The 56,605-nt window shown below is 38.6% G+C and overlaps 2 protein-coding genes across 2 annotated transcripts; both read left to right on the top strand.

Annotated features, from left to right (window-relative positions):
- The first annotated feature begins 1,186 nt into the window (after positions 1–1,186).
- Positions 1,187–16,617, top strand: slc6a16a (solute carrier family 6 member 16a). Its single transcript, XM_023286462.3, has 12 exons — positions 1,187–1,413; positions 7,126–7,348; positions 7,552–7,709; positions 8,450–8,576; positions 8,650–8,825; positions 9,736–9,846; positions 9,956–10,197; positions 10,366–10,549; positions 12,399–12,600; positions 12,774–12,933; positions 13,043–13,205; positions 15,604–16,617. Exons 1-12 carry the CDS (start codon positions 1,411–1,413, stop codon positions 15,958–15,960), a joined length of 2,106 nt encoding a protein of 701 aa, XP_023142230.2. The 5' UTR covers positions 1,187–1,410; the 3' UTR covers positions 15,961–16,617.
- A 1,973-nt stretch (positions 16,618–18,590) lies between these two features.
- slc17a7a (solute carrier family 17 member 7a) lies at positions 18,591–47,125 on the top strand. Its single transcript, XM_023286474.3, has 13 exons — positions 18,591–18,742; positions 29,579–29,831; positions 30,834–30,952; positions 31,112–31,226; positions 31,309–31,396; positions 31,695–31,781; positions 33,188–33,330; positions 33,472–33,621; positions 39,225–39,357; positions 41,146–41,256; positions 44,162–44,289; positions 44,401–44,470; positions 44,561–47,125. The coding sequence occupies exons 1-13, from the start codon at positions 18,681–18,683 to the stop codon at positions 44,842–44,844; spliced, it is 1,743 nt and encodes a 580-aa protein (XP_023142242.1). The 5' UTR covers positions 18,591–18,680; the 3' UTR covers positions 44,845–47,125.
- Positions 47,126–56,605: the final 9,480 nt, after the last annotated feature.

The raw sequence follows: 56,605 nt of genomic DNA, 5'->3' as shown, positions 1-56,605 counted from the left end.
AGTGCCTTTTTGGTCAAATGAGTCAAGTAGTTTGCCAAACAACATTTATTCCTGCTGATATAATGCACACATCAATGAGCAGGTCTCATCTCAGCCTATGGGCCAAGAGCTTTTCAGTTAATCTTCACAATTAGTTTTGGATTTACTGTACCGCTGTGAGCAGTGGAAGGTACAAGGCTGTTCCAAAGACAGACACAGCAGGAAACAGGGGACACCAGCATTTCTGACTTTTGGTCTTTGATAGAAATAGTACAAAATGCAAATATTATTCTACATTACAAGGAATATATTTGAATCATAAATTCATGTACTAGTAAGTGTGAGTTGGTGAAAGTAGTTCTCATTTTGGCACATTTTCTCCACTAGAGGGAGGACAGTTTTCCTCCTACTCTGCCTACCCGTGGCTGACAGTGAATTTACTGCAGGCTGACTTTGACTCAGCTGTGCGGTTGTGTCACACAACATGTATTTAGCGTCAGGAGTCATTTCTGTGTCAATATGCTAGTAGCTTTTTAGATCAGAGCACATTTCTGGGCACCAAACTGATGGTTAGAACTGACAGCAAAAATAAGCACTGCAGCAAAAAGTGTATTTTTCTGTGTATTTAATATGGGTTGCCTCCATGCAGACACAATCACAGTTTGTTACCTTTAACAGTGGTCATACCATGTTAAAACTCTTTTTTCAGGCTCTTCCCTCTGTTTTTTAGAGTAACTCTTTGGAGATTGTGGTATTGAGCAGACTAATTGTGCCATGTGGAATTTTACGCACGCGTAAGTGGAATATAGGGCATGGTGATGGCTTAAGAGCATCGTCTTTACTCCACTATTTAATATAATATATAAGTGACACCTTGGCGATATTTCCACCTGAGCTGAGGTCTTTTTCACGTCTCTTGCAGAATCCAGCAACAATCTGAGTGCTAATTAAGGCGCAGCGTGCGCAATTTCGTTCTGCTTTCCCTCACTGCGTAAATTTTCTGCAAACCATATTTAAATCAAATGCAGCAGAGAACACCGCAGTGCCATTCCAGCTACTACAAGCACTCTGCAGATTGTGCACAGTGATCAAGCAGACTGTACCCTGCTGTTGTCCAGCCCCGCTGCCCGTTTTGGGGACGAGCCGTTCAGCCCCTTCAGTCTCCCCATTGGCTCCGCGGCTGTAACCTCACCCATTTCTTGTTGGATTTACGACGACAGATTTGTTCCAACTCACAAAACGCCAGCAACAAGTGGTCAAAACTAACTGATCGAGATTTTTTGTCCCTTCAGTAAACTACATCTGTTTCCCCGATTATTGCCTAAAACCAAAAAAGGAACGGTTTAAAAGTAGCCTTGTCAGAAACCGAGCAGAGAAACCAACACCGGGACAGCTGGAAACTCTACTCGTGTGTGGGACCGTGCTGTCAGCATGGTATGTCCACAACATCGTTGTTTGGCTTTTATTAACGTGTCTTGAATGTCTCAATTGTACTTTTTGCTCTTCTTTCCTCTTTTTCTTGGGAGAAAAATGCTTACATAATTTATCCATAACTAACCCTTTGTCAGCTGCTCAACCAGTCATGAGGCTGTAAGGCTGCCTCATATTAGTTAATCTCCCCTATGCATCTGATTTTCCGTGCATTATGTGCACCATACTGCTTAAAAAATGGGGCAGTTTCCACAGTCAAAATGTACAGTCAAGTGGGGCAAAACTATACACTGTGCTTCAGCATAAACCAAATTGCAGCCATATATGTCATTTGATTACATTTTTTAACTCTGACATTTGTTTCTACAAGCAGTTCGGTCTTAAGTTGGAGTACTGGAGACAAATGTTAACACTTGGTGAAGGTGAGAATGTAAACACCCTCAAGTTAAGGAGAAGACAGCAGATACATAAAATACAGAGAAGTTTCAGCCCAATGTTACCTGAACAAGTCAGATCTTTATTTTAAACTGTGCTGTACATGCTGTATGTAGAGGTCTGTCTCCAGGGTACACCACTGGCAGCAGTGAAGGGGGAAACATTGGCTCATGATTGACAGTTATGTAATCCTAGAGAGAGAGAGAGTTAGGGCTAGTGTCCTATCTGTTGGTGTATACCTGTGCAGGTTGTTGGTGTTTTGCCTTTCATTAAATGATTAAATGTATGCTTATTGTTCCCAGAGAAAGTGACTAAATAAGTTTGTTGTGTTGTATTAGTGCTGCTGGATTATGTAATGAAATACTGTAGCTCCCATTCTGCAGCTTCTGGGAGTCACAGCAATGATATTTGATAGCAGAATAACTTGTTCCTGCTTCTTTATGTCCCTTTTCTGTAATCTACAAATGTTTTGTTCTGTACTTTGTCATTGCACACATGCTGATACACCCTCACTGGTGTGATGCTTTGCAAAAGACAGACACGAAGACAACAACAAATCTTGTCAGCTGCCCGTTTTAACTCCTGGCTGTTAGGTTTTGGCTCACAGGCCAGTTTTGTTACTTGATCGTAGTCCTGTTGCGGTTAGCTTAAGAGAACGTCAGATTTGTTTGGCCAGTAGCCGATAACCTGACGAGTGTGTAATTTACTGGAGACAGAATGTTACCAGGTTCAGAGCAGCCAGAGAGACTTATACAGGGAAAAAAGAGAGACTCTCACTCCTTTTCAAACATGACGTTGACATGCAAAATTGCATATATGAAAGGGGCTTTATCCTGCCTGTTTGTGGAGGGTTGGGATGCCTGCAAGCCGGGACACACATGCTGGCTTATATAATGCACCGAGACATTCAACAGCATATTGGGTAAATAAATAACATACTTTAGAATGAATTGTGTACATTTTATGAAAATGACAGATCCAGTGTTGAGGCATAAGACTGAAGAACAAGACAAACATGACGTATCCCATTGACTCAAAGTTAAACATTCTCTGTAATCTGTATATGTGTTTGTATATATGTATGTGCACTGTATGCATTCTGCAATGTACTAAACCCTTGTATTTACACAGCACATACAAGGATTTAATGTGGCATGATTACAGGGATGTGGAATAAGTTTAGTTTAACTAATACAGTGCAGTAAAGATAGGCTTTTTAAATACATTTTTATTGTGCTTTAACCATATTTTGACATAATCTCTGCCAATTTTCTGAAGACATTTCAGCTTCTAGTTCAAGCTTGCTCCAGTTTACTGTGGTTGGGCAGGTTGCACTACCGTCACATGCTTTAGTGCATTTAATATTACCCCTCACTAAAGGCAGAAGTGCGGTTGCCTGTTTTGCAACTGCACCCAGAGATAGACCCCGACTGACCAATCGTTTCAAATTTACAACCACTCTGTGTGTGCGCTTTGTGCTGGGGGATGGGGCCTGTGTGCCAAGAAGATAATTTAAGGTTGGTCAAGTATAGGAAAAGAGAAGGAAAGCGAAAAATACAGTAGCTCTTCTGTAAAAGTCAGTAACAAGGTGCAGAACTGAACAGAGGAGGATGCACTTAAATATTTAAGAGCTGAACTATGTGTTGTCCTTTACGTACATGTCAGTGGTTTTATACAAGACATCTTGAAGGGTGTTATATTTTTCCTAGAAAAGTCTCAGATTACTGTGCTTAATTACATAACTGGAACCTGGAGATAACCAGACTGAAACTGAAATTATACCTTTAAATGTCCCTTCTATACTTCTATTTGTTTTACCTCGTTGACATATCTATAGGATATTTTTATGTACACTAAGACACATAATGAGTCAAATAAACAGTATATGGTTGAGTATTTCCATCTTGAAACTGCTGCATATTGATGACAAACTCCGGATTCACACTTCTGGGGTTTTGTACGAAAGAAATCTAAGAAACCAAACCTCCTTCTTCTTCTCGTTTTCCAGTTCTGACTGAATTACTCCAATATTAATACTTAGTATTGTGTATCACAGAGTAGTTTTACAGTGTTTAAGCAGAGTCAGAGTCGAGCTGGTGTGTTCAAGCTGCAGCAAGTGGATGGAGATGTTGTTTTATGGCTCTTATCCAGGTTGTTTTCTCCTGACTAGATCTATGCTTGTGTTGTATCTACTCTCAGATGTGCGTCACTTTGGATAAAAGCGTTTGCTAAATGAAACTGTAGAATTGTAGAAGACAGCAGGGGATTCACAGATTTGCACATTCTGAAGAAAGTAATGTTGAAAAGTTACATTTTAGCCATTTTAACGCTTTTAAAGGGATGATTTTCATGGATAAAACATATATATATGTATTTTTGATGCATAGAGATTAATTTTGAGACAGTCAACAAACAATGTGGCTTATTTGCTTCATAAATAACATGCATAATTACTCGATGCCAATAATTCTTCAGAGTAACTGATATAATAAATCATTTATTCAATTCAGACAACATTGGATGGGCTATGTAATGCCACCACTACAGCAAAAATCAGTTTCATCCATTATAAGCAGTAAATTGAGCTCACTGGAATGTGAGAAAGAAACTGAAGGCACTTCATATTTTTTGAACTGAAATCCATATAGTTTGTTAAATCAAACACTAGGCTCTCTAAAGGTTAATGAAGCTGCTGACTCTCTAGCTTTTGTCTCCTGTGCAGAGATGTTGAAATACGTCCTGCTTGCCTTTCTCCTTCCATGTTGCCAACTGTACCCACCACATGGTCTGCCATGCTCCTCGGCACCACCCACACTAGGAACCAATGTAAACCCAACACCTCCCAGTGGATTCTCCCTCCCACTCCCTCCCACCACACATCACTAAACTGCTACTGCTCATCCCACTTCACCTCCTCTCTATTTGTGTATGCATATTTTTGTCGCAGTCTCGCACTCCTCCACGTATGTGTGTATGCATATTTCTGAATCACCTGCCTCATCTGGCCATGTGTCTTGAACAACTAGTACTTTTTCTGGGTCACACAGCTCTTGTAATTTTCCACTCTGACCAGCTGATACCAGGAAGGGCACATACAAATTATCCTGCTAGGTCATGTCCTGGAGCCAGTTTGGCTCCTGTTAAGCCTTTTTGGATCTGAGCTGAGTTAGGTTGTGAGTGGTCAACGTACAAGTCATCCCACTGGTGGTCCGGTGTGTTGTTGCATGCAGATCTTTTATTTCTCTGCCAAAGAGGCAGAGTTATGTGACAACCGCCATTGCTTTGTCTGTTTGTCTGTCTGTCTGTCTGTTCGCAACATTACTCAAACGTTGCTTTCTACTTTGGTAAGAAATTATTGTTGTCTTCACATTGACATTTTGCAAGCTTACTGAGTGGCCTTCACTGCAGTTTTATCATTTTAGAAATGTTGCTTCAACAAATTACCTGCCGCAGATGCTTTTCATCCAGCACAGATGTATAAAAGCATAACTAAACATTTATGTGTACATTGGTATATCCCAAAACATTAGTTTTTGAATATTATACCAGACTATTTTTACTCCGCCAAGGAACGCACCACAGTTATGTGATGATCAGTGTATGTTTTTCCGTCTGTTTGTCTGTCCACCTGTTTGTCTGTTAGCAACATTACTCAAAAACTAACCAACTGATTTGGATGAAATTTTCAGGGAAGGTCAGAAATGACACAAGGACCAAGTGATTAGATTTTGGCAGTGATGCGGCTTATAGTCTGGATCCACGGATTTGTTAAAGATTTCTGTATCATTGCGAGATAGTGGCACGGCGTCACTGTAACTATGACAACAAGTGAACACTACGTCAGCTGCCTGCTGACGATCACATGATCATGATCCTACTACAAATCCACCATCGTGGACTTAGTGGGACTTATCCATTGGAATGATACAAGGAACAATTGATTAAATTGTGTGGGTGTTTCTGAGTCCCATCAATTCCCGCCGCCCGCTACATATTTAGGTCACATGATTCGGTATCTGTACATAACGCACACATGCATAACACACGCCTGTGCTCAGCGCAAGATCACTTTGTTTGTGGGTACATCTATATTAAATGGCCACATTCTATAATGCCGTGATTTGTGTCATGGAATTTTTTCAAGATTTCAGCCGTCAGAAATGATACAATGACTGAGCAGCCTTGGAGCGCTTTTCTTGTTTTCACGTAATCTGGATCATATCTCATAACAAACCAAAGTAGAAAATGCATAGAAATGATGCACCTGTGGTTAATGTTGGTATCAACGACTGTTAAAGGGATGCATGTCTGATTAACAATCAGAGTTAGTGTTTAGCAGCATCCGTAGGAATTTTTGTGTTTGCATTAGCAGTATATCAGTAACAGCTCTGACAATAGTAGGAGAGTGAACAGCAAACAATGAGATAAAAGTTCAAGTTACCGTGGATTAACTAGTGTTTTGTTTAAAACGATAAACTCATGCACGTGAAGGCAGGATGGCGGACTCTGCTGCTAACAATGAAAACTACAGATAGGTGACAAATTAAAGCAAAGCCCTGAATGCTTGACCTCTACAGTGAGAGGCTACAGTGGCTCTGTTATGCTTTGTTGGCATGGTTTGGTTCAGTAAGAAACAGGAAAACAGTAAGATATGAGATCTGCGGACATAAAGGAGGTAGGAGTTAATAAGTTAAACATCATCCTACTAGTTTTGTTTGTTTGTTTTTCATTTTGTATTTTTATTTTCTCTTTTTTGCCTTTATGATAGTCTGGCATGTCTGAAATCAGAATCAGAAAGACTTTATATCCCAGAGGGGAATTTGCGTATGTCATAGTTGCTCTCATTCAGGTCTTACAAATTTAAGCAGTAGAAAAGATATAAGATGAACATACATTTCTTTTTAAATGCCCTAAAAATATAAACATAAGTAGAACAGTATAAGCATAAAATGTAAAAGTGTGCATTGTAGAAATAAGATAAAAATACACAGTGTAATAAATTGTAATTGTGTTATAATTTTGGTATTGCACAGAGAAATTATAGAAATAACATGAGATAAATTATTTTTTAAAATAATCCAATCTAATCAAATCTAATTTAATCTTATGTAACACACATGATTTCTATATGCAGGTATATTTCCATTATTTTGCCTTCACACATATCTGCTTTCCATCTGCAAAAAAGCAGCCTAGCAAAATGTATTTCACTTCATCTGGACTTTATTATGTTATTCTTTGATTTCCAATTATCATTCTGCTTTTCTGTTTATGACAAAGACGGAGAAGTCCTCACTGGATTGCCCTGAGGACAGATCCTGGCTGGGGGAGGGTCAGTCTGAAGCTCAGCTGACAAGCGTCTCTGGTCCTGATGGAGCTGAGACAAATGACGACCGACCGGCCTGGGACTCTAAGATCCAGTACGTGTTGGCCCAGGTGGGGTTCAGTGTGGGATTAGGCAATGTGTGGAGGTTTCCATATCTTTGCCATCAAAATGGAGGAGGTGAGTGTCTCTGTAGAAAGAACTTAAACCCAATGGTTTAGCTGTCTTTACTCCAACTTGAGTTTTGACACCAGAAAGCATGACAAACGTGCAAAATGCAAAATTGGAGTGAAAACCAGTAAAAACACAGGAAAAAAACTGAAGGAATGTATAAAGTAACATCGGCTTCACTTTTCTAAAAATCCGTCCTTCCCTCCTTCCAGGGGCCTTCATGCTGCTATATGTTTTTCTTTTACTGATTGTGGGAGTCCCACTGTTTTTTATGGAGCTGGCTGCAGGCCAAAGCATCCGACAGGGCAGCATCGGCGTGTGGAAGCACATCTCCCCAAAGCTGGCGGGGATAGGCTACTCCAGCTGCATGGTGAACCGTATTTTATTTGCATTTTTTAAAGATCTTTTCTATCAAACTTCACCTAGGATAATTTATTGACTCAGTGATGACGAAGCGACAAAATCCATTCTCCATCTTGCTTTCTGCAACGCATTTTAGCTATGAAAGGATGATATTTATAGTCATGTGAGCTTACAGTGTCTCTACTAGGCTGCTGTGCTGTGGTAGCTGGCTGGTTTCTTTAGGGTTAAACTGCAGGTCGGTATTTTAATAAAAACCCATTAGACTGAATGTCCTCTACTTATCTTATTAAAAAGCTGCAGCATGTACTGCCTCTTTTATCAAATTGCTGTAAACAACTCTCTGGTATTACTACCAGTTGCCCTGTGTGTAAACTTAAGGAGGTGATGATATCAGGCCATGAGAGAGGCAGTGTGCTGTATATTTCAGTCCGGGCGATGTGTTGCGTAACAGTTTTCTCTACAGACTAGACAAGGCCAACACTGAGTGGGCAGGAACTTTCTGTGCACATAGACTTCTACTATTGGCTTCTCAGGCTTCATGCTTATTGTCATCAATCATCATTGCCACATTTCTTCACTCAAGAATAATTAATCATCACTTATAGGACATGTATGCATGAAAACACAACATTACATTAAAGCTGAATCTGATCTTAGGTTATTCGAGGTTTAGTGCTTGTCCCTTGACAGATCTTAAGAAATAAGAAAGGACTCACTCTATGCTCATAGACCCTTTCTGTTCACTAGGTCTGCTTTTACGTTGCTCTTTACTACAATGTCATCATTGCATGGAGCCTCTTCTACATGGGGAATTCTTTTCAGTATCCTCTGCCATGGCAGCAGTGTCCAATTGATGTGACCACCAATGACACAGGTACTCACCTATCTGAGAATAAAATGAGATGTCACATCCGGGGTCTTCAGTGTTGTCTGTCCTCCGTCAACAGTGAAGGAATGTGCAAGTAGCTCCCCAACGTCGTTCTTCTGGTTTCGGAAAGCTCTCAACATCACAAACTCCATCGAAGAATCTGGAGAGTTTAATGCTATCATGACGGGATGTTTATTGGCCGCTTGGTCCATCGTCTCATTGGCTATGATCAAAGGCATCAAGTCTTCTGCAAAGGTGAGCAAACATGTTAATCTACATTTTGGTAACATTTCAGGAACCCGCTCTCATCTGTCCATTTAAAATAAGCCTCAAAGACTGGAAACAAGTAGAAATAACAAACATGTCTCTGAGCAAAGCCAACAAAATCTGTCTGTAAATACTTCTGAAGCTCAGCCAAGAAATAACAAATATTTTCATTTTTACACTGTGCTTTTTGCACAAACTAAACAAACAAGATATTACATGAGATAAAAAGCTAAGATAAAACTTTATTAGTCCCTAAGGAAAATCTTGTGCCAGATATTGCTCAGAAAAACAAAATGATGTCACATAAGAAATGCAGTGCCTAAAAACTAGAAAAAATAATAAGATAGAAGTATAATACAATATTGAAATAAAATAAATGAGGTAAAATGAGGCTGGAATAGAAGAGTTAAAACTAATGCTGGCAATTGTACTGAGGTTGTAAGTAATAGCACACATGATAATGAAATATTATGCCTGAAAAAGTGAAAATAAAGTGTTCTCTATCACACTGACATTATTGTAAAAGTGAAATATTGTGTGTTTAGTCAAATTGTTGCGAATGAAAATGAAAAATTACACCTGAGAAATAAAAATATGAAACATTGTACAGGAAATGAAAGGCTACACATGATTTGGAAACTGATATCGCACAAACTATTGAGAAGTAATATTGCAAATGATATTGATGTTATTGTTTAGATCTAAGGGATATAATGTGATAATTACTGAGCTTTTTTAGCAGTCTGTATGCTAAGTTAACTAGCTGTTCACTATGTTATATTTGATCCACACAAATGATAGTTGATCAGTTTAACTCTATACCAAGAAAGCAAATTTTCCTCAAAATGCCAAAGATTCTGAAGCAGCAATCACTCTCTATTTCTTTCTCCAATCTTAGGTGATGTACTTTTCCTCAGTTTTTCCCTATGTGGTGCTTTTTATTTTCCTCATCAGAGGGTTGATGTTGGACGGAGCCATAGAAGGAATCACCTACATGTTTTATCCAAAAGTAAGCACAGGTTTCATTAGATCATTGTCATGTGGCCCTTTTTACCAGTTAAAGTTTAAACCGTGAATATTTTCAGAGTTTGAGGCTTTATTTCGTGGGTGTTTTTCAGCTGGAGATTTGGGGGAATGTGCAGGTGTGGCGGCAGGCAGCCACTCAGGTGTTTTTCGCCCTCGGTTTGGGCTACGGCTCCATTATCGCATATTCCTCCTACAATCCAGTCCACAACAACTGCCACAGGGACGCACTGATGGTCTCTGGGATCAACTTCATGACATCTGTGTTGGCCTCGCTGGTGGTTTTCATTGTGCTGGGTTTCCGTGCTAAGAACATCGCACTCCGCTGTGTGGCTAAGTACGGATGCATGTTTCCGTTTTTGCAGAGATATCCAGTTTGCAGAGGATTGTTTGGCATTGTCAGTACTAAAGGTGGAATGCTTGGATTGCAATTGAACATAACATTGGAGAGAATATAATATTTTCCTTGATTTTTTCCTTTTTTTTTTTTGTTAACCTCTTCCAGGAATCTCGGTCTGTTAAATCTCATGGCGTCCTCCAATGACTCCAGCCAGCACTGGTGGCCCTGGTTCAACATGACGGATCCAGACTCTGTGTCTATTCCTGAATACAGAGAGTGGTACAGTCACTACAGCTCCATGGTGGGTCCTAAAATCACTGACTGCAACCTGGAGGAGGAGATGAATAAGGTATCCTTGAGATTTAAAAAGCATGTTGTACTGAAAGAGCTAAAACTGGGAAAAATAGCATCAGGCGGTAGTAGAATTACAAGACCTCCTCTGGTGGAAATCAAGTTGGTTTTTTTTTTTTAGCTTGTTATTGCGTACATATGGTGTTTTTTTATATGCTGGAAGAGTTATCACAAGCAAAATAAGCAGTCATCATCATGGTATACTGATGACAGCCAAAAAAACAGAGATTTAAACTTCTCTGGTTTCATGTGTAACAATTCAAGTCCTGTCGGTTTGCAACACGGGACTTTCTGCATCATTGCTCTTCAAAATGAGTTTCTAGTTCTACAACTTGGCCTTGTGTAGCATAGAGTAGTTTTATCATGTATAAGCAGAGTCTTACGTGAGATGGTTGGACATAGTGAGGTGGAGACTTCATATATCTGCAGATTCTAGAGGTAGTAATGATACATAGTTCCATTTAAGGCATTTTAAGGCAGGTGAAAGGATCATTTTCACGCAACTTTAATATAGTGAAATGAGTTTTTAAGGGTTTAATCAACGACTGTAGAGGGACTTTCAAGGAAAAAATTTAAAGCATTTATTGTATTGTTTTTGTTAGATGGTGAAAGCATGATCTGACAGATACACTACAGTTCAAAAGTTTAGGGTCACCCAGACAATTTCATTTTTTCCATGAAAACACGCACTTTTATTCATATGCTGACATAATTGTACAAGGGTTTTCTAATCATCAGTTAGTCTTTCTACACAATGTAGCATTAGAACACAGGAGTGATGGTTGCTGGAAATGGGCCTCCTGACCCCTATGTAGATATTTCATTAAAATCAGCCGTTCCAGCTAGAATAGTCATCTAGCACATTAACAATGGCTAGACTGTATTTCTGATCAATTTCAATCAGTCTTCATTGAAAAAAAAAAACAGTTTTTCTTTCAAAAATTAGGACATTTCTAAGTGACCCCAAACTTTTGAATAGTAGTGTAACTGAAAAAAAGATCATAATGGCTTTGTTAAAATGTCTGCATGCAATGAGTCAGTCACAACAACAATAAGATCTCCATAGAGCAGATGAGGAAACACAGACACCAATCAAATCTAATTTACTATAGATCCTGTATTAAGCTGTATTAAAGTACGAGAAATCATTCAGGGTACACATGAGAGCATATTCCCCTCCAGGATAGTTCTAGCAATAAATCTAGGGCTGAATTTCTTTCCTCGTAAACCCCTGCTGACACCAAATCAGGCCTCTATCGTAGCACTAAGATGCAGATTTGTGTGATGAAAGTCTAAATTACAAGAAGATATTTTATCCGTCTGGTACCGTGAAAAGTTTGGATACAAATACCTTTTATGAGAGAGAGCAAGAACTGCAAGTTTGTTACCATGTAGAAAACACTGGGTTAATTTATTTTTTTAAATTAGGGACCAAAGGTGAACATTTCAATAACAATAGTATGTAGGCAAAGTGCTGATGTTCCCAGGACCCCTGAGGAATCTGGGAGGTACAGTAAAATATCCAGCAGGCCAGAGGATGAAAACATGTTAGACACTGTATCTAGAAGAAATGGAAACAAGCTGTGTTAGAGGAAAGAAAGAAAGAAGAAACTAAAGAAACAGAGGAAGGGGTACAAAAAGTCATGTTATCGCACAGTGTTTATTTTATTTTTTAAAAAATGCAATAATCTTAAAGATGGAGGCTCAGGGGGAGGACATTTTTGGATTGATAGGCGCCTTTAATGTGGTGCAAAAACTGCTAGAAATCACTATTTACACACATTGGTTGCCCATTTAAGTGCGTTTTAAGAGATATTTGTTGAGATATCATTTCTGTGTGCATGCAGGGTGTTGAAGGGACGGGCTTGGCATTCATAGCATTTACTGAGGTAATGGCGCTCTTCCCAGCCAGCCCCTTCTGGTCCACACTCTTCTTCCTGATGCTGCTCAACCTGGGCCTCAGCACTATGTTCGGGACCATGCAGGGAATCCTCACACCTCTCATGGACAATTTTAGCCTCTTGGGACGCCACAGGACCCTCCTCACCGGCAAGTCACACACTTGTTCAAATGTTGTCATTTATAGTTTATGAGCGCCTTTTAATTAGACGATTTCTAGAGGTGAAATGTAAAACTTAGACGTCTAAGTTAGTTGTTCTAGGCTTTGCAGAATTCAGGCCATAATCATTGTCTTTTGTTCTTCATTTTTACCTGTTGTTCAGTGTCCAGCTGTGCTTTGGGTTTCATAATTGGATTATTGTTCACCCAACGCTCTGGCAACTATTTTGTGACCATGTTTGATGACTACTCTGCGACCCTACCATTAGTCATTGTGGTCATTTTTGAAACTGTCAGTGTGGCGTGGGTTTACGGAACAGATCGGTAAGGAACAGCTTTTCATCATCAAGTGATTTAGTCCTTTTTTATCATCTTGTCCTGAAAACAAACAAACAAAAAATGCATCTCTTACAAACATTTTCCATCTCTGCAGCTTCCTGGATGATATTGAAGTCATGCTCAAATGGCGCCCTCCAGTGGTTTACAAGTATCTGTGGAAATATGTCTGTTTACTGGCCATGGTTGGACTCCTGGTTGCCAGTTTTCTGCGGATGGTTTTCAAAAGGCCCACGTACACCGCCTGGAATCAAAGCACAGTACGATGTTAGATTTTAACTTTTTATCAGCCCCAAAAAAGTCAATATAGCCTGTTACAATTTAAATACAGAGCCCAGACTGTAAGTATTTGCAGTTGAAACAAAACTACATTAAAAGACTCTAAAATTTGAGTATCAATATAGAAAGAACTGTGTAAGACAGAGACATGAGGTCAAACTGAATAGTTAGATTTAATATCCTTTGCAGTTGTTGCTTGCTTCAGAGTCTCTCTGTCTTCAGAAAGCGGCTCAGATGACTGAGATTATGAGATTGACTCGGCCAGTCGAGGATATTTCACCTCTTCACCCTGAAAAGCTCTTTAGTATTTTTGGCTACATGTTCAGGATGCTGAATAACGAAACATCATCCAAAAATAGTAAAGTTTGGATGCATTTGACTGAGGCTGAGCACACAGAATGCTCCTGTATTCCTCAGATTTAATCCTGTCGCTTCTGTCAGCAATGAATCATCAATTATGTTGATATCTGCAACAGATTTTTACTTTTTTAGCCTCAGTGTCATCTTCTTGGTCACCTCTTTATTCCTCATATTGACTCCTGAGTTACGTGTGATCTGTTTTGGGCATAAAATGATGTAGAAAAAACACACTGCTGCCCACAAAATCAAGTGTCCGATTATTTTTACCTTTGTAATTAGGGCACCGAGTGTTAAAAGGTCTATATCTCACACAGTTTTTTCGGTGTTGATACTCAAATTAAAGCTGAGACTTAACACTATAATGTAGAATCACTTATTATATATAAATTGAATGCAGTAAGTCTTTATTGTCATTGTTAAACAGCAACAAAAGGGAGTTTAGCAGCTCTTTGGGTTAGCAGCATACAACAAAAGGGAACAAAGTCATTACAGAAAAGATTTCACTGTATATAATAAAAGAGTAGATTAATTCATACTCCTGAAGCACAGACCATCATGAACCGAAATGCTATGATGCCTTTCTGTGTGTCCACTCTCGCAACCGTACATTCTGTAATCAATGAATATTTAGAAATTAATTTCTGCCTGTAAATATGTTACGGCATCATCAGTTGGTTTAGAAAATCTAGTTTTACTTATGATATGACATTAAAGCTGCTACAAAACTCATAAAGTAATCATAATTATAAAAGTAAAAGGTAATCTCAGTTTTGGAATTTTTCATGGTACTTATAGAGTCATTAGAAACTAATTTGCACTGTGTGGAGAGACTTGAGCAGCACTGTTCCTGCCCATGGCTTTCTTTATGTAATATCCAGAAGTGCAACTTCAGTTACAATTTTTATTGTTCCTAACACACAAAAGAAGCGATCTTTAAAAGGACATGGCATCCCATTGTTTTCGTAGACACACTTTGACCTACCAGTTCTACTATCCATCCATCCATTAACTATACACCGCTTAATCCTCATTAGGGTCACGAGGGGCTGGAATCTATCCCAGCTGACTAAGGTTGAAGGCAGGGGACACCCTGGACAGATCACCAGTCTATCACAGGGCTACATATACAGACAAACAATGACACTCGCACACAGGCTATTTAGAGTTACCAATTAACTTCAGCATGTTTTTGGACTAGGGCTCATTTTCACATCAGCTTATCTGCAGCTTGAAACATCAGCAGGTCTTGGCTGTTAGGAAAGATTTCTATAGACAGAAACTTTCCTCTTGAATGAACTGAATTAACTAATGCCACAATACTGAAGTGGGCTGCACAGTGGTGTAGTGGTTAGCACTTTTGCCTTGCAGCTAGAAGATCCCTGGTTCGTGCCCCCGCCTTCCCGGGATCTTTTTGCATGGAGTTTGCATGTTCTCCCTGTGCATGCGTGGGTTTTCTCGGAGTAACCCAGCTTCCTCCCACACTCCAAAAACACACTCTAAATTGTCCACAGGAAGGTCTCTATGTGTAGCCCTGTGATAGACTGGTGACTTGTCCAGGATGTCCCTTGCCTTCACCTTAAGTCAGCTGGGATAGACTCCACATCCCCACGACCCTAATTAGGCCTAAGTGGTGTGTAGATAATGGATGGATGGATGGATGGATGGATGGATGGATGGATGGATGGATGGATGGATGGATGTTTTTGGGCTGTGGGAGGAAGCCGGAGAACCTGGAGAGAAAACCCACGCATGCACAGGAAGAACATGCAAACTCCATGCAGAAAGATCCCGAGAAGGTGGGGATGCGAACTGGGGATCTTCTAGCTGCAAGGCGAAAGTGATAACCACCAAGCCACTCTGCAGCCCCCATTTCTACTAGATGTTTATATTTATTTTTGCAAATTTCTTGCTTTATTTTTTTAAATGTTGTCTGATTGTGTGGATGCACTGACACAATTGCTGCCTAATTTTGTTGTACAGTGTACAATGCCAATAAAGGAGTTCTCTTTGTTTCTTCAGGCCTCTGAGATGACCCTAGAGTACCCCGGCTGGGCCCTGGCGATGATCGTCATGCTCATACTCTTGGCCAGCCTGCCTGTTCCTATTGGCTATATCCATTCCATGTTGAAGAACCGCCAGGTCCGTCACTCTCCGTCCCTCGAGGCCGGCGTTGGCCAGGAGTTGCACCGTGAGCTGTACACCAAGTGCAGCTCCACGGACCAACTGGACTCCAACTCTCACCGAGCCCCAACTGAGGAGGACGGGGTTCATCCCAGACCGGCCTTCCTGCTGATGGCTGGCGAACACTACCGGCTCCTGCCCCAGCAGGAGGAGGAGGAGGAGGAGGAGGAGGAGGAGCAGGATACAGGGCTGTGAGTGAGCTGTTTGTGAAAAGACAAAATTCTGAACCTCTGAGCATGCAAGAAGGACATCACAGCATTATTGTTTGGGTTGTTTTCTATCTTTATACTCTGTAAACTGTTAACAAACCAAAGTTATTTGAACTATTTATATTATTGATGGTGCCTTATCAGTCAAAAACAACTCCCCTACCTTCATTTTCTGAACCACCGATGCTGTCCAGAGGATTAAAAACTCTCTCAAAGACACGAAAAAGGCAAAAAGGCTGCTGAATTTGGTGTAAGTGATAATTGGTGGAAGGTTTTAGAGCCGTATACTGACCAGTGAACGTAAGTTTGTGCAGCCTGACTTCATGCAGGAGTCATAACTGAATTGTGGATTGCAGCAACTGACAAAATCCACTTTATTTTTAGCTACATGACAAGTATGGATATGCATGCAAACATTCTACCTGGAGAAACTGTGATGTGTTTGTACACCTGTCTGTGTGTGTATGAGTGAGAGTGTGTTACTGTCAGTGAAATGAGAAATGTTCATGTTATTTTTTATTTGTGTAAATTTACCTCATAAGACCACAGCAATGTTTTTACATGTGTTCACACAAAGTGCTCAGTGTAGCAGTGCTGTACTGTACTAGATTGAAACTTAAATAAACCTCTAGATGGCAGCAAACTGACTCACTTTTTTGATTCACACACTCAATCCTGAAGCTGCTGACACCTTTAAAAACTTCATATTCAACGTTGTGGTGATTTTTAATGTTTGCTTTGGTTAAAAAATGGTTAAATAAATACCGTTTTAGGGGTTTTCTTCATAAACGATGTTATAATTTCAAGGTTTTTGTGAATTTGCTAAAGAGCTTACAACAGATAAGGATAAGATAGTTTAAATAAATATTTTAAGGAGAACAGAGTAGCAGCTTACTAATTCATGACTCTATACTCTCAAGCTGATACTTAAGCTACACCTTAGGCACTGAAATACATGACTAAATATTTAAGTCGATTCAATACTTTCACTATATCTAAAGAACTTTGCTGCAAGGTTGAATTTTGAGAAAGTAAAATACATAAAATAAAAGTAACACTTTTTACTGGAGCTGAGTCTTTCAGACACCAGCTAAAAGGGAAGTTCTATAATCTTTAGAAGCCAATAGTATGGAAAATCAGCATATTAGTAATTTTAACGCTTTGATATTTTTGCAAAGCAAGGCTAGTCAATTTTGTAATCATGCATTTTGGTGGGATAATAAGATATTTTTGCTGTCAGAACATGTGTAGTGATATTAGGTGCAGCACATCTACAATAATATATAATTTCTGTGATTATATTTGCATATGTTTGTTGTAAGTAAGATCTTGGCTGGTGTTATACAGATTTATTGTGTGATTTGTATTGTATTGTAAAAAAAAAAGAAAAGAAAAATAATAATAAATAAATAAATAAATAATATTATAAATCCTGTAAAGGAAATGGTGAATAACACTAATAATGATAAATTATAAATCATTCCACTGTTTCTAATAAAAACTGGATTAATGTAGTGCTGTAAATACTACTACTACTAATAATAATAATTATTATTATTATTATTATTATTACTATTATTAACATTATTATGACAAATATCTGCTTCCAATACAGTTTTAAAAAGTGTGTTTTTACAGTCCAGTGTTGTAAAAGAAAAATCTATCTAATTATTATATATATATATATATATATATATATATATATATATATATATATATATATATATATATATATATATATAATATATATTATATATATATATATATATATATATATATATATATATAGATATATATAGATATATATAGATATATAGATATATAGATATATAGATAGATAGATAGATAGATAGATATATAGATAGATAGATAGATTTTTTTGTAAAAGTAGATGTAAATGTTATTTACAGTTTTGGTTTGTTTGTTTTGTTTTTGTTTCCAGGTGATATGTAAATTAGCACCTTTTTCAAGATGTTTAGTACTTATTAGCTGTAATTTTTACAAGGGAAACAGGGAAATGTATAATCTAACTGTAACTTGTTAAAAAACGTAGTTTTTTTTTTTTTTTTTTTTTTACAGTGTAGGTCTTTGGGGTTTATGAATTGACTGAACTCCTGACAAACCTGAGTAACAATACTAAATGCATACAGCTTCACATACAATAATATCAGGTAAGTGCAAAGGTCTTTTTAAAAATGGAAAACCTAATCTTTTCCCCCTTAAACACACCTAAAGTGAACGAAAGTGATTTTTAAAAAAGAACCCTAATTAAAACACACAAAAAAATATATATTAAAAAAAATATAACAGCTCCTCTGGGGTTTGATTTTCTGTCAGTAAATTATAAAAAGGGACGACAGTGATAATTGTACAGATATTGAAGGTTTAGAGTTTAAGCACGAGAGGCTGGAATATTTATGTAACTAGAGACAATTCATTTATGGAGAAAACCCAAAAGCTATGTGACATTTTTTTTTTTCACCTGAAAGGCCCACAGATACCTGTGTGGTCTGGAGGTGGAGGGAAGGAAGGTTGGTGCGGGTGGGGAGGGATGAGACAGAGAGAGGGAAGTAGACAGAGTGGGGGGGGGGGGGAGAGAGAGAGAGAGAGAGAGAGAGAGAGAGAGAGAGAGAGCTGTGCGCGTTCAGGCAGGACAGGAGGGCGCGCAGGACATCAGCACACCGGCCGGGTCAAGGAGCTGCAAGGATGGAGATCCGACCAGACAGGTTTAAGGCGGTCGCGGGCAAAACTCTGGGGAAAATTCACAGGTACGAAGCTATTTCCAATATTCCTTCCTCCACCTCTGACTTGTGCCAGTTTTTACGCGTTTTTCCTCTGCGGGACAGCCACGCGTCGTGCTGCGGGTTCCCCCATCTTCTCCTCCAACCAGTAACTTTTTACTAGAGCAAAAAAAAAACAAAACAAAAAAAAAGTTTGCTCCATATCTACTTTAATTGAAGTTATGTGCAACTGTTGGATTTAAGCCGCAAAATATCACGATCCAGATCCAGTTTTGCGCAGCGCCAAGTGGAGCGCTTGGATTCACATAATTGGTTGAAAACGCGTTAAGTGAGGGGAAAAATATTTTCCTCTCACTTCATGCGTAATTTGGGGGTTTTAAAAAAGCAAAACAAACAAATTAAGGCAGGAAACGTCGTTCTAAAGCAACAAAATTCCAACATGGATGCGATAGTGGGATGGAACTGGGCAGTGAAAGTGCAAAAAGCTCGTTTTAGTGTGCATAAAGAACCAGAGTGGGGGGTTTTGTCGTTGTGTTTTGATGCTTTATTGCCATATTTGTTTTTTGTTTGCTCTGGTGAGATTTGGTAAAGCTGAAAGTGGTGGTTCAGATGGGAAGAAAGTCTGGTTACATAATGATTCCGTGCGTTATTGGCACGACCTGCTGAACAAGAGCGCTGCCAGATGGAACCAAAGTCTAAGTAAACCGGCAAAACCCTGGCATCTATCTATCTATCTATCTATCTATCTATCTATCATGAAACACAGAAGTACAAAGTGACTTTCGACATTATTTCACATATTTTTCTGACATGAAGTATTTATATTGTAATGTATGAATATCTCAGGTGTAAATTTGAGCTTTTACAGCATTTTGGGCAACCTTTGGCAAAAAAAAAAAAAAAAAAAGCCCAGGCCATGAAATTTCCCAAAGGAATAAAGCTTCTAAAACTTCACTTTTATTAAGTTTAATGACAAAAATTGTGCCATGCAATAATGTCACATGGTTAAAAACTAAATATTCTGGGTTGTGGACACTTGATTGGACAAAACAGTTCATTAACTTATAAAACAATATCTGATTAGTAGTTGAAGCAGCAAATAATTTAAAGGAAGCTTCACTTCTGCAGCTTTTATATGATACACAATTACTCTATGAGAGACAAAGAATAGTTTATGTCTGTGCCAAGGTCATTTAAAAAAAAACAAGCTCAACACATATAACTATAGTCTGTAAAAACCAATGTGTTAAAGTGCAGGATGTGTATGAATAAATGGCGTATCATTAGAAAAGTTGCAGCACAGATCAGGGCGCTGACAATATTTGAATAAAAAGAGATTAAAGACACCGATAGAACCTCATGCAATAACCATCGCTTTAAGCTTTTGCTCTCTCAGGATTTGAGGTAGCAACCAAACGTATAAATCCCATCCTGAAATAGCCTGTTTTTCAGTCCAGCTGTCGAGCCATGCAAATCCCTGAACTCTCCCCTCCCACTCACTCCATCCTGGCCCATGTCACTTCCTCCAGCCGCTCCCTCCTCCTCTTCCTCCTCCTCCTCCTCCTCCTCCTCCTCCTCCTCCTCCATCCTTCCTCCATTGAGACACCAGCACAGACAACTTCCAGCCTATTGGGGTCTCCCAGATTAACAGACATGCGAATCTCAGGCTTTTTCTCTGCTACTGGTGCTGAGCCATGCATGCACACAGCTGATGCTATGAGAGATGCGATGCGTTGGATTGGATTCAGATTGGTTTTAGTAGGCGTTTCCTCAGCTTAGTGAGTGACCTCTGGTTTAATGTCATCGCCGTGTTACACACCAGCAGTGGTTAGCAACGAACAAGGGAACATTGTGTGCAAATTGATGCAAAAATGTATGCTATGCAGCACGCGTGTGTGTGTGTGTGTGTGTGTATATATAAAGGTGTGCATGTGTGAATATATCTCATCAAAAACGCAGGACATCCCTGCACTGTGTAAGCAGATGTCTTTGTGCAATCTCACCAGCTCATAGACAAAACTATGATCCCTCCTGATGAAAGCAGCCAGGAGTTCATCTATTATTTAAACATTTTCTCCATCAGAATGCATCTCCTGTTTCTATATTAAACTCCACTAGGTAAGCATAAACTTCAGCACTGTAAGGTCACTCCAGTGTTTCTACTTTCACATATTCAAATAAATGCCCAAAAATCCTGAATGCATTCATGCATTCTTCTGCTCCTCCACCGCACTACATGAAACATAATGCTACAGTGGTTTCTTCCATACAGTTTTGATTGCAAAGTTACCAGTAGTATCCCACAGATATTCTCACACAAATACCCCACGCTGGTTTTATTAAAAGACTTTACTACACACAAGGCGATGCAGAATATAACAGGTAATCCATTTTTAATCTACTTTACTTGCAGTGGAGTGCATTTTTTTAGTTACAACCTCTGAGAAGTGGTCTGAATAAAATATTCAAACAATGCTGAGATGCTCAATGGTAATTATTTCTCATCGTAGTTGCACTTTAGGAAACTGGCTGCAGAGAGGAAAAAAAATGTGACGTAACATATTTGAGGACAAATTTAAGAATTACAGTCAGTTGTTTATCATATTTAGTGCAATTTTTGGCAATGTGCGCAATCAGCAGTTTATCATAGCTTAGTCCCCTTTGCACAACACTGCAGCACTGGAAAGGCATCATCCAGTGAATCCTATGAGAGAACAACATTTCTGGAGATGTAATTAATTTGAAAAGCCACCAGAAAGCTATGGTTAGGCGACTTCTGATTGTGTTCTTTATTTTTCATGCATTGTCATGTGTGAAAGTGGTTAAATATGTACAGCTTTATTTAAAATGTCTTCACAGATCTGCCATAACTGAGCAGTTTGGAGAGTCAGCTGCAGCCTCTCAGCAGGTCTGCTTATTGGCAGCAATGCAGTGATGACAGTAAAGCTTCAGTATTTATGCTGCTTCACTTGTTTGCACACCGACAACTAGAGAATAAATATTTAGATGTATGTTAACATGTAATTTCATGATTCTATTCTGACTGAATGGATAATTTGTGGTAAATGTAGTGAAAATCAGAGTGTGTGTGTGTGTGTGTGTGTGTGTGTGTGTGTGTGTGTCTCTGCATGAGTGTAAATGCAGTCATCACTCAGAGGGTGACTGAGTTATCCTATGTAAGTATTTAGATAATACGTCTATGAAGGTCACACGTGTGGGTGTTTAAACATTGTGTGTCCACAGGAGAGCGAGTGATAGGAAAAAAAAAAAGGTTGTGATGGGATGGGGAGGAGGGTGTCTCCCTGGGTGACACAGTCCCACCGAGACCCAATCTGTTCACTTCAGGGAGAGTGAGAGGCTTGCAAAGGAAGGGGGAGACACCGCTATCAAAAACTGCAAAATAACCACAGAATATTTTAGTTGAATGCCACGCATACCTCAAAACACCTGAGGGTGAATCTGGGGAAGAAAAACTTCGCAGGTGGGCTGAAATAAGGGTTTACATACGGCAGAATGGAAGATCAATTCTAAACACAAATGTGGACAAATAACGACGAGGCTTATGTAATATTTTTACCTCGTTCGTCATCTCTGCCTCCATCTCTCATCATCCTCGTATGAGAGGATTACACAGAGTACTCTGTGAATTGGTGGATTTAATATGCAGCCTAACAAAAGTCCCAGGTGACTGAGCAGCACGTGAGAGACACAGTTTTAATTTATCACTTGGGAGAATCATAAATAAGGCAATCTTGTAAAAATTAACTGATAATTTAACAGCAAATGTGAAAAAAGAATAAGATTGTATTGAGGAAATGAAGACAGTTGTGGGATAATGTGCATTTTATTTTTGCAAATTTTACAAAAGAATAATTATAATAAATTATTCTATAGCACCTTTAAAATTTTCAGTTCCAAGGTGGTTTACAATAAGCAAAAATAAAACATATAAAGGGGCAACAATACTGACAATTTAACAGCAAATTTGATAAAAGAATTAAACAGTATGGAAGAAATTTCACATTACATAGGTTTGTTTTTCAAGAAAAAGTTTAAGAAGCAAATGTTAGTTTTAGGGTTTTTGTTTCTTTTTCAAGCAAAAATGCAGCACCATATGTGGTTAGAGATTATTAAATGTGTGAATTTCTTTGTCCAGTGTAAGCATGAAGTAAATATCTGGGTTTTAAATGTGATTTTCTTTCATGTTAATCAAATTAAATAAATTTAATGGATATGTCACTTTGGGCTGTAGGGATTTATAATGTGCATTTTTTTGCGAATTTTTGAATTAGTAATTGTAAGAAATTATTTAATAGCACCTTTGAAAATCTGAGTTACAAGGTACTTTACAAAAAGCAACAATAAAACATTTTAAAAACATGACAAAACATGACAAAAGACAATAAAACATTAAAAGGGGGTGATAATACTGACAATTTAACAGCTAAAGTGATAAAAGAATAGAATGGAAATGTATAGAGTTTGATATTCCCAAAGAAAAGTTCATTAGTCAAATGTTAGTTTTAGTATTAAAAAAAAAAAAAAAAAAAATCCCAAAATTTCAGGGTACAGATTATAAATTGTGTACATTTGTTTGCCAAGTATAAGAATAAAGTAAATGTTTTGGTTCAAATTAGATTTTATAACATCCGCTAATTTCACAAATTTGGATTAAAAATTATGGTAAAAAAAAATTGGAGTTGCAAGGTGCTTTACAGAAAAACAACAATAAATCATTTTAAGAAGCTGATATGACATTACAAAAGACAGTAAATCATAAGAGGCAATGAAAAAACATTAGAAAATAATATATGTTACACAAAAAATATAATATTACACAAATTCTATTATGTACAGGTGAGTTTTTTTTAAGTAAAATGTCATATTAAACAATAAAATAGTAATGATTAGCAGTACTTAAGACTTAGTATTATTCAAATGGAAATGCATAATAACATTGTTTTAGTTACATGTACTTTTGCTAATGCAGTGTGTAAAGGCTCTGAAGTTTTTGCATCAGATTTTTTATTTTATTTTTATGCTGTAAGTTGGACTTTGCATGTTGTGCTCATGTGAAAATCACAGATCTGAGCTGAGTTGGAGGTGCGAGTCTCTGCTGAGCCTGCTGCTATTGTAATTGTGATCTGTCAGAGAGCCCGAGGTCACGGGACTCCTGGCTGCTCATGCTCTCTCGCTCATTAATCGTTGCCAGCTGAGGCCGATCAGGTTTTCACTGCACTAACAAGAGAAACTCCATCAGCTCGCAGTTTTATGAGCCTCACCTGAAGTCAAACAACCAGGAACAACTGTCTTCTATTCTGTGTCTGATGCCTCTACTTGCAAGGGAATTTTGCATTTTTACCAAGCACGCCACACACAAGATTATTGCGTTTGTTTGCAAACTGAAGTGCCATTAAACTCCTTCACTTCCACCTTAAGACACCACATCAGAGCTATTTTCAGATGCGTACACATTCACACTCTGGGTTGATGCTGCCCTTTTAGTAGAAAGCATCTCGTAATTAACGATCACTTTTGCTGTGGGCTAGCCTCGTTAGCTGGTAGCATATGTGTCAGTGTCAAGCTGCAATCTGTCTTGATGCTTAATGAGAATCCTCCTGCAACCTTCACGAACTGTGAAGTCGGATACTGAGCTCCACTCAGGGGGCGAGTCAGCACATTTGTTCAGCACAGAGAGGACAACAGCGTGAGTGCAGTCTACTGATTCGACAGAAAATATGTGCACTATATGCTTTTTGATCCATTTATCACCTAGAATTACAGGATTGGTTGCAATTTTATTGGAGCCAAGTGCAAGTTTTGACAAATATAGTTAACAAAACCTGCAATAATTAACACACCGTTTGCACGTATGAGTCAATCAGATGGTATTTTAATGTAAAATATGGATTATTTACTTGAAACATTAAAAAAAAGATTTCAGAAGCTGCATCAAAGGGCAGCATGGACTCAGCAGTGTGTCGTGATAGAGGGAGGAACTTGCTGAACTGTGCACAGCACTGTTCGGTCCGTACATATTCATTTCCGGAAGTAAATCATTTTTGTAATCCTAATCTGAATGTAGTGACAGATTAAGAGAGAGAGAGAGAAAAAAGAGAGGGAGGATGCAGCCTCTGTAATCTCTTACAAATTCCAAAATGTCACTTTATAAAGTATTTTCTTCTGTCGTTTCTGGTTTGTCATTATGGATGCATATTTCATTTATGCATCATTATGCTGGCATATTTTCTTAAATTCCGCTGTTTGTTGACTGATTGCATGGACGTATAAAGAGATTAGCCTGCTGTGTGCAAACGGGGGGAGGGAGCAGAATCCACGAGCATAACTAAGAAATGTAACGGCTGCCTGGATGAGACAGAGTGTACATGCAGGAAAACCACATGCACAAGCCAACAGATAGATAGATAGTGACAGATTATGGTGCAAAAGCCGGAGTGAATTATTTATATGACTCAAAAAACACATCAATAATTAACCACAGTCAGAGTCTGGCTCGTCTCGTGTTAGCGTGAGGGAATAAGTGGAGTTTTTTAGGGTGGGGAAACACGAGAACTTATCGAAGCCCAAATCTGTACCACCTTTTTCTTTCATTATGCAGCAGTGAAACCCTCGTGGTGATTGTTTCTGTGCATAATTCTACAGCTCAGTGACTAACTGGATCAGCCTGATGGAAGGTGGACGGCTGAGCGTGCTTTGCTGTGAATTTGCACGGTCACATAAAACATATATGTACACTGGAAATTGTGACACTGTGTCTGATTGAACGCGTGGTTACATCTTACCTGCATGGTGGGGTTGCTGTTGAGAATTTGGAGGTTGTAACACACAGATGGCTGCTCTTCTGACTTCTCTGTTTGACTCCTATGGAAAAAAATAATTTAAAAAATGACCCTCAACATGAAATGGTCTCATGCATATTGATCAAAAGCCGAAAATAACAACAAATTTTGGTCTCCTTGAGGAAAAACGGAATAATTTAAGCAAATAAAAGAAAAATCCTCAAGCTCTTTAGTTGACAAAAAGACATTTTAGACAGATGATGGAATGAGTGTATATGTGAGTATACCACTTGAAATATTGATTACCTTTCCTCTTTGCAGTTCATTGAGCTGTAAAAGCTTTTGCTTTTCTATGAAACCCCCCTTTTCAGTCAATCAACACAATCCACATTTGCAAACTGATGTATGGTTTGTTAAGCATTCCATCTAAATGACGTAGTAAGAATTCATACATTTCACTACTTTCATTGTGCACACTGAACAACCCGTCAGTATAAACACAAAAGCTTGTCTGTTTGGCGGCAATGTGTTGGGATAGATCTCACTGTAGCAGCACCAGCATGGCAGCAGGTCCCAGGCGGCCCGAAGGAGTGGAGACTGGGGGGATCTATCTGCAGTCGTGGCTCTCCAGCAAGTGACAGCTGCTTCCACTCACTGGGACACAGTGAGTCAGACACGAGCCCAAGGTGGTGCATGAAGTCTGCCTGGAGGTGTGCGAGGGAGAGAAAGAGGGAGTCTATGAAAGGAAGGCAAAGACTGGAAAATCTGCATAGTAACTCCAGGTGGTGTTGGGAGAATATGCATGAAAAATGATGACTGTGATCATTGTCATGTTGCAAGATGTTTGCAGACACCAGGCCTCCATGTTAGCCACATGTCGCTTTTTAAAATTTCTTTTAAAATTCCCCTCATGTCTCTGTGAATTTCTTTAAAGGGAAAAGTTTAACTGCATTTGCTTACATTAAGTTATATTATTATGTGTGTGATTCCAACATTATTATCTCCTGCCAAGTAAATCATCACACTGTTAAAAATATAATAATGATAATAATAATAATAATAATAATAATAATAATAATAATAATAATAATAATAAATTTTATTTATAAAGCGCTTTTCCAAAAACTCAAAGACGCAAAATATACATTTTTAACAGTTTTCTGTGTACATTTTTTTTTAACAATTTACTGTTATTTCATTAGTAATAGTATTAGTCAACTAAACAGGATAGATAGGAAAAATATTCATTTATGTATAATTAATGTTCATAACAAAAATCTTAATATTTATCAAGCGTAATTTGTTCTTTTAGTGTTTAATTGGTAAATACATTACTGTTTTAATGTGTTTAAATCAGCAAAAATGTTATTATTGACAGATATCTGCTGTTACCTGAAAGAAAAATTATATATGTTAAGGATTGAAAAAAAGGATAATTGTCTGTTACTTTACAGATTTACAGATTTTTCCTGTTTTGTTAAATTTGCTAAATAATAACTAATAAATAAGAGGAAAGAAGTATTTATTTACATGTTAACCCTAAAAAAGACCATATATATATATATATATATATATATATATATATATATATATATATATATATATATATATATATATATATATATATATATATATATATATAATGTCCATATAAAAAATCCTTATGTTTATGAATACGAAACAAAATTAAGCCAGAGATCAGTGTAGAGCAAGACGGATTTGTAGAGGGCAAAGGTACATCAAAGGCAAATAATCATTTTAAGAACTATTTTGGAAAGGTCAATAGAAGTACAATAAGACTTTTACATGTGTTTCATTGATTACACCCAAGTTTTCAACATAGTAAAACATCAAGCAATAATCCAGATGCTAAAGGACAGAGACATAGAAAGGATTTATAAAAGATGACAGAATCTCTATTGGCAACGAATAAAACGAGGACTCAGAAAGAAATGTGTGCTATCACCTGACCTGTTCTCCCTGTACAGTGAAAACATCATTAGGAAGACACAAGGCTTACCAGTAGTATCCATCGGAGGTCATAACATAAATCATATACGTTACGCAGATGACACAATGTTGATAGTGAACAGTGAAGAAAATTTTCAAACCATAGTATCTATAATTAATATAGAGAGCCAAAAACCTGGTCTGTCTTTAAACAAAAAGAAAACAGAAGTAATGGTAGTTTAAAAGAAAAATGTCATCCCAACCTGTAACATAGAATTAGACCGAGAAATACTGAAGCAGGTTCATCATTTCAAATATCTTGGTTCATGGAAGACATCAGATGGGAGGTGTGCAACAGCTATCAGATGTAGAGTAGCAATGGCAAGAACAGCATTAATGAAAATGAAAACCATACTGACAAATAAGAAAATAGCTGTTAGCATCCGGATGAAGGCTCTCAGCTGTTACATTCTACCAGTTCTGATGTACTGATGAGAATCTTAGAACATAAATAACAGGAAAAGCAGTCAGAGAGTGCAGTACTCCACCAAAGCTGCTCAGTCATTCTATGATTTCCGACGGTAAGTCCTGATAAGTCCGCAGCAGTCGATTTGTAGTAGGCTCGCAATTATGTGATTGTCGGCAGGCAGTTGACATAGTGTTCACTTGTAGTCATAGTTGCAGTGATGCTATCATATTTATATTTATTATTATACAGAAATGTTTAACAAATCCGTGGATGCAGACTATAAGCCGCAAAAATCTACTGCCAAAATCTAATTAGGTGGTCCTTGTGTAATTTCTCACCTTCCCTGAGAATTTCATCCGAATCCGTTGTTCCGTTGTTGAGTAATGTTGCACACAGAAAGACAAGCAGACAAGCAAACGTACGCTGATCGTCACGTAACTCCACCACATTCCTTGCCGGAGTAATAAGATGTCAAACAAAATCATGGCAGCAGAGATGTGGTTTTACAGACGCATGTTACTTATAGCATGCGTCTTTTATAGACAGAATAAGTAATGAAGACGTTTTGAAATTACTAAACACAAATTTTATGCTATTGAACAAAATTAGGAAATGGCAAGCAACAGTTTTTGGACACAGCATAAGGAAAGAGACTCTGGAATATGTCGTCACAACTGAAAAAATTAATGGGAAGAGAGGACGAGGTAGACAGAGAATGAAAATGACAGACAGACTGACATGGCTACACATTTCAATTCAGACAGCAAAAGATTGGATTAGATGGAGAGAAATGATCGCCTGCACTGAATGGCATGGCAGTTGACTGAATTTTTTTTTTACTGTGTTTAATACCACTAAGGTGTTTAAGTATTTGACAAATATTTGCTATTATTTGAAAGAAAAAGTACACATATTAGGGATTGGATAAAAGTAAATCATATGTTACTCTACAGATTGACAGATTTTCCCTTTTGTTTAATACATATATTATCTAGCAGAATCACAGAAAAAGTAATAATTTGTGTGTAATATAATCTATATATAATGTCAGTATAAAAATTTCCATATTTATAAATGGTCATTTGTTCTTTTACAATATTTTATACCGCTATTGTTTCACTGTATATAAATATCATTATTTGACACATATTTGCTGTTACTTGAAAAATTATTTTATATATTAGAGATTAAAAAATAAATCATCTGTAGCTTTACAGATTTCCCTTTTACAAATAGTATCTAGTAAAATCACAGAAAAAGCAATCATTTATATGTTAACAATAAAAAAACAAACCAAAATTGTGCATGATGTTTACATCAAAATGTATTATACAACAGTAATTTGTTCTTTTACCATGTGTGACCATAAAATTAAACAGTTTTACTGGACTTAAATAAGATATTTGCCATTATTTGCATTTTTTCAATGACTTTTCTGACTTACTTGCTGCTATATTTTTACCATATTTCTTACCTTTTTTTTTTTTGCTGTCTCAACCCAAAGAAATTCCAAATAATCCACTATAGCAGCACTTTTTATCACTGGTATCATATCTTTTGGACCATTTTACCCTCCAAACAAGAAGACATACGGTATGGAAATGTTTGGATCCACATTATTTCCTAATTTCTGTCTGTTCTCAGGCTGATTGAGAAACGGCAGCCGAATGGAGAAACCATTGAGTTGTCAGCGGAGGGTCGTCCTGAGCTGGTGGAGGAGAAGGAGCTGCCGGTGGTGGACTGTACCTGCTTCGGTTTGCCCAGGAGGTACATCATCGCCATCCTGTCTGGCCTTGGCTTCTGCATCTCCTTCGGTATTCGATGCAACCTGGGGGTGGCCATCGTAAGCATGGTCAATGACCACACTGTCTACAAAGGCAACAAGGAAGTGCTGGTGGTAAGTAGGCCAGTAAGATGTGGAACAGTCTTCCACTCTCCATAAGGGAGTGTCCCTTGTTACCAACCTTCAAAACTCACTCATTTAGTACTTTTATGTGCTTTTATTGTGACCTATTGTCCTTTTATCGTAACTTATTGTCCTTTTGTTGTGACCTATTGTCCTATGTTTCATTGTATGTTTCACTGTTACCTTTTTTATTTTTTTATTTTTATCTGCCTAGGGACTGCGGCTATAAATTAGCATCGTTGCTAAAATCTGGCATATTTATATCTATTGCTGTCTAAATAGATGTTCACTGATGTGCACTGTCCCTATCAAATAAATAAATTGTTAGAGGATCCATTTGTTTCTAATATATTATTAAGGACTTGTTTCTCTTTGTTTGTTCCACACTCGTCTCAGGCCACATTTCATTATAAAGTGAGCTTTACAAGTGAGCAAGCCATCACTTTAGATCTTCATTTTATGAATTATATAATGTTTGTAAGAAGCACAGAAGCGACAAGAAATGACAAAATTAGAAGGATGTACACTACCATTCAAAAATTTGGTGTCAATTAGAAAAGTCCTTATTTGTGAAAGAAAAACATTTTATTCCAATGAAGATAACATTAAATTAATCAGAAATACAGTCTAGACATTGTTAATGCACTAAATGACTATTCTAGGTGGAAATGGCTTATTTTCAATGAAATATCTACATAGGGGTACAGAGGAACATTTCCAGCAACCATTACTCCTGTGCTCTAATGGTACATTGTGTAGAAAGACTAACTGATGATTAGAAAACCCTTGTGCAATTATGTTAGCACATGAATAAAAGTGTAAGTTTTCATGGAAAACATGAAATTGTCTGGGTGACCCCAAACTTTTGAACGGTAGTGTAGGTGGGTCTTGCTTGGAGGAACAGATTTCTCAGAGTTGTGACTATCTCTAAGATTCTTCCTGATCTCTGTTTTAAAATAACTGACACAAAGTCCTATATTTTCTTGCTTCCAGGCTGCACAGTTCACCTGGGACCCTGAGACGGTGGGGATGATCCATGGCTCCTTCTTCTGGGGCTACATCGTCACACAGATCCCGGGTGGCTTTATATGTCAAAAATTTGCCGCCAACAGGTTAATATCTTCAGACAGATCTGTTATGTGGACTTCAGCATTCACTTTGATCATTTTACAAGCAAAAATATGTAAAGTTTATGTTTGCAGAAGCACTGGTAAACAGCATGCAACCCCTCTATCACTGCATCATATGTTTGGTTTTTTTGTCATTTCCAGAGTATTTGGTTTCGCCATAGTGGCCACATCCACGCTCAACATGCTGATTCCATCTGCCGCTCGCTGCCATTACAGCTGCGTCATACTTGTCAGGATATGCCAGGGTCTTGTCGAGGTACAGTATGTGTCTGCGTGACTCTGTCTAAGATGTTTCCTGCAAACGTGAGTGTTTCTCTGACTATGTTGTGTCCTTTCAGGGTGTTTCATACCCAGCCTGCCATGGGATCTGGGCAAAGTGGGCGCCTCCTCTTGAGAGAAGTCGATTAGCCACAACGGCCTTTTGTGGTAAAGTTCAAACACTTTGTTGTCACGTTTCCCTGAAATTCAGTTTATACAACATCTGCAGAAACTTGGAATCTCTGCTAGAGTTCAGCTCTGAGAGTTTGAACATGAGTTTGTGAAGATGGAACTGCTAGAAGCTGCTCCAAAGTTAAAGATGCAGACATATATATATATATATATATATATATATATATATATATATATATATATATATATATATATATATATATATATATATATATATATACATTTTCAGTGCAAAACTTATGATTTCTTTATGTCCTTGTGTGTGTGTTGTCAGGATCCTATGCAGGGGCAGTGGTGGCGATGCCTTTAGCTGGGATACTGGTGCAATACACTGGGTGGCCTTCAGTATTTTATGTTTATGGTTAGTATCCTCAAATATGTATTCATTACTGCACTGTTCAATACTTGCAAATTTACTCAGTGAGGGTTCGGTAAAGCTGATCTTATCTTATCTTATCTTATCTTATCTTATCTTATCTTATCTTATCTTATCTTATCTTATCTTATCTTATCTTATCTTATCTTATCTTATCTTATCTTATCTTAATATGCTACCTGTACTTTTTTTAAAAATCATGGTTTCTGAATTGACTAGCAAATATAACTAGCAAAACTGCAGAGAGAAGTTATTAATTTATGTTGACTATAAAAAAAACAGGCCAAAACTGCACATAACATCCACATCTAAAAAAAAATTTTTTTTCAAATAGTAATTAGTTTTTCCACAATGTGTGACCATAAATTGCTATATTTTTACTGCACTTAAATCAGCAAAAATATTATGTTATATATATTTGGTATTATTTGATCGATTAATTATGTATATTCAGGATTTTAAAATGGTAAAAAAAAAAAAAAAAAACAACTCTAAATAATAAATCATGGTTAATTTACAAATCATCCCTGTTAAATTACAGATTACATCTAGCAAAATCAAGAGAAAAAAGTATTTATTTACATGTTGACTATTAAAATAAAAAAGGATAAAATAAAATTAAATAAACAAGCCAAAACAGTAATTTGTTCGTTCACAGTGTGTAACCGTAAAATTACTCCATTTTTACTATATATTTAAATTAGAAATTAGGAAAAAATATTTTACATATTTTTAGAGTCATTTAACAGACAAATTATGTGTATACATGATTTGGGATTTTAAAATTTTAAGTGTTTTTTTATTTATTAAATTACAAATATTATCAACTATAATTACAGAAAAGTTTAGATTTACATGTTGGCTATTAAAATAAATTTAAAAAATAAATAGACAAATTATGTTATTATAATAGGAATTTAAAATTGTAAATGCTTTATATTACAGATAATATCTAGTAAAATCACAGAATAAAAGTTCATATGTTGACTATCAAAAAATGGTTGAAAAATTTTAAAATGAAAAAGAAAAAAATGATAACCTCTGTAAATGATAATATCTAGTATAATCACAGAAATAAAGTTTATATTTACAAGTGACTGTAGAAAAGAAAAAAGAAAGATCAAACTATATAAATGCCTGCATTAAAAATCAGTTTTTACAAATTTTTGTTTGTTCCAATGTGTGACAATAAAATTATATTTTATTCAATGTTACAGTAATCCACTATTTTTTTAAAGTATTTTTTCTTTCTGCCAGATTTTCCCTGTCATTTATTGGATTTTTTTATTTTTACAGTCTCTCTGTAGCTTCGGTCAATTTTCTGTCTTTCTCTCTCCCTATTATATTTAACTGTTCTTCTACTTCCTCTAATCTCTCTCTTCCTCTCCCAGGCAGCTTTGGGATATTCTGGTATTTGTTCTGGATTCTGGTGTCGTACGAGAGTCCTGCAGCTCATCCCACCATCACACCAGAGGAGAGGAAATACATCGAAGAGGCAATTGGAGAGTCTGCAACGTTTCTCAATCCTCTCCAAGTATGGTGTTAAATAATGTCCAATCAAACAGTGATAAATATAACAGAATATCTGAATGCGCACACACACTAAGCTGACTCTCTGCTTCTTAATCAGTCTCCTCAGTGGATTCCAATTATATCTTATTACTTTTGGTGACAGAAATTTAAAACCCCGTGGAGACAGTTCTTCACTTCGATGCCAGTGTATGCCATCATCGTGGCCAACTTCTGCAGGAGCTGGACTTTCTATCTACTGCTCATCAGCCAGCCGGCCTACTTTGAGGAAGTGTTTGGCTTTGAGATCAGCAAGGTGAGATCACATGAACAGACTTTCCCCGCAGAAGCTTTGGTTTGACACAACATCCAGGCTCTTATTCTCATGCTTGCACTCACCATCTCAAGCATATTCATTTCATTTGGAGAGCCTAAGGAGGCATGCACTGCATGCCCGATCATTCATATTTTTGAGTGATTCATATTTTCCAAAGACCTACAAATAGAGATGACGTGGAAAATTATTAGCAGAATAAGAAGCAATTTTTGATTTTGAGAATGAGGTTGAAACATACCGGATTTTACCACTAAAGTGTAACACACACTCAAATTTTTTGACTAGTTTCCGGGAGTTAAAAGGAATCATTACCAAGCACCTGAAGATGTAAAACCCTGAAAAAAAAATCTTCTTTAGATTGTCGAAATTAGGTTAATCTATATATGTTCTGTATTTTTTTATGTGCTAAGTAAAAATGTAAAAGGGGCTGCACAGTGGCGTAGTGGTTAGCACTTTCGCCTTGCAGCAAGAAGGTCCCTGGTTCGCGTCCCGGCTTTCCCGGGATCTTTCTGCATGGAGTTTGCATGTTCTCCCTGTGCATGCGTGGGTTTTCTCCGGGTACTCCGGCTTCCTCCCACAGTCCAAAAATATGCTGAGGTTAATTGATTATTCTAAATTGCCCATAGGTGTGAATGTGAGAGTGCTTGTTTGTCTTTGTATGTAGCCCTGCGACAGACTGGCGACCTGTCCAGGGTGTCCCCTGCCTTCGCCCGAGTCAGCTGGGATAGGCTCCAGCCCCCCCCCCGCGACCCTAGTGAGGATTAAGCGGTGTATAGATAATGGATGGATGGATAAAAATGTAAAAAAAAGAAAGAATAATAATTGATCTTCTTTAGAAAAGTACAACAAAACTTTTGCTATTTTGGGGGAATATTTTTCTCTCATTTGATAGCATCCATCCATCCATCCATCCATCCATTTTCTTCCACTTATCTGGGGCCGGGTTGTGGAGGCAGCATGTCATTCCAGACATCCCTCCCCCCTGCGTTGCTTTCCAGCTCTTGCTGGGAGATCCCAAGACGTTCCCAGGCCAGACGAGACATATAATCCCTCCAGCGAGTTCTGGGTCTGCCCCAGGGTCTCCTCCCAGGCAGACGTGCTTGGAAAACCTCCACAGGAAATCTTCCCCCGAGGCATCCGAATCAGATGTCCAAATCACCTCAACTGGCTCCTTTTGACGCAAAGGAGCAACGGCTCTACTCCAATCTCCCTCCAGATGTCTGAGCTTCTCACCCTATCTCTGAGGCTGAGCCCAGCCACCCTGCGGAGGAAGCTCATTTCAGCCGTTTGTACGATCTTGTTCTTTTGGTCACTACCCAGAGTTCATGACCATAGGTGAGAGTTGGGACGTAGATGGACTGGTAAATCGAGAGCTTCGCCTTACGGCTCAGCTCCCTCTTCACCACGACAGTTCGATACAACGCCCGCATTACTGCTGATGCTGCACCAATCCGCCTGTAAATCTCACGCTCCAGTTTCCCATCACTCATGAACAAGATCCCGAGATACTTGAGCTCCTTCCGGTGTCCGGCAGAGAACCATGGCCTTGGACTTGGAGGTGCTGACCCGCATCCCTGCCGCTTCACACTCTGCTGCAAACCACTCCAGTGTGTGCTGAAGGTCATGATGTGAGGAAGCCAACAGAACCACATCATCTGGAAAAAGCAGAGATGTGATCCTGAGGTCTCCAAACCAGACACCCTCCCCACCCTGCGCCTTGAGATCCCGTCCATGAACACCACAAACATGATCGGAGACAAGGGACAGCCCTGGTGGAGTCCAACACCCACTGGAAACGTGTCTGACTTTGTGCCAAGTATGTGGATACAGCTCTCACTTTGGTGGTACAGGGACCGAATGGCTCGTATCAGTGAGTCTGGTGCCCCATACTCCCGCAGTGCCTCCCACAGAGCCCCTTGGGGGACACGGTCATAGGCCTTCTCCAGATTCACAAAACACGTGCACTGGCAGGTCGAATGCCCATGACTCCCTCAGCAGCTCCGCAAGAGTAAAGAGCTGGTCCACTGTTCCACAACCAGGATGGAATCCGCATAGCTCCTCCTGAATCCGACAATCGGTCAGAGCCTCCCTTCCAGGACCCGAGAGTAAACTTTCCCGTGGAGGCTGAGAGCTGTGATACCAAGGTAGTTGGAACACACTGTAAAGTCCCCCTTTTTGAAAATGCGGCCCACCACCCTGGTCTGCCACTCCCCAGGTACCGTACCTGATGCCCACGCGACATTGTAGAGATGTGTCAGCCAAGACAGTGCAACAATGTCCAAAGCCTTCAGGGCGGATCTCGTCCACACCTGGTGCCTTGCCACTGAGGAACTTCTTAACTACCTCTGTGACCTCTGCCAGGGATATGGATGAAGATTCCCCCGAGGCTCCAGGCTCTGCCTCCCCCAAAGAGGACGTGTTTACCGGGTTCAGGAGTTCCTCGAAATGCTCTTTCCACTGCCTGACAATATCCCCAGTACGGGTCAAGAGTTCTACACCCCGATTGTACACAGCCTGAGCAAAGCCCTGCCTCCCCTTTCCTGAGGCATGGGATGGTTTGCCATCCAAAAGTCCTTCTCCATAGCCTCTCTAAACTCCTCCCACACCATAGTTTTTGCTTCTGCGACTGCTGCAGCTGCTGCCCTTTTGGCCAACCAGTACCCATCGGCTCCGACTCTTCCGGAGGTGGGAAATGAAAACCCCACAGACAGGGTGCTCCACCAGACGTTCCCAGTTCACGCTCACTACATGTTTAGGTTTATCAGGTCTGTCCGGCAGCCTTCCCTGCCATCGGATCCAACTCACCACCAGGTGGTGATCAGTTGACAGCTCTGCACCTCTCTTCACATAAGTGTCCCAGACATATGGTCACAGGTCTGATGATACAACTATGAAGTCGATCATCAACCTTTGACCTAAGGTGCTCTGGTACCAGGTACATTTATGAGCAACCTTATGCTCAAACATGGTGTTTGTTATGGCCAGTATGACTAGCACAGAAGTCCAATAACAGAACACCGCTCAGGTTCAGATCGGGCTGGCCGTTCCTCCCAATCATCCCCATCCAGGTTTCTCCATCATTGCCCACATGAGCGATGAAGTCCCTCGGGAGAACTATGGAGTCCCCAGGCAGTACCCCTTCCAGGACACCGCCCAGAGACTCCAAGAAGGCTGAGTACTCCAAACTGCTGTTCGGTGCATAAGCACAAACAACAGTCAGAGCTTTCCCCTCTGCAACACGAAGTCGCAGAGAGGCGACCCTCTCGTTCCAATTGTCAGACACCAAATTGGAGGTTGGCTCGTAACATCTGGGGGAGAACTCCAACAAAGCGCCACTCAGCCGGGGGCTCGTAAGTATCCCCACACCCGCCCAGTGCCTCTCACCCTGGGCAACTCCAGAAAATGAGAGAGTCCAACCCCTCTCCAGGATTCTGGTTCCGGAACCCTTGCTGTGCGTGGAGGCGAGCCCTGTGCGTGGAGGTGAGCCCTATATCTAGCCGGTATCGCTCCACCTCCCGCACCAGCTTGGGTTCCTTCCACGGCAGTGAGGTGACGTTCCACATCCCCAAGGCTAGTCTACACCACCAGGGGGCGGTGCGCCTAGACACCCACTCCTGCCTACTGCCTGGTCGGCATAGCACCCGACCATGATTTCCTGCCCGGTGGGTGGTGGGCCCACCGGGCAGCGACCCCGTGTTACTTTTTCGGGCTGTGCCTGACCGAGACCCACGGGGCCCCAAGGTTCGGCCACCAGGTGCTCTCTGATGAGCTCCCCCGCCCCCAGACCTGGCTCCAGGGAGAGGCCCCGGTTTCCCTGGTCCGGGCGAGGTAGCGGCTTTCCTCTTGAATGTTGTCATCAGGGTTTTCTGAATCACTCTTTGTCTGGTCCCTCCCCCACGACCAATTTGCCTTGGGAGACCCTACCAGGGGCTATTGCCCCAGACAGCATAGCTCCCAGGATCACAGGGACACTCAAACCCCTCCACCGCGATAAGGTGGTGATTCATCGGGGGCCATTTGTTAGCAGTGAACAGTAATTATGGTGATGACAGGGGAGGACAGATGACCCCATAGACCACAACACCCCAAAATATTTCTTTGAAAGGTGCCTAAAGCCAAGTGTTGCCGCTCAGCAGATAACTTCGTAACAGCTCTGTGCAGTTGTCCAAAATTACTCGGAAATAAGTCTAAAATTACTAAAAAATATCCCAAATAACTTGAAATGTGTCCCAAATTACTAAGAATTGTAAAAAAAGATGTCAAAAATGATTCAATATTTGCCCAACATGATTTCAAACTTGTCCTAAATTACTTAGAAATTGTAAAAATTACTCAAAATTTGTCCCAAATTATTTCAAACTTGTCCAAAAGGACTAAAAAACTGTCCCAAATAATTTGAACCATGTCCTAAATGACTCAAAACCCATATAAATTCACATTTCTTACATTTTTAACAGCTCCATTTTTAATTGTCTTTTTTTTAAGAATATACACTGTATGTTTCATGGGTACAACATCACAAGCTTTATTCTCTATTTCAAATCATTTTGTAATGTTATTATAAACATATATTATCTGGCAGATATTACATTATAGAGTTTTCTATAAAAACAATATAAAATTAAACATGTAACAGCATTATTTTGCTCCAAAAATAAAAATACTGTGGTTTGGACAACAGTTGTTGACTAACAAGACCAGTTTCTGTCTAAATGAATGGGAAGAGAGTCACCAGAACAGAAAAACTGCAGATTTTCCCTGTTTTGTTAAAATTGCAGGGAGAAAAAAGGGAAAAAAATTACATGGTAAAAAAAAAGCAGACCACAACTGTACTAATGACCATATCAAGGATCTGTATTTTTGAAAAAATATTTACAAATATTAATTTGTTTTTTCCCAACGTATTACTGTAATATTGCGGTTCAAACAAAAACATCTGTTAATTTCATAGTTTTTTATTGTTGTTTTGTTTGTTTGTATTTTGTTGTGGTTTTTTAATGTTACAGTATATACCTGTATTTTTTTCTGGCCCCCTTGCTGCCAGAATTGTCTCGAATCAAAATCTGATAACCACTGCTTAGAGGTTTGGCGACTTTGTCCCATAAATAAGGTTTTAAACACATTTTCAGTCACACTGGTTGTGCTTCTACTAAACATACCTGACGACAACACACTGACATCTCTTCAACAACATGATTGGATGGATATTTCCCAGTTCAGCAAATTAGATTTTTTGAAAGCGAGATGTGGGACATGAATCACACAATATCTTTGGCGAATTCTCTCATTCATTTCTGTACAGGCTTCTTGAAGCAGCTACATTCTTTGAACTCTTTCAATATCTTTTCTTTGTTGTTTTGTCACCATTTAATCCACAATAACTAATCAGAATAAACTCTTATAATATATTAATATGCCAATTTTCATACTGTTGTCAGCAAAACAACTCTAGCTTCACTGAGAGGACATATTTAATCTGTTTTTGAATCTTTTCAATCCATCAGCATCCTTCATCATCTAGTGGTAGCAGTGATATTATTCCTGTATGTGTGTTTGTCACTTACATTCTGTTTCCCTTTCAGGTGGGGATGGTCTCAGCTTTGCCCCATCTGGTCATGACGATCATCGTGCCTGTTGGCGGCCAGTTGGCAGACTACCTGAGAACCCACAACCTGATGTCCACCACCAATGTCAGGAAGCTCATGAACTGTGGAGGTGAGACTGTCACCTCCACAGTTCAACAAAAGTTTGATGTAAAGGATAAAAGGACAAAAGTTTGATGAGAGGAGAAAGCTCAAGGTGGTGTTGAACCAGAAACTGAATGGATTCATGCAAATGAAACTCAGCTTTGAGAGCGAGTGTTGTCACGTGTGTTTGAAGTATAGATTCAGAAGCACGTGTTCAGTGTAAAAGACGGACTATTGATTGATATCGATAAAACTTTCATTCATGCTGGGTTTAGAGAGAATCTGAGAGAATTACATGACTGTTCAGAGACATAAAGTAAACATTTGAACTGAATTCGACTTAAGCTGCATCTTTAAGACGTGCAGAAACATGCATTTATGCCAACTTGTCTTCATTTTGTCGTCAGGTAGAAATTAAGACGTCATTTTATCTTTGCTGTACTTAAAACAACATAAAAAAAACAGAGAGAGGATGTTGATAATATTAAAGCAAATCAGCAGCATTGCTAAAGAATAAAAATATTCTATATATTAACTTATTACTCCGACCAGGAATGGCAGAGTTATGTGACGATTGTTTGTCTAGCGGATTTGGATGAAATTTTCAGGAAAGGTCAGAAATGACACAAGGACCAAGTGATTAGATTTTGGCAGTGATGCAGCTTATAGTCTGGATCCACGGATTTGTTAAAGATTTCTGTATCATTGCGAGATAGCGTCACAGTGTCACTGTAACTATGACAACAAGCAAACACTATGTCAGCTGCTTGCTGACGATCACATGATTGCGATCCAACTACAAATCCACCACTGTGGACTTATTGGGACTAATCTGTCGGAAATGATACAAGGAACAATTGATTAAATTGTGGGGTTGTTTCCGAGTCTCATCAGTTCCCTCTGCCCGCTACATATTTAGGTCACGTGATTCAGTATCCATACATAACGTAAACATGCATAACACATGCCTGTGCTCAGCGCAAGATCACTTTGTTTGTGGGTACATCTATATTAAATGGCCACGCTCTATGTTGCCGTGGTTTCTGCCATGAATTTTTTCAAGATTTCAACCGTCTGAAATGATACAACGACTGAGCAGCCTTGGCAGAGTACTGTGCTCTCTGAATGCTTTTCTTGTTGATGATTGTAATAATCAAATTCAACCTCCTAACGCCTGTCTTCCACATAAGTGGACATCTTTTTTTTCAAAAGAGTGTATTAGTCATAAAAAAAATAATAATAATAATAATAACAAAAATAACAACAGTATGAATATAATATCATATGATAGATATAATAATCTGATAATATCTGATTGTGTTATTATTATCATTATTATTATTATTATTATTATTATTATTATTATTATTATTATTATTATTATTATTATTATTATTAATAATAAATGTATTTGTTACTCCTTATTCCAAATAACTAGAAGAAATCTAAAATTCAAGCCCAACCGAAGCTCAGGTCTTACAAGGTTAAGGACAATTATTATGGCAATAGTCTGTCTCAGTCTAACAATTCTCCTTAAATTTGAGGTATCCTCATTAAGTAACCTCATTTGTGTGGCACCTTTTACTCAGCAACTTGCATTTGGAGCGTTTGAAGTGCAGCAGCTGCCAGTATTAGAATCACATTAATATTTTAGCGCTATTTAAAGGTCATATCAATTTGTCCGTAAACACATGTAATGTTCCTGTCAAAGCAAATTAATTATAATGCAGAGAATCACTAATTGATTGTTACAACGGAGTTTAAAGCTGTTTCATTGTTTTATCTTTTCATGTTGATTTGTTGATGTGTTTTTCAGGTTTCGGGATGGAGGCCACCCTGCTGCTGGTGGTTGGATACTCTCACACTAAAGGCATCGCCATTTCTTTCCTGGTTCTCGCTGTGGGTTTTAGCGGGTTTGCTATTTCAGGTAGGTGATGTTACAAAAAAGTGACTGATCTGTTGTATGGCTTTTAATACCATGAAGGATAGAGTTAGTTAAAATTTGCAATATGTATTTTAAAGGTGTGACTTGACATTTTTAGGGGACTTCCTGGAGTCTCAAATGGCATAAAACTCTCACACAACACTGATATCAAGAAAAATGGAAAAAAATTAAATCATCTACAGATGAAAGCTTCACATTTCAAGCAAAATTGTTACATTGTCTGGCATCAATCAATATCCAAGATGGCAAACAAATGTTATTTCCCAACAGTATATCTCTCCCCTCATTGATTCCCTTTTACTACTCTCAGAATATTGAATGGTTCTTCAGAAGGCTGTCTGGTTCTTTAAGCTCAGTTGTTATTTTGGTCATTTTTAGAATAGTTGTTTGGTTTGGTAGTGGGTACTAGTATAAAATTCGAGCTGCAGGTAACAATTATTTTCATTTTTGATTAATCATTTGGTCTGTAAAACACCAGAAAACAGTGAGAAATGTCACAACTTCCCAAACTGGCATCTTTTAATATGTTCTTCTGTCGAGAACCCAAATTTTCAAATGGATTATAATGAAGAGAGCCAGAAATGCTGCAGATTCTTACATCCATTACTATATATTACACTGTATATAACTTTTTTATTGCACATTTTACATTTTATCCTTATATTTTTTCTACTTTTTCTACATTTTAGGACATATTTTTCTGCTTATGTTTATTTCCATATTTTTGTTACAGTTTATATTCCTAAGACTCTGAATGTGAGCAACCTTGACATAAGCAATTTCCCCTCAGGGATCAATAAAGTATTTCTGATTCTGCTTCAAAAGTATTTTAAAGATAAAACATTTGGACCAACAAAGAACAATCCTGAAAAAGGCTCCTTAAAGAACCTATTTTTGCTAAAGTTCTTCGAAGCACCATTTAAGGTGCTTAAAGGAAAAACTTGATAGAACACGGGTGGCTCTATGAATGAGGTACATTTGGAGGTAACTTCAAAGAAAATCTTGCTCAAAGGTTCTTTGTGGAGCAAAAGTTGATTCTTCTTGGGCAGGGGTGTCAAACATGCGGGACGACTTTGCAAAGAGTAAAAATTACAGAGAAGACATCAAATGCAAATTGTAAATACGGAAAACTATAAATTTCACATAATTTCTAGATCTTGACAAGTTGTTTTGATCATAAAAGAAAATACTCTATTGTTGAGTTCTAGATCTACTGATATGTAAATTGTAGCGTGTAAATGATAAAATGAGGCATGATATTGTTTAAATTGAACTTATTTTTCTTCTGAAATTTCAGGTTGTTCATAATGTTTTGTAAAAAGATATTTCATTAAATGTGAACATTTTCAGAATGTAGTTTTTTCCACTAAAACAAGGGGAAACATTAGTAATTTATAGGTTATTATGCTGTCATTTTACTGCTCCAGCCCACTTAAGATGAAATTGACCTGTATGAGGCCCCTGAACTAAAATGAGTTGGACACCTCTAGGGTATCACTGCCATTTTTGGTTTCAGTTAGGGCTGTCAAAATTTAAAAATTATGGGAGAGAAATCCTAAATTGTAAGAGAAAGTGCTTAAATTATGGGGTACAATTAAAAATAATGAGAGAAAGTGGTCAGTGTTGATCGATCCACTGTTGAAAACCATCTTCAACCTTTAATTATCAACAGAAGGAAACTTTATTTATGAGGTTTTAAACATGAAAGGACGCAGAAGATATGAGTAGATCTCAAACATCTACTGGATGTATAACTCCAGGTTAATGGAGGAAACAGAACAGTGGAGGTTTGTTCTGTTACGAGTATACGTACAACCAGAGGTGGGTAGAGTAGCCAAAAACTGTACTCAAGTAAGAGTAACGTTACTTCAAAATAATATCACTTAAGTAGAAGTAAAAAGTAGTCATCCAAAAAATTACTCAAGAGTAAAAAAGTATTTGGTGAAATGACTACTCAAGTACTGAGTAACTGTTTGATTGTAATGACTGATTTATTTTTTAGAAATGATGTGATCAGACTGACAAAAATGTAAAATAATGAGCAAATTCTGGTATTTCCAAATAATAAAATTGAAAAAATAGCAAAAATAAATAACATCTTTACAAAATGACAAGGCACAAGGAACACAAATTTCCAAATCTCAGTGTTTCACAACATAACGCATTTGAAACAAACACCTGAAGTAAGGAAACGTTTTTATGTTTGAACAGTGCAAAGTACTTCCAGTGACAAGATAAATAGATAAATAGATAGATTAAACCTTTATGGAATCCCCCCCCCCAGTCATGTGGTAGATCCACTGGGGGCATCTCTCTAGCAAAATAAAGCATATCTAATGTGGTAAATAAAGTAATGAGTTGAGTGTAGCCCAGTGTAATGGAGTAAGAGCAGCATTTCTTCTTCACAAATCTACTCAAGTAAAAGTAAAAAGTATGGCAGAGTAAAACTACTCTCAGTAGTACTTTTTTTTTCAAAAAGTTAGTCAATTAAATGTAATGGAGTAAATGTAACTCGTTACTATCCACCTCTGCATACAACTTTGTTGATATTGGAGATGCTGCTGGACGAGGACATTGAGACGACAGAAAAAAACTGTGAATTTAAGAGATTGTTGAAGTTTTTAGGGCTGCTAAGCTACTTTTTACTCTACAGGGACGGTTTCTGTGGTCAGAACAAAGGTTCTCGTCGACCTAAAACAACCAACAATTTCCTGCAGTCGAAAAACAGCTAAAAGGTGTTCAGATGGTTGAAACAGAAACTGAAAAGACATCTGCATTTATACGTTTGACAGAATTCAGTGAATATAAACAGTGATTTAAACTGTGCAGTTATTTTCAGTGTTTTTGTCTTCTATCTCTTCCTGAACTGATGTGTTCTTTCGTGCAGGGTTTAACGTGAATCACTTGGATATCGCCCCTCGATACGCCAGCATACTAATGGGAATTTCAAACGGAGTGGGAACATTATCTGGAATGGTGTGTCCTCTCATAGTGGGAGCCATGACCAAACACAAGGTGATTTATTCAATTTTCTCAGCTTAACAAGGCCACATATTGAAGTCAGAATGTACATGTATGTTCTTTAACTCTCCTACTGTATATTCACGTTTTGTTTAATCATTTCAGACACGTGAGGAGTGGCAGGGCGTCTTCCTCATAGCTTCCCTTGTTCATTATGGAGGAGTGATCTTCTATGGTATGACTTTATAGTGTTTGACAACACGTCTGCTCAGAAAATCTTCATTCTTGATGCTGAACATGTTTTGTTTTGTTTTTTTCTCACCAGGACTCTTTGCATCAGGAGAGAAGCAGCCATGGGCAGACATAGAGGACACGAGTGAGGAGAAGTGCGGTATAATCGATGAGGATGAACTGGCCAATGAGACAGAGGAGCTTTACCGTGGAGGCGGGCAGTACGGCGCTATGAGCCAACAGGCGGTCGGGTCCAACGGAGGAGGAGGAGCCGGGGCAGGATGGGTGACAGACTGGGATAAGTCTGAGGAGTACGTGCAGCCTCCTGGATACAACTCCTACATGTATGGAGGAGAAGAGGAGAAGACGCTGACATAGACGACTGACATGACACAAAAAAATAACACGAAAAAGAAAAGGGGAAGATTGTTTTTGGAAAGGGATTGTAGAGGAGTCACTGCTGTATTTAAAGGACCTGCTGTGTGCATTTACAATTTGCACATGTCAAAAGTATGGATCTGGTTCATTCCATTGTGTGCGTGTCCGTGTGTGTGTGTGTGTGTGTGTGTGTGTGTGTAGCCATGCGCATGCAGGTGTTGGAGTTATTCACATACATGAACACACATTGTATTTATCTGCAAAATCTGAACTCATCGCCCAGATTTCCTTCCTGCTCCTGAGCTAGTTGTGATTGGTCAGGAGTTCTGTTTCCACATCACTGAGGAGAGTGCATGTGTGTGTGTTGTGTGTGTGCGTGCATGTGTGTGTGTGTGTGTGTATGTGTCTGTCTGTCTGTCTGTCTGTGTGGGGAACTTTTGCCTGAACAGCAACTTGCTCAAGCCACTGGCATTGTGTTGTATTTAAATTTTTATGTGAGCCATGCAGGTAGTTTTTTTTTTGTTTTTTTTTTGCTGGAAAAGCAGGTTTGGAGCTTCAGTTTTAACACTTAAGCCCTCAGACTGAGTCAAAATCATACTGATTGTGTGATACAAGACACACAAAGTGAAAATTTGTGTGTTTTTATGAGTGTAGCCACTAATGGACAGTTTTATCCAGATGCAAGAGAAGACGTGCATCACTAAAGTTTGTTTGCATGTGGTGGTCAGCGTGGGTGCATTTTTGTCGTGAGAATCGATCATGTGAGGTAAAAAAGGTGCTTAGATGTTGTGTCAGTCTTCTGTTAAAGAGACCTCCCATTCATGTGAGTGTGCAAAGGCGTGTGCTTGACTCTGAACACAAAGCTGCATGTGGCGTCTCACTGAATCTCACCTGGGTCTGACCGAACTAGGTCACGTTCAGCCAGGATCATGGGTCACAACATGCCCATCATGAGTCATCATCTGACACTTGTGACTTTCCACTTGGCATCCCATCAGAGAGGTGGCCCAGGGGGACAAGTAGAGTGTGATGCTTTGCTGTTCCACACTTTAACCAGCGCGGATCAATAGTTGAAATATTTCCAGGCCACACACCACAAGCTGGTCCATTCATGCCTTTTACTGTCTTCAACCCCTGTTGCTGCTGTTTCTGTGTCTTTAGTAGCTACATGAAATATCCGTCATGTCGCAGTTTGTGGAGCTTTTCAGACTTTCTGTGTGCGTGTGTGTGACGGCACATGCTCCGTTGTGTTGGGTGCAGGTGCTGAAACATTGTGCGGTGAGCATGTTTTAATGAGCAGAGCGCCGCAGTAGCTCGCCAGCCCTTTTTTTCTTTTACACACAAACACGGTGCAGATTTCATGCGAGCACAGTCAAGTGCACAGTGTGCAGAGGGAGCAGTGACACACTATTTGGCATTTACGTGGTTGTAACAGTGAAGGTTTGCACATGGGTGGGATTAGCAGGAATTTCTTAAGAGATATTATCAGAGGATGTTTTGATTTTTGTAAGAATCATGGCCAATCACATCAGCTCCTTAAGACACTGGTGGCAGCTGGGAAATGGAGCTTTTCTTGAGAGAGCACTCAAAAAGGAGAGGTTCTATTGCATTGTGCAGGTTGCACTGTGCAACTCTTTACACCTGCACATACAGAACATAGAGCCGACAGACTCCAACAAGAAACTTGCACACACACACACACACACACACACACACACACACACACACACACACACACACACACACACACACACACACACACACATACAACTCCTGCATTGCACATCTACTCACAGGTCATGCCAACACACAGTCATTTATTTTTAACTTTAAAAGGACATTTAGAGATGGCTCTCTTTCAGATCACATTTGTGAGAAGAAATTTACTGTTGGAATGTTAAAGGGATGTATTTGATCCAAACGAGGGTTTAAAGGTAAAATGTGTCAAAGTATTTTAAAAAGTGAATACAGCAAATTACCAGTTTGCATTGTCTTAAAGACATGAATGATTATTCCTGTGATCAATTTCATTTTTAAGTGTTGTATCAGTGTAACTTTAAACAAGTTTCTTCTTTGTCTCAGTTTATGGCTGTTCCAATGTTGTCCTCCTCCCTCTTGATGAAATGTGTGGTCACCTGCTGGGAATCATGTAAAAAAAAAAAAAACTTTTAAAAAAGAGGAAATTATCTTATTTAAACATGGAAATATGTGGAAGGTATTTTGTGTATAAAAAATGTACATGTGAGATAACCTTATGTATAATAAAATTTATGTAATTTAAGATGATGTCACTATTTCAGCACAATCATGTTGTCAGGATTTGTCACCTGCAGCACGATGACGCATTAACCCATGTGTCGTCCTGCGGGTCAGATTGACCCGTTTTAAAGTTTGAAAATGTGGGAAAAAAATCTATTTTCACAGTGAAACTTCTGATGTCCACGTTTACAACATTTTAGGAAATCTTTGAACATTTTTTGGTGGAAAAAAAGAAATGTTAAAAATGTTTCTTAAGATCATTCACATAAAAATCAACCAAAATCCAGCGAATTTCATTGGATTTTGGTTGATTTTTATGTGAATGTTCTTAAAGAAAATATTAGAATTTTTACTGATATATATGTAATCATTTTAGATATTTTTAGGATTTTTTTGGAAGATTTTTACTCATTTTTTGAAAATATTTACAAGAATTTTCTTGCCAAACTTGGGGGATTTTTAAATAAAACTTTTAAGGAATTATTGAAATTTTCTTCCTGAAAGTTTTGCAAATTTTCAGAAATTTGGGGAATTTTTTTGATTTTTTGAATTTTTTTTCAGACAGGGAAACAATATTTTTTGGTGCCTGTAAATAAGGACAACAGGAGGGTTAAATTGTGTTGGATTTTTTTACATCATGAGCACAATGCCAGTTCTTTGTCTTTCTCTCAGGACAGATGGATGCAGGATTATCTCGGTGAATTTAGGCAAAGATTAGATCGGAGAGCAGATGCACTCAGTGGGAGAGTCAGGGAGCAACATGGACGTCACAGACAGCGGAAGTGAGGATGATGGACCAGAGGGTGGAGCATCACGCCTGGTGTGTGTGTGTGTGTGTGTGTGTGTGTGTGTGTGTGTGTGTGTGTGTGTGTGTGTGTGTGTGTGTGTGTGTGTGTGTGTGTGTGTGTCTGTGTGTGTGTGTATGTGTGTGTGTCCAAACCAGTCATCACATTCTGTTTCTGTGAGAGCTTAAATTAAATCCTTAAAGTTTTAATAATCATGTCATCATAATGATTTATATTCATTTCTGTTAGTTTATTTCTAGTGTTTTAGTTAGGTCTTTATTTTGAAAGAATTTAGCAAAACTGTTGCCTGTATTGATGCAACTTTGCCAGATTTGTTGCAGTGTTGCACAAATCAACTGGAACTTAAACCTGCAATACACAATGATGGCCAGCAGGGGCACTAAAAACTACCTTTGAACACTGACTCTGACCATATTGATCAAAATAACTTTGTTGATGTGTCCATATGATGTTTGTTAGATGCCAGAAGCAGGGCCGTGCAGAGACCTTTGGAGGGGCAGGTGCTCAAAGTTAAAAGGGGGCACGTGGAGCACAAATTTGAAACACCATACAGAAACAAACCTGACACTATAAGGTGAAGCAGTGGTGCAATGGTTAAGTCGCAGGACTATTGACCAGAAAATTAGTGGTTCAAACCCTGACCTGTGCGGTAGTGTATGTGTGACAAATTGTTACTGTTACTTTGAAACTGAATTTAGATCATCATTAGATACTGGATTGTTTAACTGTGGCTACTCTTCCTGGAGTCCTTGCTTTTAAATTTCATACTTTTTCAAGACATATACTGTATAGCCACAGATTTGCTCCATGGTGCTGATTCACAATCTGCCCTTTATTATTCGTAGTGCTAATAATAAAGTTTAAAAAATAAATAATTAAATGAGATAGAAATCATGTATTTAAATGTATTTGTGCTTTTATTCAGTTTGACTATCCACTTTGCAGAAGACAGCAAGGTTATAAAAGTTATATATTTTATATTTATGCATATTATTTTTAATTTGTCTACATATACAAATGTTAGAAACAAGTACTGATATCTTTAAATGAGAGGTTGAGAAAATCACAATTCAAATTCTTCTAATTATTATTGTTACTGTATTCATACTGCAATAGTCCAAAATTATGTGAAAATGCATGTACATAGTTTTAGTGAAATAACATAGTCTATGCCTCATTGCCTCTAGAAACACAGGAAACACACTGCAACTCACTGACAGTAAAATAATACATCTCTCTGATGCACTTTGCCCATGACAACAGAAACATACAGAAACAAAAAGAAGCCTGGCAGACTTTATCCTCTCTCTGAGCAAAACAAGCAGCCATCGCCATGACTGAGCATTTTCACCTTGAAACCGTAACATACCAACGATGTTCCTAACCAGAAAAGCACTCAGAAAGCGCAGTACTCCGCCAAGGCTGCTCAGTCGTTGTATGATTTTTGACGTATAAGTCCCGATAAGACCACAGCGGTGGATTTGTAGCAGGATCGCAATCATGTGATCATTAGCAGGCAGCTGACATAGCATTCACTTGTTGTCATAGTTACAATGACGCCGTGCCGCTATCTCGCAATGATACAGAAATCTTTAACAAATCTGTGGATCCAGACTATAAGCCGCATCACTGCCAAAATCTAATTAAATCAGGTGGTCCTTATGTCATTTCTGACCTTCCCTGAAAATTTCATCCAAATTCGTTATTCGGTTTTAGAGTAATGTTGCTAACAGACAAACAGATGGAAGGACAAATGTATGCCAATCGTCACATAACTTCCTTGGTGGAGTAAAAACAGATTCAGCATTCCAGGATTTCATGCATCACAAACATAAGGAAACAAAACTGTCAACTCGTGGGTTAATTTTCTTCTTCGGATCAGTTTCCAATTCAAAAATGTATTGCTGTTCTACTCTATTATTACAGCTTGTGGCGCAGTTTACAGAGTTTAAGCCAAGTCATAGGTGAGCTGTGTGCTCAGGCTGCAGCAAACAGTGGAGGGGTGGATGGAAATGGAGGTGTGGACTTCATAGATCTGCACAATCCAGAGGAAGCAACGGTGTAGAGATACAGTGAAGCCATGTCAAGACAAAAAATTATTATTTCTATGGAGGAACAATATATCATTTTGATACACAGAAATTAGTTTTGAGAGGTTTAATCAACGGTCTGAGATTTTCCCGTCCACACTACATAATGTGGAAAAAGAAGAAAATCTGAAATTATTTATTCTATAATTTAGGACTATACTGACTGAAAAGGCAAAGCTGTTTGGGTTGATGAAATGGAAAAGAAAAAGCCAGGGACAGAGAGTTTATTTGGCTCACTTTTTGAAGATTCCTCCAATGAAAATCAAGTCAGCGTGGTGTTTTAACTTATACTCTAAAACATATGACTGATACAAGCAGTGAAAGTCACAGCTGAGCTTTTCTTCCTTGAAACTTCAGAATCCCGATGTCGCAGGCTTGGTGTGAAGAGCTATCACTGCTTCATTTGAAACAGCTACAAAGATGGGAAAAACAATGACAGTAAATAAAAACTGAAACTGAGTTTTATAGTCTATAAAACAATGAGGTAAAAGTCACTTTAAATCTTTATAGGGTTCTCAGAAAATCCAAACTCAGGTCATCATTTTTCTGTTTCTTTCCGTTTTCTTGTCTGATTTTTAATAATATTGCTAATATGACAATACTCATATCACTAGTGACAGTGGTGTCATTTACTCTATGGTTCATTATTTCATTGTAGTGTTATAAGGCGACCACTGGAGGGCAATGAACACAAACTCATGATCTAAAGTCATATCTGTTAAACTCAGTGTTTCCTCTACATTCATTTAGGAGCAGCGAGCCGCCATTCCTAAATCCTAGCAGCTGCTCCTTCAAATTTCTCTTTTTTTTTTAGTGTCGCAAATACACCACCACCGCATGTCTCCACCATCACAGCAGAGTCCTGTGAAAAACCATCTGAAACTACAGATAACTATCTCACTCAGTATCTACTCTTTGATAGGTCGGGTTAATACAACATTAATTACTCCTTGAAAGTGACGTCATCTCAAGCACCCAGGCACCAGGTCAGAGAGTCAGAGGAGTGTCGTCTTGGAAAATAGGGCAGTGACTTACCGGAGAAAAGTTATTTGCTTACGATAACTCATAAAATATTTTACAAGTTAAACAGACATTAGCAAAATATTGATGCCTAGCTAACGTTACATAACATATCGGTAGCTTCAGTTAGGCCCGGTGCCAAGTCAGTGTCGCTAATGTGAGTAAACTAATTGATAGCATTAAGCTAATATCTACACATCATGATGTAAATGCTGACTGCATTTTCAGATGAGCTCGCTCAAATTGTTTTACCTATTCTATTTTAAATTTTTATATTCAGCCGTTAAAAAATCTATTTCCAACTGGCCATTCAATAGATAACTTGCAAAAGTAAAATCTGCAGTGAAATGTCATTTGTTTACGCTGCCACACCTCCTGGAGAGCCTGCCACCGCTGCTGAAAAAAATCCTAGAGGAAACACTGAAACTATTATAGCTGTCATGGAAGTTTGTGCAATTCAAGGAGCCTCATAGATGACTGACAAGCCAATATATATTTAAAGTTGGCTGGTGAAAGATCATGAAAACCTTTAAAGGCAAGTATTTTATCTTAACGTTTTAAAATGTTACTTGATTTTAAGAATGTTGTGATTTAAATTTAAATTTAAAAATGTTCTAATCTGCTTTTTAAAATGTTATGATTTTAATTTTGATATGTTATTATTTGAATTCGAATTTTTTAATGTTTTAGGATAGCGTCACTTTGAAACCGACAATTCAGTAAGAAAGTATGGTTTTACGTTTCTGAGATGTTTCGACGGCATCTGCTGTCTTCTTCAGAGCATGATCTGACGTGTGATGACGTGTCCTTTTTTATCATGTGACAAATCTGACAGATCTGTCAGAATCTGTCAGATCGACCACGCCCCCTGCCGTCTGGTGGTCTCTGGATGATGGAATCCCAGGTATGCGAGAGGGTGTAGACCCCCTCGTCCCAGTTCATGGAGCAGCTCTTCAGGTTTAATTCAGGTTTGTTCACAGAAACACTCAGACCCTCAGCAGCCTCCCATCATAACAACATGCAGCAGAACATCAGCTTGATTTGATAAGATACATCGGAACAAACTGAGACCACGTTGTCAGAACTAATCACTCAAAAGAATAAAAACACGTTCCATCATACACGTCCTAAATCATTTCAGAGCACGTAAACCGCTGACAATGTTAAATAAAATTGAAAGTAAAGGGACCCGATCTGGTCAAAACAAACAATATATTTGTGTGAGTTGTGTCTTCCCAAAAACCCTGGCTGGTTTAGAAATGGCAAAACGATACGTTTAAAGACGTTGCAGAGGAAGACTAGACTATTTCCAGTACTGTACAGTCTGAGTGATTATACTACGCAGGTAGTTTGTGTTATAGGCTATTTTTGTAATCCTTTTTACATCCTTGTGAAGATGTTTATCGGACTGATCGGTGGCATGATGAGTCAGGCTGTGACCTCTAATTTTATCGCTGGATTCCATCGTTTCCAATCCTCTCACCGTTCATAAAAAATGCGTGTTTTTTATTTCAGCCAGCACATTTCTTTTTACTGTCTGTAGGTGATATTTACATGGATATAGGCTTTATTAAGTACTGATGCCGACATTTTTCGGTGAGGTTTTCTTTATCTAGTATCTTTATTTCACAACCCCAGGTCTGGTCTGGTCGAATCTGCGATGAAACATCTGGAGACGGAAACTATCACCAGTTAAACTGATCTCCAGTTAAACTGGAACAGCGGCACCAATAGATGACCAGTATCCCATTCTAAACTTTCATCCGTACGTCGGACCTGACTGTAAAACACTCAAAAGTGAAGCATAACATTCTATAGTTAATAAAGTATGCCACTGAAAATAACATCTGTGATTAATAGAACACTCGCAAGTCCGTTCTTGCCAACACTGTGGTCGTTTCTCAATATGCGTTCTTGTCCGTACTTGCGTTGTTGCGTACTCGTGAAACGTCATCAGTGGAAGACCAAGTACTGCTCCAATTCAAAGAATGCATCTGACCGAGAATGGAAGTAATAGCCAGATGTATTCTCACTCCGCCCACATTATTGAGACTGCATCGTACCAGACTTGTGTGGACTTGGTGCGGCCAAATAACCCATAATGCATTTCGTGCCGACTAGCGGGAAAGGCCGAGGAGGAAACTTTCAGAGGTAACAGAAGTTTTTTGGGGAATACTACTGTTATCACGATACAAAGTGTAGTTTTCAGATTATTTCAGGTGAGAAAGTAGTTGTGTAAATGTCAAATATGTGGTCAATTTATCCAGATAAAGCCTGATTAAAAATTTACTCCAACGGTTTCAGAGATGTGAGCGTTCAGGTTAGACGGCTATGACCGGACGTTCAGTGCTCACTGTAGCTGCTGAGAGCAGCCATATGTCCGCAAGACTTTTTGAAAACTGCCGCTGGCTCTGACGGTTCTATAGCGGTTAAACGGGGATATAAGTAGTTTTACGTTTATCTAACCGTCACACTTTGGCGTCACTGTGTATGTTTTTTTTTTTTTTATTCAGAGAAAAATGGGCTTGAAAGAAGTTAAAGTTAATATTTTCAATTCATTTTTATTTATATAACGCCAATTACAGTCAAATTGTCTCAAGATGCTTTACAGAACCTATATGCCTGACCCCCAGAGCAAGCCAAAAGGCGACAGTGGCAAGGAAAACACCCTTTTAACAGGGAAAAAAACCTCGAGCAGAACCCGGCTCTAATGTGGGAGGAACCATCTGCCTGCTGGCCGGGCAGGTTGAGAGGGACAGAAGAGGTAGAGAGGTAGAGATAGAGAGGTAGAGGTAGAGATAGAGGGATAGAGGTAGAGATAGAGGGATACAGATAGAGGGGTAGAGATAGAGAGGTGGGGGGGTGGGACACAAGGACAATAAAACACACAGTATAATACATGCATGATAAGACAGATGATACATGCAAAGTACAACTAACATGGAAATCAATTATAGTTTACTGCTATGGTGTACGACTCTGGCATTTAATATACTACATATATAGCTGGTGGTAAATTCAAAAATATGTAGATGAGCAAATCAAGTATAGTAAGGGCAATGCAGAGTAGATTGGTGGGAATGGGCAGCTGGAGGTGGAAGAACAACTACACATCTGAAGCATCCAGCATCCAGCTCTGGGACCAGGGACACTGATGTTCTTCCAACATGACCTCTTGCTCCTCTGACATCCATTCTGAACAGCTAATTCTTCTTCCCAGCAGGTTTTATAGTGTGCAGTTCATTGCAAAAGTGTTTTCAGTTTTGACCTGTTGTGTCTTAATTGTGACAGCAGTGTTGGAACAGTGTCCCAATTCTGCTTCCGAGTGTTCAAGTTTTGAAAAATGTGTGCTATGAGTGAAAAAGTGTGTTCAAATGAGCAAAAAACGTGTTCAGTCTTTTGCAAAAAGAGTGCAAGAGTTTTGGGAACTGTGTGTAAACCATGAATAGTGTTCAAAATTTTGACAGCAAAGTCCTGTTTTTGAGAAATGTGAGCAGTCAGTTGGTGGCTGTGTGCAGTGAATGGAATTTAGTGTCTTATCAACTGAGAAACACTGTAAATCGTTCTCCATGCAGAACCTCCATGATTTCTGCGTGGGTTTTCCCCTCTCAAAGAGAATGAAACTGGAAAAGGGCTCGAATACAGCCATTCTAGATGTGTTCACGGTCCAGACCAGCTCTAAACTGTTCTTTCTCGGCGACTTCCGGTGTTGCAAAAAGATTAAATCAACAGCCGTATTTTATATTTCAGGTTTAAAAAGCTAGAGCAAAAATCCAACACTGTGTTTTTTTCATTAGTTAAATAATACATTTCTACATTAGGTTCTAAAAACTGAAAAACCAAAAAACAACGCAGTTTATTGTTTTTTTTAGATTTTATTTTGAAACAAAACAACGAATGAGCGAACCATACACGGACCCACGGATTGTTCGCTCATTCGTTTTTTCCGTTTCAAAATAAAATCAGAAAAAAAAAATAAATTTTTTTTGTTTGTTTTTTCCTTTAAAAATTAAATTTGAAAAATGAAAAGTAGATAAAGAAGAAAGATGCTGCGTTTTTACCAGTTTTAAGGTTTAAACAAAAAAAAGGAGCCTTTTCCCATTTGGAAGCTATCGGCAGAACCGGAAATCAAAGTCAGAACTCGTGGCGACTTGACTTCACTTCTCTGTCCCAAACTCCGCACCACGTACTTTGAAAACAATGAAGACATGTTTTTCTTATTTAGAGGGAATAGACGCATCACACTGAGAGTTCATGATCTCAGTGTGAACAAAATTGCTTTGATAGTCCAAGTAAGTATTTTTAAATATTACATGTGAAGAACTCTGGCGATTCTGACCTGTTCCAGTTTAACTGGAGATCAGGTGAACTGTCGATAGTTTCCGTCTCCAGATGTTTCATCACAGATTCATCCTGACCGCACCTGGCTGTGTGTGAAATAAAGATACTAGCTGGCAAAATAAAAAACACATATTTTTATGAACGGTGAGAGGATTGGAAATGATGGAATCCAGAGATAAAATTAGAGACCACAGTCTGACTTACCAGAGTTCTCAATCAGCTCTAGGTGATTTTTTACTTTTTTAAAGGACCCAACAAAAGGCATTAAAAATGACCTGGCCTGTAGAAGCAGAGGCCTTAATGCATCCCCCAATGTTCGAAAGACATCATGACCAATGCTAATATTCCATGGAATTATATTTGTGTCACAATCCTGAGCGTGCAGTGTGAAAGTTTGAGCACAGAAAAAAAACTTGAGCAAAGAAAAACTTAATCTGAGCAAACAAAAATCTATTCTGCACTCAAAGAATATATTTTTGTGTTTGCAACTATCCACATACACGCTCAATCATGGTGTTTTTCACTCGGTTTTGGCATTTGCTCTCCTGCAGATCTCTGCTCTGCGCACTCGCTCAACATCTACACTCTGCACACGCTCAACTCTGCGGACAACTCAGAGACTCGGTGATGTTAATTACAGACTCACTTGGGTTGACTCTGGTACTGATGCTGGTGTTTATCATGTTGTGAATATGCAACCATTTCACACGGGATTCTCTCACATCAAAAGGACAGTTTGTTTCCTCTCCTACTGAGAGTGGCACCTCTGAGGTTTTGGACACTGACTCTGTTGCCCCTCATGCCCCACCCACGGACACTGGAAATGACTCTGATTCTTTGCCGTTTGATTTGCCGAACATTGACTCTAATACTGATGAGGACACTGTTTCCAAGGATCTTTCACCTAGTAGTAGCCCAGACCCAGTTCCTACTGGCCATTACAACCTCAGGCCCAGACCTTGTCCCAGAATCATGTCTGGTTGGACTGATAAAAGGTGGACAAATGTTTTCCACACTGACAGGCTTGACCTGAAGTAAACTGTTTTTGGTTTAATATATAGTCTGTTTCTTTGAAAATCGTTACATTGTGTTTTAGTTATGCAGGGTGTAGACGTTTTGTTTGCTCTACTTTGCCCATGTTTGCTGCTAATTTACTAATTTTGCAGTTCATATTTTGGTTATGCACACAAAAAAAAAGGTTTTCCACTGTACATTTATTTTGCCATAGGTCACCTTTCATTTTTG

The sequence above is a fragment of the Amphiprion ocellaris genome, chromosome 19 (assembly GCF_022539595.1).
Source record: "Amphiprion ocellaris isolate individual 3 ecotype Okinawa chromosome 19, ASM2253959v1, whole genome shotgun sequence".
In the NCBI taxonomy this organism is placed as follows: Eukaryota; Metazoa; Chordata; class Actinopteri; family Pomacentridae; genus Amphiprion; species Amphiprion ocellaris.
The sequence above is the reverse complement of the archived record's forward strand: the minus strand, read 5'-3'. Positions and strand labels throughout refer to the sequence as shown.

Coding starts and splice junctions, on each gene's coding strand:
- slc6a16a (XM_023286462.3), top strand. Junction 12,601..12,773: donor CCACAGGACCCTCCTCACCG/GCAAGTCACACA, acceptor CCTGTTGTTCAG/TGTCCAGCTGTGCTTTGGGT. Junction 12,934..13,042: donor TGGGTTTACGGAACAGATCG/GTAAGGAACAGC, acceptor CCATCTCTGCAG/CTTCCTGGATGATATTGAAG.
- slc17a7a (XM_023286474.3), top strand. CDS start 18,681: ATGGAGATCCGACCAGACAGGTTTAAGGCGGTCGCGGGCAAAACTCTG. Junction 33,622..39,224: donor TTGGCTTTGAGATCAGCAAG/GTGAGATCACAT, acceptor TTTCCCTTTCAG/GTGGGGATGGTCTCAGCTTT. Junction 44,471..44,560: donor TGGAGGAGTGATCTTCTATG/GTATGACTTTAT, acceptor TTTTCTCACCAG/GACTCTTTGCATCAGGAGAG.